Below are 72,089 nucleotides of genomic sequence, written 5' to 3' on the forward strand. Positions count from 1 at the left end.
TTGTTTAACACATTTTATTTAATCCATTTCTTCTTAACTATATTCAATTTAAGTGTGAACGTTAACTATAATCAGTAACTACCTACGAAACACGAACTTATAGATGGTCACAATCTATGCCAAAGAGCGTCAAAATTCTGGCCAGACTTTTTTCGACTTCAATTAAAAAAGAAAAATACTTCTAGTAATCCTATCGACTTGAAATTTCTTGACTTTTCCTAAAATTTCATTAGAGGTCGATCAATGAAAAAATCAGGACGAAAACATGTATAGAAGGATACTTATAAGGATATTAACTTTTTTATACTTCGAACGGTCGGAAAGGTCTGTCTAGACCACCCATACATTTTGTATGAAATATACGCTTTTTGATATATGTAAACCAATATTTTGTCTTTTTTCATGGTATTTTCTATTCAAACTGCGTTGTATATATTCGTTGTTATGTATTGTAACATGAATGTTAGTATTTTCATGACGAGAGTTCCTTGAAAACCTACCAAACTTATTGGTAATTGCAAACACTGAAAATCGGATGAGTAATGCACACATTATCAACAATTTTTCTATCCGTACTGCGTTCGAATTGTTTTTTTTTGGCAAACCTGTAGTGAAATTATATTTTCACTTTGAGTTTTACAGCTCATTTCAAAGGCGACGCACCTCATTTCGTTTTCATTTCAATTTCACATTCATTTCAAAGGCGCCGAAAAAGAATAAATATTGTTTTTCATCGATATAAAACAGAAAAATTAACAAAAAAGCAACGATTTTCTTATATTTCTTGATTTTTTTTATATAATGAAATATGTAATATTTTTATTATAAGCAAGCTCAACACATGCAAAAGACGGTAAGAAAAAGAAAAAATCAAAACTATAAATATTTACTACTGATAATCGTTAATATATAAGACACCAAAAACTCATTTATCCATATAAATGCATGTAAAATGAATGGTGGTCTAGCCAGACCTTTCCGACCGTTCGAAGGTGAAAAAATATCCGACCGACGGAGGGTTAATTACGAAAAAACGCCCAGCCGACTTTACCAAATGATAATCACACGATTCCCAACCTATATCTTTCGGATAATTTTTTAATTTTTAAAGTCGATTCAAGTTTGTGGGCTCAAACGTGGACGAAAAATTTCACGCTTTTATCTAATTACAAAGAAACGACTTAGCCGATCATTGCAGTAAACTGACCAACGTCAGGTTACATTGCATTGCTTATAAAATTTTGAAATCGGCCCAGCCTTTTTTGAGAAAACTTCAACAAAAGGTAAAAAATTGTCTCACATACAACTTCTGTCCACAAATTTAATTTTAGAGTAGCTTTACTCATTTTTTTTATCATACTCTTAATTTCGTCTTATATACCTTTATAAAACTAAATACTCTTGAGATCTGATTCTGAATTTGTTCGTCTCACCTAATATTACTGTCCTTAGAAAATAATTGAAACAATTTTTTTTAATAAAATATGGTTTTAATTTTTATTCTTACTAGTTACAGAATAAAATTGGCACACATGATAAAAGTGCTTCAAATATTAACAAAAACGTATTTTATAAAATTTATAAAATCAACAAATTTATGAATTCTTAAGCATATAGTTAAACCTAAGTCTTAGAATTAAAATGATAATTTTGTGTATTTTTACTACACAACGTCAATATAAAATCGAATTAAATGCATGAAAAAATAAATAATGATGAAAAGTATCTATGCCAAAAAATGATGAAAATATTAATACCAATAAATGATGAGTAGAGTCGTTAAACAATACATTTGATAATGGCTGTTAAATTTCAGTTGATGGAAATCAATTGAAAATTATCTTAACCAGTAAGTTATTGCACAAAATACATTAAAGTTAATATAATGAGATTATATTACGTATTTTTAATATTAAGAGCTTGTTTGATGGTATAACCACTAATTGATCTCACCGGGTTATTCTGAAATTAAAGAAAAAAAACGAAATTAAATGTTTTGAATTATTTGTTGATAAAATCTTAGTCAATATTGATTTTGATTGTTTCTTACATTGTATACATATAGTACTTTGAAGAACTATCATGTTTCTGGTCACTATGCTTCTTGGTTCCTTGTTCGATAAGTCAGTATCCTGGCATCAGGTGAGGGTGATGTTGGATGATGATGCTTTGTTTGTGGTGCTTTTGGGAAACTGGAGCAGGTTTATAGTTGTAGTTGTGGTTAGCTGCTTCAGCTGAGTGTTCACTAACGGCGTGTAAATGCTAAAAGATTGACAATATCGATGATCAGTATAAGCTAAACTATTAAATTATTGTATGGTGTGTGATTGTTTTTGAATAAACGAATCTTCAGAATTTCTGAAGACACTGTTTTTGATGGTTGAATTTAATTGTAAACATTAAATTATATTGATTAGGGAGAACAAAACATAGCATCACAATCTCTGATAATTAATGTTACCCAAACTGTAAGTTCAGGTTTCTAAAAACTAGAGCTATTTATATATAAGCATTTTTTCATATTTATATTTTTCATTATTAACAGCAATCAGAACTTAGTAGTTCTTAGTTAGGTTGTAGTGACATTCTTAATAACGTGGCTTTTGTCGAAGACAACCCAATACTTAAACAATAAATATTTGATGGAATTTTTATTGAAGAAAGCGCTATCTTTCCTTAGGAGCATTGCTATCAATATTTTCAAACAAAAACCTATTTCACTACTGCTTGACATCAGGCTGTCCGAGGCAGGCATCAAACCTGGAACTTCTGATTGGATGCCCATAGTTCCAACCACTAAACTATGCAAAAGCCTAATTTCTTTAATTATGTGGTCAATGGTTGCTTGTTCTCTTGGGTTCTTCTATGAGTCAGTGGTTGGAGCTTTGGGATTTTAATTAAAGATTCTGGTTTGATGCCAGCCTCGAGTAGCCTGATGTCAAACAGTAGTGACATCGGTTTTCACAAGGAAATATAGATAGCAATATGTTTTCCAAATACAAATAGCCCTTACCCTGCTTCAATACAAAATTCTTCACTATTACAGAAATTGTACTTATAAAAAAAATCATCTCATAGAGATGGAACAACTCTTTGGGTTGCCATTTATAAAACTGACGTAGTTAAGTCAAATCATCAAAACAACTCATAGAAACCTTAACTTCTGATCGCTGCTCATGCAATAATAGAAAAATGTTCTCATGTTATGATAGCTCTCAGTGTTTATGTGAAAAATTAGCTAAATGTGCTCAATGTCTATATATCAAACTGTTTTAAATTCGACTCAATATTATTTTACTTCCATTCTGTCCTAGTGCTTTTTGATGAGATGATCATGTATCAAAATTAGTTACTGAAACTTCAAACAAAATGATTTATCAGTCAAATGAACAAAAATTCGTGTTTGGTGTTTCGTGTTTACCTTGGGTTTGACATAATAAGAGCTGACCTGTTCGGCTTCGTAAGATGCTTGATGGAGATCAGCTTGGTTGTTGGTTTCGTGTAATCCGACGGTGGCGTGAACAGCTGCCTCAGCTGCGTTGTTCTGGGCAGCTTGAGCCGAATTAGCTGCATTTTGGGCTGCCTCTTGAGTTGCCTGGAAGAAGGAAGAATTAACTTAGGGAAATAAATTTTTGCTTTTATTATTGACCGCCAACAATTTTGATGATTTGCAGTGAGGCCATAAATTTAATTATGCTTCAATACGTCATAAGGTTTAGAACAGTTCTCTTAACATTCATGATAAATCTTCAACATTCATAAAATTTATTCTATTTCTTTACTAATGTAAAGGTCGTTCTCCGATGCCACGATGTTATTCTTGCATCAAGTATGGTTACTTTGATTTTACAATAAACTTGGTTTCTATCTGGATTATCTGTTACCTGAAAATCCACTCTAGCTTGGTGCAATTGTTCGTCAATGTGTTCAACGCGGTTTTTGGCAGCTCCAACCATTGCGGTTTGAGAGGCCATTTCGGCGGCAGCTTCTTGGGCAGCTTGCTGGCTGTGTTCAGCAGTTGCTTGGGCAGTGTTCAAAGCAGCAGTAATCACATTTACCTAAATCAAATACAATTTTTTTATTAAAATTATTAGTTGAAGTAGTATGTGGTCCAAATTAGTCCACTAAGTTAGGTAGGAAAGAAATTATTGATATTGAGGAATCTAGATTGTGGATAGTAATCTAGTAAGTAAAGGAACAAAATATTCTTGGTATTTGTTTATATACGGTGGTTAAGTGGCTAGAGCGATTGGACCTGAATCCGAAGTTCCTGGGTCGAACCCGCTGCGCGGAGCCTGGTACCAGACTGTAGTGACATCGGTTTTTATTTGAAAATGTAGATAGCAATATGTTTCCAAGTGAAAATAGCCTTATCCGGTATTACTGCATCAATAAAATATTTGTTCTATTACAATTGTAATAATAAAATTTATCAAGAGATGAGACAAATGTTTGGGTTGCCATCTGTAGAACCATCGTAGTTAAGTCAAATTAAGGGCTAAAAATTGTCGACTGAATACATCTTAAAATATTTTGCCGTTTAACTAGAAACAAGCAATGAGTCATTTTTTGAATTCGGATAATTATAATTATCCATGATATTTCGTAACTTCGGTTGAATTCGGTAAAATTATCTAACAACTCACTCGATCAGTTAAAAAATTATGAAACATTACTTTGGGAGTCAAACTAAGACAAAAGTATTTAATCGGATTTAATAGGATTCAGTCAAACATCCGATGGATGAATGAAATTAAGTATAATTTTTTTTAATGTCGTGATGGCTACGAACATTTGCAAGTTGCATATTCAATATTAAACCAAACTATGAATATCATCAGCATCGTTTTCTTAAATATTCTTTCTAATTTAATTTCGAATTATAAACCGACTATCTCGTTGTTAATCTTTAGATAATTACTTTATTGCATTTATTATAAAACTAACGATTTTGTTTTCAATGATATAATTAAATAGATCATAAATAAACCTCACCAAATCATACAACAAATTTCTCTTCTCATTTTCATTTTATTATTAAATACAATTAAAAATAAAGCAACATCATCGTATTTATGACCGATATTTATAATAATAGCAATTAATCATTAATTTGAATAAAAGTGAAAATAAATGTGTAATAAATATATAAATTTTATTATATAATTTACTGAATTGACTACGATTATTAAATTCGCTTGTTAACCAAACGGCGCGTGAAAGTTATTAGTGAATTAGAACTTAAACGCTACAATTATTTTTATAAAGTGAGTATGTAGAAAGCTTGTATTTTCACACTTGTGATTCGACATAAGTGAATTTTTGACTGGTATAATTATTTTGGGCGAATTCAAATGGGCGTGGAGACCTAGAAAAAGGTACCCACGACATGCATCGAAAGAGAACTTTTGTGTTCTATATTTGGTATAAACATATACTTTCTTTGAAAAGTATGTAATTTGGACAGTTTTACTAATTGGAATAAGAGATTGTGATTTTGTGTAATCGGTCTTTAGATGTTGGTACTTGATTGTAACTAATTTGGAACAATAGAAGGAATACGTTAATTTTTTGCTACCATGGGATAACAGTTGTAATATATATTTACATTTGATTTAGCAATGAAATAATTTATTCTTATATATGTTCCTGGGCTTCTTACGTTACAGGACCTAATAAGTAAATAATAAAATAATTATAAAATAATAAGATTTTTTGTGTTACGTCTCGACACTAGCAGATCTTACGTGAATAATTAGCAGTTCTAAATTATTGTAAAAGCAAAAAAATATTATATTTTAATATAGGTTGGGGAGAACGAAATCAATTAATTTTTTGACAAGAAGCAATTAAAAAAGTATAAAACGTTTGTTATATAGTTTTACGGTTTGGCGCTTCATATTTACCAGGTCGAAAATAGAAGTTCTAAAGAACAGAATATTTATTAATAATTATTATTTTCTTTATATATCTTTTTATCCTTAAAAATATGCTAGCATTTCAGTACTACCAGTAAAATTATATACGATTTTTATCTATATATTTTTTTACCTGGTTTAGAGCTTGTTGAGCTGCGTATGCTGCGGCCTTAGCAGATCTCTTTGCTTGTTGAAGTTGAGCAATTTCTGCTTCCAATGCATGATGAGCATCTTCACTTTGTTGTTCTAATCCTTCTAAAAGCACTTGTTTACCTTTAAAAAATTATCTGTATTAATAACCATTTTTATTACTGAAAGTGCTTTATGAAAAAAATTGTGACTAATTTTATTATTTATAATTTCAGGTGGATTTTAAGTAATTGGGACTTACAACTGATACCAGATCAAAATTGGAGTGAATTCTAAAATTTATACTATTATAAATATTAAATTTAAATTTAAGTTTAAATTTTTAAAATTTAAAATTATATCTAAATGAACTGCCTCGATGAATGTATTGCGGCATTGGCGTTTAAAGTTTATGTGTATATACAAGTGTGTAATGCATTATAATTTAAAATTCGATGTGAACGAACTGAAATTCTAGTATTTCATTAAGAAAACAAAGTGTGTTTATCCTTGTATTAAATGTCTTGTGCAAAACTATTCACATTAGTGCGCTAGTCTCGCAAAATGAAAAGTTGTGACCAAATTATGGACACTGCTTATTATTATCTCGACGTACCATGAAGAGCAGCTTGGGCCGTGGCCGCAGCTTGGGAAGCCGCTTGGGCCAATTGGTTTTTGGCCTGATAAGCAGCCTGTTTGGCAGCCGCCTGCTGATTGGCCACAGCACTGTTGGCTTGGTCAGCACTGCCTTGAGCTATGGAGCGAAGGCCGCTGCCTTTGCTGTAGCCTGTTTTGCCGCTGCCTGCACTCTGTGAAGGATAGGAGGAGGTAAATAGTAATTTATTAATTGATCTCGAATAATTCGTAAAATTCGAAAAAAGTAATTTCTTACGGTGCGAGTTAATACATGCAAAATACGTTAATTATATTTTGTTGAACACAACGAATTTTATTTTTAAATTTGGCGTATTTATTCTACAGGTTCATTATTATTCGTTTCAAGGATTTAATGAACAACTATATATATTGACCCTCTAAAACGTTGTTACCGATATTTTAAAATTATTTATTGAATTACTTATAAGTAAACTGTCACTAATAATAAATATTATTTCAGGTCCTAGTCAAGCTTACATGAAACTCTTACTTATAAAAACTAGCAATCGCTTGTGAATCGAGTTAGTACAGTAAAATGTGAAATAAATGCACTTCTGAAAATGAAAAAAATGTTTATTTTAAAATTTCAGAAGATTCTTTATTATTACTCTTAACTAGCCGTTTACTTAAATACTATAAACTTTTATAAACCTTAATACTTAACTCATGGCATTTTTCCTGTCCATGAAAATAAAATTTGTACTTATTGTTAAAATCTTTATAAGATATCTCATAATTTGATGTGCATATGTCTAATGTCTAATTTTAACAACCAAAATGGCATTTGTTCTTAACATTTTTATTGGAATTCCGAAACAGCATTTCCCAAAAATTTAATCAGTTCTTAATTTCATCTATACAAATAAAATGTTGTTCGAATAATTCAAATTGGACGCTCTGTTCTCTCAAAAACTGAATTGCCATTTTTGGATTTTTTGCCTGAAACGACTGGACTTACTTTTGCCAAAAATTAATCAGCATGTCTCATCAATAGAAATCGATTGTTCTATGAATCATTCAAATCGGTTAATACGTGTTCCATAAATAGTCGACGAAAAATTGTATCCGCACACAAACACACACGCAATCACACACACATTTTTGATGTAAGGTATACCAAAATGTTTAGAAAACTTTGAAACGTAAAGATATATAAAAATTTTCATTTCAGAATTCTTTGCGATTACTATAACTCACTCTACTGGAAGTTAATAAGTTTACAAACATATATTTATGCAAAAGGTCACATGGTAAAACTATTAACAATTAGATATGATTCAGTACAACATAATGATTGAAATCCAATTATGATACAATAAGATTTCACGAACACTTCGTTAATTTTTCATAATAAGCATACTGTTTTACCCACTATTTTTGAAGAACACCCTATCAAAAATGTTTATATATTTACATTGTCAGTTGTTTCTTTACATTTCAATTGAATGGATGTGTTGTTGTAGTGCATTGGTAAATGATAAGACTAATTCGTGTTTATATTTTTACATTGAAAATGGTGAGAACTAGAATTTACTTATGTTTTTTTCCATATTGAAGCTAATTTTGGGTGCACGTTGTTTGATTTGCAAAGTATAAAACCGTTTTACATGTCTAAGAAGTGCTCGGGAAAGTTAGTATATTACCGAGTGCATAAGTTAATTTTATTGTTGATAAAAAGTAATTGGTTAATAATAAATTCTAATAATATTTATTACTCACAGCGTGTCCTACGTTGAACGTCTGGGCATGCTGGTTTGAGAAATCATAATCTCCATAATCAAAGCTGGCCGACTTGTCCACGCTTCTCGCACATGATAGTCCTAGAATGAAAGTGAAGATTAATAATATACAATAATGTTTTTATCATTAATATAATTTATTCAGAATATAATCTTTAAATAGTATGAACCACGTGTTTTATCTAGATTTCTTGTCTTAAATGGATTTATATGCAACTGCATATTCTACATTAAGAGTAAATGTGTTCAATTGAGGTTTTTACATAGACCTTACACTACATGGACTGCTACTCGAGCGCAAAATAAGTGTCAAAAAATAAAAGGGAACTATAACGTCGCTTACTGAACGAGCGTTGCCGACAATCGTGAAACGCTCCCGATTGATTAAATATCATGTCATATGTCACGTGCTTAACCTAAAAGTAAATATTCTGTGCTCGATTTGCATAAACAATAGTGGACATTACATAATATATTATATTATATATCTTAATATAATATGACATTCAATCGATCGTGAGTGTTCCACGATTGTCGACAACACTCGTTCACTAAGAGACATCATAGTCCCTTTTCTATCTTTTGATACTTCATAAAATAAAAAACATATGAGGAATAGTAGTCCATGTAGTGTAAGGTCTATGGCTTTTTAGTCATTTATTTAACATATAGAAAAAGTACGGACAAATTGACACGGTGTTTTGTTTTTTAATGATTTTTATTTATTCCTCGATTTTATAACTAGTCAATCGTTTTTACTCATCTTTGGTTCATTGACTAATAGTGACATAGTGTTTTAATTGTGAGTAGTAATGTTTATTATGTAAAAATGCAACCAATCACAAAAACCATTTTGTCCATATAATACTGAAAAAATAACATAGAGTAAGGACTACTAAAATGCTAATATTTAAAATGGTTTACATATAAATTATTTGGTCCTCTGGGACATCAGCACATGAGCTCAAAAGGAACAAATAGATCATGAACAGTCATTGCAATAAATGCCAGTCTTTTCTTTTTACCGGTGGATTCATTGGTCTGCTTTTAGAGGATGTTAGGGTAAAAATTAAAAGACAATCACCAAATATAGTCCTTTTTTGAACTTGGCAAATATTTCAAAAATATATTTTTATTAGGCGAACAGCACTTTGTATCCAATTTTATTTTTAGCGTTCATTACTATATAGCTGTTCATTCTATTGTCGATATTATATTTATAAGGTCTTTTATTGAACTTGCAAAATATTTTTATTAGGCGAACAGGTTTTATTTTTTTTTGCCTTGAATGATCTACCTGATAGTGCTTGCAAAATAGTACTATGCAATATGTCCATTGCATAAGTATGGCCGAAGTATTTTGTCTAATTGTGAACAGAAAGAAATAAATAATAAAAAATCCATCACACACTTTATAATTGCACTAAAAGTGATCAAAATCGTTAGTACTGACATAAGTTAATTATTTAGTAAGACCCCAAAAAGTTTTTAAACAGGAGCTTATTGTTAAATAAATTTTTCACTCATTAAATAATCTGCTAAAATTTTGCATTTTTGGTTTTTCCTGCTTTGATTTAGAGAATGGTATCGAAAAGTATAAAAAAATTAAAATATTTTTAAATTTATATTTTGATGAATTACTTAGCTGCTAAATGTATCCAATATATTTCAACGTGCAAAAAACAGTTAACATAATACATATTATTAAAGACTTCTGTAAGTATACGTAGCAAAAATATATTTAACTTTAGTACATTCGGTATATTTGGTATAAATTTACCTATTTTTACGCATGTACATTTACTGTTAATTAATAATTTTAAAAATGTCTTTTGCATTAGTTTAAAGTATCTTAAAAACATAGAACACTTAGATTTATTACTGAAGAAAGCGAGAAATCGTCTTGAACAGTCAGCTCACAATAACTTTTTGTTACTAAGATTTTCTAATACATCTAAAGCATAAACATTAATTTGAAAAGTTCATCGTGTAACTAATTTTACATTTATCGATACTTAAATACGTTCGTCAAAAATGTAAATAATAAATAGACAATGAAGGCATAATGTTCTAACTTGTAACTTTCTTTGTCAATAAAATTACATTCGAAGCGGCTCGATTGTTTAATCATTCAAGATTTTCTCTCGAAATGAAATTTGTTTTGATTTTATATGAATGCTCAAATATGAAATATAATTTGTAATGATATTAGACTTTAATATCATCCGAACCAACTTGCAAAATAATGTTTTCCTTAAACAAACCCTTCAAATTCACCAAATTAACATGTAATGTAGACTCATTACTATTTTCTATATCTTTATCTCATTTCTTTTCAAATTTAAAATGACTATCACTAAATAGCATTTTCAAATTTTATAACTTTTTTAAATTACCAGGCAGATTGTAATTATATGAAAATAAAAAAAGTTATGCAATAATGATGTTACTTACCCAAGACGACAATTATCAGGCAGAAGGAGTACTGCATTTTTGTCTGAAATAAATGATATAATGGAATTATTTTGTATTCATGCTTTGACTATTTCTTGCATAACAATATTGCTAGCAACATATGCACTAATAAATCGATGAGTATGTTGAATCTATTTTTAGCCACTACATTTATTTCTAAAATTTTGAAAATAAATTTCTCGTCTTCTTCCTGTTAGAAATTTTGACTTTCAACATTTTGGAAAAGTTTTCCTGAGAGTAGAGAAACGTAGTTTTTTGTTACATTTTTAGTCATATTTTTTAAACATGTGGTATTTCAAAAATTAGTTTGAGCTATGAAAATATAGATCAGGTTTTTCTGTAATTTGGATTTAAGAATTCATATCACAAATTTATATACTAAAATAACTTATTTAATTCTTCCAATTAGGGAATGCAATACCGATGGAACATTTCAATACCGGTAATTTTTCATTTTAGAACCGGAATACCGGTAAATTACCGGTATTTTTATTACCTTAAACAAACGTAAACAACCGACACCGCCGACGCCTAACGCCGCTACTGTATATATATATATATATATATATATATATATATATAAATTCTAATTTACCATCAATCAATAATTAATACAAATATTTTTCTATTATTTATTACTTTCCTCGCTCATAACAATTTTCATAAACTGTACGTTCTCGTTGATGGAAACTCGTTATGCTTTTATGTAATTAGTTGTGTAAAATTTTCAAATCGTTATTTTTACGCTACAAAAGCCGTTTGTTTGCGTGTTGCAATTTTTTTTACATGAAACTGTAAACCATATTGCGTTGTTTCGCATAAAAGTTACATTGCAAGTGGAGGATAGTACAACCCGTTTTGTTGAATCATTAATTGAATCGGAAAGCTGGTCGAAAGTTTACCTATTGTAATTGACATAAACGATTAATTTTTAATTATCAGGTAAATTTTATGAACGAGCAGAACTTTGTGTGTGTGAGCTGTGTTTGTGATCGTACAAACAAACCTAGTGTTTCTTGAGAGGGCAACCCATTGGTCAACTTCTTCTATTTTTAATGTGTAGACTATATGTATTAGATAATTTATATTAGCAATGCCCACGTAAGGCAATTTTCATTTAAGATTATATTTGGGATCTCTAACTTTAATTGATATCATACTGCTTGATATCGACCTGGCCGAGGTTTTATCGAACCCGAGACGAGTTTCAAAAAAGTGAATCGATTATAAAAATTGATTGATTCCACAATTTTAAAATATGTATTATGAAAGTGTAAATAGAAACTTATTTTTGTGTAGAAAATTGTGGGACATTTGTGATTACAATCAAATCTCGTATATTTCTTGAGAGGGCAGCCCAACGGTCAACCACTCCTAGTAGTAGACTATATGTATTAGATAATCTATATTAGCAAAGCCCACATAAGACGATTTTCGCTTAGGTATTATAATTATTGGGATCTCTAACTTTAATTAATATCATACTGCTTGATATCGAGCTAATCGAGTTTGTTACAGAATCCGCGACTAGATTAAAAAAAAGATAGATTAGGAAGATTGATTGATTCCATAATGTTGAAAATGTTAAAATACTTAGTGTTAAATAACTTAGTTTTGTGTAGAAAAAATTTGGACCCGATTAAGACTCGATTAAGCACAATAAGTGCAAAAATAAACCTTATATGTACTTAATTATTTATTTAAAATATATTGTTATTAACCATATACGAGTATACTTAATTCTTAGTTATAATATTAAATATCTCCCTTCCGCTTTTTTGCTCTTGGTTTATAATACAAAAAGGCGGATATTTGACAACCTTATATATTTTAATGTATTTTTTTAAAATGATCTTTGATTATGCATTTTACTACCAAATTAAAAGTTTACTTATTATACTCAAATGAATATTAATTATTTTCACTTGTTTAAACAATGACTAAATTTATGATATAACCTTCTATTTATTAATTTCTGCAATTTCTTCAATATTTTGTCAAAATGAAAAATAAAATTGTTAGTCGACATTTTAGTAGAAAATCTTAAACCAAAAATTCAAAAACTTCTATCAAAATATTCGTTAAAAATAATATTTATAATAACTGTTGAAAAATTCTAGGATTTTTGAAGGTTTGATCGTTCCTTTGGCTAATTTCTGGAATTACTAAAATCACAAGGGTGTTAAGCTTAAATTTTGCATCGTGAAAATAGTCTTTCTGGTATACTTACCTTTTTTTTAATACTAGTTTGAAGAATGTAAAAATATACGGTATTTGGACAACCATTGGGTTGCCTTCTAATAACAGCTTTCTGTACAAACAGAGTAATTATTTATGTTTTCATGAAATATGCAGACTTTAATAATCGTATGGAAATAAACAAAAACGTATTTTAGAAGAAAATTGTTTGATACTTTTTAACAAATATGAAAGCTTGTCAGGCTTATATGAAAATCAGCTATATGATGAGTAATTAACAGAATAAATTATTAGAAGATCATTATCCGATTTGTTGAAAATTAAAATTTTACTTACATTTTGCAATACAATGTAGTTTTTCTTTTTGTAGAGGAAGTACACGTTGTATAAGTTTTAGTATAGTTCATTTAAGATATAATAAAAGTTCATCAATTTAATATAAAACGAAATGTTAACCAGCTGTCGTACAATCATGCGTCACAAAGTTATAAAATATATACATATGTTCAAAATATAAAAATTAAAACATTCGAGAAACGATTGTAAGTTCGTAAAAGAATAAATTTCACGAATCCAAGAACAGGAAAGTGCAAATTTCTTTCTACGTAGTAGCATGTTATGAAACATAATCAATGTTTTGAATATTTATAACCGAGCATAAATTAACAACAGACTTTTATTGGTTTGCAGTAAAATAACGAAATGGATATATTTAATAACAAAAATCTTGCGAGTTCTTAAATTCACAACTATAGGGATCAAAATTATATCCCAATGGCTTGTAGAATAAAATTTTTCTGATTGCCAATCGATGTATTTATAATAAAAGCCCAATTGTCCTTTTGGAAAAGACGGAATTTTGATACTTTTAAAAAAATGTGTTAGAACAGCAATTAGAACAACTCAACTACATGGCTTTTTAGAAGGCAGCCCAATGGTTGTCTTAATTTGCAAAAATATTTATAAATTTAGATACCAAAAATATTATGAATATTTTTCTTCTGTACGTATAATGAAAAAGATTATAATGGTATATTATATACCGTTGGACACATTCAGAACCGCCAACAAAAATCCTTAATTTTTGAAACTTAAAACTATATGCATACATTTCAATACTAGTCGGCATGCGATCACAGGTATCAGTAAATATTTAGTTCAGTTCATTTTCCTTGATAGTTAAATCATTATTAATCATAAACAATTTTCTAATTTTACTCTGGCAAATCAAATAGCAACGACTCTATCATTATTGTCTACTTTAATTCGATTGTTGTCTTCAGATACAAGTATTTCTCCAGTCTTTTCCTCAAATATATTACAATTGACTACTACTATATAAAATTATTTTCAAGCAGGAACTGAAAAATAATTAAATAATACTGCAATATCGATACTTTCACTCAACTAGCTTTAAATTGAAAGGAAAAGGGTACTGTAATGATTACAGAAAGAAAATTACTGTTATGCATTCAAACTGAATCCTAATTAGACTTTTTCAGATTACATGACAATATTTGTGATAGATCAGTAGCTTTATTTTCTAAAACAAAAATTTATTGCTTTTTTGTTCAAATTATTACTTTTTCTACAAATTTTCCGCAACCAACTTATTATAAATTCAAGAGCAAACAAAAATTTATAAAATTATGTTAACCATAATTAAAAACAAATTTACTACGATAATACTGCGAATGTCTTATGAGACAACCTTCTTCATTTATTTAATCAGTTATTAACAATATCAAAATTCTGTGAATTTATTTTCAAATAAGTACTAACGAATCAGATATACTCAAAATTAAGTTCCAGCAAAATAATCAATTATTCACTCAATACGAATCGAATTAAACTTACTTATTAAACGTTTTTGCACTTTTCGCTCCTTATCTTCGAAACGGTTGGACTTGCCTTTTCGCTAAACTAATCAGCACGTCTTACTGTTAATATGAATCATTCAAATCGGTTAGTCCGTGCTCCCGAAATTGTGGGCGGGAAATTGTATCCAAACATACATACACACATATACACACACATCACATGAGTATTAATTTAGAAAATATGAATAAACTCATTCTTGGCTGTTTTATTAAATGAGTTACCAACGTTTTGAGACTATTATTTGTTTCATCAGTGCAAACGTGAATAAATTACTTTAACCCTTTCCACTCGCGAATGCGAGAACTACATGTATTTTGTCGCCGGAGCGGTGGCATCCGAGTGAAAAGGGTTAATAGTATTTTATATATCATTTATGAAATCTTTTAGGATTGCTACATTGTATAACACTATTTATGTTTTCTCTGATAATGAGACAATTCGTGGCCTCGAAACGTTTGTAATTAAATCATTATTTAATAAAATAGTGCCAAAACGTTGTGGTGTGTTTATATTTTCTAAAATATATATAAATGCGTGTATGTCAGATATAACCACAGCAATTAGTATAAATTTGTTCTTTGCATAATTATTACTAACCTAACTATGATCTTTTAATTACACTCTCAAACAACTTGTAATTCATATTACCATGATCTATTTAATCTTTTACTACCATTAATCTCAAAGTATCGCATTAATGATCGGTTTTATAAGTGTTATGAGCAATTTATTAAGTTATGAATTTTCACTCTGCTAAAAAGACATTCTGTTATATTTCTTTATTATTAACATTTGAAGTTGTGTTTTAATTAATGGTCGTAAATCGTAACTGAGCAATCGATTCGCATTAAAAGTGTTTGGTTGAGAAGAATACTTGTTCGCTTTATGTTAGTCCATTTCTTGGAAAGCTTTCATATTGATCTTAATAAATGTAGGAACAGAGTCGAATTATACTTAAATTACTTTATCAAAATTTAAATTATATAATTTTCTTTATATTTGATACAGTTTTCAAAATTGATTTAGATTATTGAGAAAAAAATAAAGCTGGATCCACATTTGAGCTGATGAAGTAGATCAATTAAAAGAGTAGATAGAATGATTGATTTCACAAATTTAATAACAATGTAAAGGTTACTAGTCTGTGGAAGACTTTACGAATATAAGATATGTTTTCAACATATAAATAGAATATATTTTTGTTATACATTTTCAGAATTAGGCGATTCTTATGTTGAGGAGCAATGGTAAATCAAAAGTTTGTTCCACCTTCACGCGATCAAATTATTATTATAATTTCTGTAAGAATGATAAATTTTTGGGGGTTTGGCAAAAAATCACAAAATACCATGTAGGGGAGGGAGGGTATAGTAAGATATCACGTGTTTTAATTTTTTACCTGATTTAAAAAAAAATCACACTTTTTCAAAAAAAAAACAAAAAACAAATTACAGTTTTATCACGTAACTAACAATATACTAGATGTTTGGCGGGGGATGGAAGGTAATTTTGAATATCACCAGGAGGGTCCAAAAATCTTTAAAAACTCGCTCACGTGATTAATGGACGTCCCCTTGACGCAACAATTGTAAGGTTATTTTTACTTAGAAACCTATTGTTATCTCTATAAACTGATATCTCTACTCCTTGACATTAAAACCTGGAACCCCTTGTGCGAAGTCCACAGCTATATACTAAATTTTTTATCCGCCATAAATTTTAGTTAAAAGTGTAACTACATTTATTGTATTATCTTGAATTGCTGTATAGGTTGTTCACTAAAATCGATATTTCTTTAATTGTCCTGAATTTTCTACAATGTTTGAGGGTTTTGGAATTTAAAAACATGCATTTCATTGAATAAGGTTAATTACAGTATGTAGATGATATATGTTTTTTTTATTTCAGGGTATTATACTCTTACCATGTTTTATAACTATTGCAATTAATTTTATCCTAATAATAGATGTGACAAAAAGGGAAAACTTTCAACAATTATCCGAAAAAGATCACATTTTAATGATTAGAAAAGTTGTTAGTTATTATAATAATCTTCACATTTTAATGACATAAAAAACAATATGTTCATTAATTTCATTATATGAATAATTTCAGAATTATGAGACGATCAGGATATAGTGTCGGTTTTTGAGGTTATCAGCCGTCGTTTGAACATTTGGAATTAGGATGTATAGTATTTGGTTAAACTCTCAATACTAACCATAACTAATTACATTTAATATAATGTTAAACACATTTCTCTCGAATTTAGTATGGAAAATTCTATGGAATTTGAGGGCAATATGGTTTATTATTATTATGACAATGTTCAAAATTACTAGAGCAAATTAAATTAGGTAAGAATTTCGGAATGCGAGATACCCAGCTGTAAGTCTGTAAATACTCTAAAATAGCACTCTAAAACTTGTCTCAAAACCAACTTATGGTACGTACACCCTACCATATGTAGGTTTTGAGACAACTTTTAGGGTGATATTTTAGGGTATTTACAGACTTGCAGCTGGGTATCTCGAATTCCGAGGTGAACTTACTATAATGACTGGACTAATAGACGATATATAATAATTCAATAACAAATATGAATTTGCCAAAAGTGGGCAAAAAACAATTTAGGAATATGCTTAGAACCCAAATAGTTTTGATCATTTTACAGAGCAAGTCAATCTGAGTCTCTATTAGAGCTCCTATAAGTAAATTTTACACAATTTTATTAAAAAATGATTTTATAAATTATAATTTAATAAACGGTGTAATTGTTATAAAAGAGAATGCATGTGATAAATTTAATTTAGTAAAAAAGCTGGTATACATTGAGAATGAAAGGTAGATTAAAATATTTGCTTTTGTAACGTGTTATTCAAGTTGGTATTCCCTGATTACTAACATATCTTATTTCTAGTTTATCATCAATATTTATTTGAAAACCAATCAGAACTTAAGTCCTGTAAACTGATGTGAAGTTACTTTTTAACTCCGTGGTCAACGCAACTCAATGGTTGGCAAATCTCTATTTAGTAGAATTTTTCTAACAAGGAGAACCTCAGATTTACTCTGTTGGGATTTTGATTAAACTTTGCATGGTGATAGAGCTGATAGTCAACTGAATAGTTTAAAATATTATAGGTCTATGATAGGTGGTTCAATTGTAAAAATTAATTAAAGTTTGAAAAATAGACTACGCGCTATACGTACGTAAAATCTAACGTAAAATAAAATGATCAGATTCAAATTTCGTCAGCGTATAATTTTTTTTTATATTTTTAAATTTATTTTTATGTTTGAATAGTTAAATATTGCATAAATAGTTATAATAATTAACTCATTGCATATATTTTGCAAACAAAATTGATACATTTGTAGTCTGATGGATTACTGGAAAAATCTATTTTCACTTGGCATCATATTTCCATATTAGTAAATTAATCCGCTTCTGCATGCATCATTCATATTCTCATTAAGATGTAGATTCGTCTCGAGCTTAACAAACCGAGATTTACTATTCAAGATCATTATAATATGCAAGTAATATTAACTTTAATACATTTGTATTGTCTCAAGATACTGAATTGAGTTGTATACTCGTATCTTATGTTCATATCGGTGAACTTTCATTCACTCTCGAGGAAAACGGTAATTTTATTACGACGCATTTTTTATCCACACTTTTGATGGTGATTCAGTCTAATTGGCTCTCATTACTTAAATTGTATTGAAACTCAAACAACTTACACATATTGAATGAAATATCAGCCGGATTTATTTTTTACCGAAAATAGTAATAACAAACTGTATATTAAAACAATGCAATTCGGTAATAATTATATACAAAAAATGTTTAATGCAATCAATGTATATTTTAATTTAAAATATTGTTTATAACATTCATAGTTTTATTTTTAATCTAACACGTATATATTACTATTAAGTAGTGGATATTTATAAAATTATAATTAAATATAAACCAAAATGATACAAAATACGTTAATCAACACATAAATTCAACACGTTAATCGCCACGATATCAGAAAAATTGTCACATGGGCCATGGTAACCTTATTAATGATTAAAGGCAAAATTCCTGACAAAAGACTATTTTTTATGTCAGACTTTTTTTATGTTGAATACTAAACGCAAAATTCCTGGCAAAAGACTATTTTTTATGTCACACAAATATGACTGACATGTCTTCTTCCTCGACAAGCCTTCATTCTCGACAAGCCAAAAAAATCTTGAGGTCAATTTATTAGACATATATGTCAGACATGGCTAATGTAGAACTTCTTAGTGTCAGACACATATGACTGTGTTAAAAATAAATAATTTGTAAATAGCTTCATTAAAATTATGTATGATATTAATACTAATTTAGCACGAGCAATTTGCTATCGGATTTATCGCAGATAAATTTAATATACCACGAATAATAATAATTTAAAAAAATATTTTATATATACATTCTTTATATGTCAATTATTTTGGAAATTTATTAAACTATATGCATACATTTTAAAAATAGTCAGCATGCCATCACAGGTATCAGTAAATATTTAGTTTAGTTTATTTGTCATGTAGTTAAATACAGCCCCGCTAAGACGATCATGTGTTATAAAATTTTCCGCATAATACGCCACTTTTTGTTGTTTTTTGCACTTTGAAATATATTGTCTCTATCTCGCATAATACGCTCTGAGCTATATTGATATGTTTTAATCATTGTATATTTTTGAAAGTTTTTTGAGTACAAGTGGAAATCAGAAATTTTCCTATTAGTTTTTCGTATATAGTCGAAAATTTTAATATATATTATTTTACATTTACTTAATGAATTATTGAAAGTCGAGGCTTGGATAATTGCCTTTAACATTATCATTATCAATTTTGCTTAAATTTTTACAGTCGAGGCTTCAATAATTGCCTTCAAAACTAAATATCAACCGAAATTATTATGTATCAATTTTGCTTAATTTTTTTTAAAGGTTTCTAAATATTTTACGAAAATAATGTACGACAGCTAAAGTTTGATTATTTCTTTCAATTGTTTAAACAAATTTGTATATGGAATTATTTGAGAGTGATTTACAAGAATATTTTTAACACGTTAACTGCCACGATTATATCAGAAAAACTGTGACATGGGCCATGGTAATCTTAAGAAAGTAAAATTAAGTAATGCAACCAAATGAAATCGACAGCACTGAAATTGAATTATAATATCAGAACCCTATGAAACATTTTGAATCTTATTAGAATGCAACCTAGTTGTTGCTTTTTCTCTATTTGATGGTGAGATTTTTTAGTAAATTTTTGACTTAATATTGTTGAGATATATATTGCAGGAAAGCCTTTATTTTCACTTATAATATTTTAGATGTCATTACTGAATGTCTTCCTTTTAGTAAAGACAGATTGTAATTTAATAAAGAAAATAAAAAGTAAAAAAAAAAATATTTCATCCGCTGGATGAAATGGATATCGAACCCAGCTCATATAAAATCTAACAAATTACTTCTGTAGTTTTGTATTTATCACCTTGTATTCACCAGAAAAGCATATTTTAAATCAGTTATATTTTTCAATTTAAAAATACACATTCGATATGTGATTAGATAAATTAAACGTTTTACTAAGTCTCTTTGACATACACTTGCAACAAACGAAAGTTTTCACAAACGAGATGTTAACAAACGGCAATATACCGAGTATTTACATACAAGTTGCACTTTTAAATTCAAAAATATTAAAGAAATATTGTAATTTATATAATAGCGATCATGTGTCTATCTAACATTGTGAAAATGAATAAATTTTGAACTTTTCAACCAATTATCTTAAGCATGCAAATCAATTTCAAAGCGTGATTTGCAGTCCTTCCTTTAGTTTTTCTGCAAACAATAGCTTTTGCAAGTTGTCACAATTTAGGTAATTCTTTTGTCACACAAATAATTTTAGAAGTGCATGAAATAATAAGTTTCTTGAACCTAAGTAGTAAGAAATGTGAATAAAAATATGAAATTTTTAACGTGCAAAGTGTAAGAGATTTTTTTAGGAATTTTTATCGTTTATCGTGCACCAATTTCATCTTATGTATTTTTTTGTGTTTTTAAATTAGCAAAAGTCAATGAAATGAAAAATTTGGCTAATAATTTAATATAATTTAATTAAAATATTTTGGTTCATTTATTGGAAAGTAGATAATTTTTAAACATGACAACATTGTTAATCCACATCAAGTGTTTGTTTTTTTTTTTTTCATTAGAAGTTAAAATTTATTAAAAATACTTGAACTCTTAACTTAAGCTTGCATCATAATTAAAAAAAAATAATGAAAGTATGTTTCCATGTTGATTAAAAATTTTGGTCAAAATTGAATTTGAATTGTTGAATAAGGTTAATATGTGTAATAGGTTGATTATTTTAAATAATTTATAAATTCTCTAGGATTTAACAATAATTTATTAATATAAATATTGAATATTACCACTTGGAATGGTAAAAAACTTTTTTTATATTTAAATATATTCCTAATTTTTTATCTGCTGAATTCCGAAGCGTTAAGTATTTTTGTTCGCAGTTATTATAAATGTAATGTTTATTTTTATGTAAAAACTTGAATATTGATATAATTTATATGAGTTGAGTGCTAATGGACAGATAGATCAATAATGTTTTTTTTAATTGAAAAGATATCCATACGTTTCGGGCTAACATCTTAGCCTTGTTAAACAAAATAGCTTTATTACTTCTTGGTATGCACTTTAGTAATGAATTGTTTAGTAACAAAATCTACAGAATTAAACAAAAACCACAACTATTAAATGATCACAAATGTATTGGTCTATCCCAGTTGCAGAACTGATACACATTTGTGATACTTCAGTAAAAGTTATTTTTGTTTACATATATTGTTTTTGTAATGTTTTTTATTTTTTAATAAAAATAGCTATCAAGATACAATAAAATCCTATAAGCTATTTTTACTTAAACGAGAAAACAAGTTATACTAGACGAAAAAATAATAATTTAGAGATCACTCCATTGAGAGAAGTCTAGTATTGTTTTTGTAATGTTGACACACTATTTTATCATAGTAAATATCCATAATTGTTTTATTTAATCATGTTTTTATTTTTACTGAATGAAGGATAAAACGGTAGCTGAAACGTATGGATGTTCTTGAATCTCATAAAAAATTATCTGAATTTTAAGTAGTTTTAATTAAATTTTTACGACAAATTACTAGAACTCACGTACATAAGGAATTATAAATTTGAAAATGTAAAGAAACACTACTGAAATTTCTAATAATGCAAAAGTGCACTGGTGCCAAGATGAAAAATAAGAAGAAACAAAGTTGGTAGGAAGAGTTGGTGCACTACAAAAATTTCACGACTTGGAAACAATTTTCTACTATAATCATGAAACGAAAAAGTGTGTTATTAAATTTTGATTATTACTTACAGTTATTGTTTTGGTTTTCCAAAAATAAACACTGACAAAACACTTAGTTTATTTTATTAAGAAACTGTATGTACAACACCGTGATGCGAAGTGAACATATTAAGTTAAACGCTGATCATATTTATACGGTCTGACTTTTGAGAAGAATCGCGAGTACTTTCTTCGGAGTAGAGAGAGAGAAACCAAATTCGAACGCACACGATTTTATTCATAAATATTATTAAAAATAAACATATACGAATATTACATGTGGGTACGATTGGCAGACATAACAAAAAAAATTAAATAGATCATAATATGCTAATAGTAAGGTGACCATATGTCCCGGTTTGGCTGGTACAGTCCCGGATTTCCATCTTGTGTCCCGGGTTTTTGTAAATGCAATTGGTGATAAAATGACTATAACCCATCAAATATCTGAAAATGATACCTATATATTATGTTATAATTGTTACATAATGTATATTATTTCCAGATATACGTTAATACGTTAAAAATGTCAATAAATCAATACGTTATGGATGAAAAAAATATCGATTACAAAATTCCAAAGACGAATCACGAAAATTATCAGAAATTATGAAATCGAACTTTGAGGGCGTCCATTAATCACGCGATCGCTTTTCAAGGATTTTTGGACTCCTTGCTCCCCCTTGGTTATACTTGGTGATATTTAAAACTTTGATTCTTAAATAGTAATATCACATTTAAGTTCTTTAGCATGAGTTCCTACCCTTCGTGCCGGATTAGCAAAACTAAACCGTTGCCGTCCCGGTTTTGACTTTATAAAATATAGTTACCTTACTAATAGTTACATTAACCCTAACAGTGCAATTCTGAACTAAAATAGACAAATGTTAAGACAACGCTATGTTTTTTATAAACTTGCACTAAAAACTGTAAAAATGCTATTTATTTCAGTATTTGCTGTGCGATCTGGAGTTCTACACCTAAAATCTAACTTCACTCATATGTTGTTATGACACAACAGAAAGATGCACTTTTTATTATTTATTTAAATTAATCTGATTATGATTATCTTTCGCCGCTTGTGCGTTTTCTAGGTTAGGTTTTCTATCTAAAACACCTGAATGCACAGTAACCACATAGTATTTGGCTGTTTTTAGTACCATTTTATATGGAAAACGCAGCGCAACATAGTCTTGCCATAACATTGGTTATTCATGTTTTTATGTAATTTATGGTTGTTTTTACTTTACTATTTTACAGTAAAATTGGCCCATAAGTTTATTCAAAATTGTGTTACTATGAGCAATATTACAAACATTTTTATAATAAACTTGTGTGTAGTCAAATTGTTGGAACTTCCCGTACGTTAATTAAACATTCGAAAAAAAAGAATAATCAATAAAAATTGATCAATGATCAATAACAATTGTTTTGAATTTTTCAAATTTATAAATGCTAAAAGTTACACTATTATAATTTGTATTTTATATCCGAAATATAAGATCTTATATATTAGGCGAAAAACAGTATTGTAAACTTATGTATGTCTACTTAATGTCAACATATGAATGAATGCTTCATAGGACTCTATCTCATATTTTTGAGAACTATATATTCTCAAGATAACGCATATTGTTAATATGTATATACATTACATTCAGAACTGTGTCCGGCATTTTTGAAGTTTTTTGAGAATTTGGAATTTTCTTCTTTTTTAATGTAAAATATTTTGAAAATTTTGCATTTTTAGAATATAGGTACCAAATCTTAAGTGACAGTTCAATTTTCTAAACTAAATAAAAATATTAAAATCGCTTGTTTGATATTGGTATATAAGTGAGCTTACATAATTTTAAATGTCTGTGCATGGAATTTATTTCCTGAATCGCCAAAACTGCTAGTCTTGCCTACTTAATATTGTACCAAATTTTTCATTTCTTTAGTAGAAGTAAAATCATTTCTTCAGAAAAAGTCTTTTAAATATTTCAAATCGACCGCTTTGTTCTTTCAAAAACTGAATCACAAATTTTGGCACTTCCATGCCTTCGAAACGACTGGACCTGCCTTTGCCAAAAACTAATCAGCACGTCTTTCCGTCCATAAGAATTTTTTGAGATAAACAGATTATTTAGAGGAATGTTCGGGTGCCAATTTTTATGAGATATAATAATTCATCACTTTCTAGAATTACAACTTTGTATTTGTCATTCTCCAAACACAAATTAATAACTTGTAGAAAATAATCGTAAAAGAATTGTTTGCTTTTTAAAAATCACATAAAAGTCATGCCCTTAGACTCTAGACCAAAATAACTTCTTAAATTCTCTGAATCGATTCAGGATCTTTGGCTAAAATGTGGACTGGACCAATTGTTAAAAAATGGTTTGGCTGATTATGGCACAAAAAAATGAACTAGAGTTTTTATTGAGTTCTATCAAATGTCTTTTGAATTTTTGAAATTGATGTAGTCGTTTTTGAGAAAACTGTTGTCAAAATATCATACACACCTCGATTTTTCATTTTTGGCATCAAAATATTCACAATGTCGAGAAAATATAAAATTAGCAAATCGGATTTTCTGGCGAAAACAAACGTTTACATTCTCATGACAAATATTACATCTGTCCTCGCTACGTGTGTGTAATTCTTCATTTATCGTTGAAGTTTTTCTTACTATTTGCATTAAATGAAAGATTTACTGCGATCATTTCAAATCTATTTGTGTAAATATGCACTTATAAATCAAAATATGCAAACTTGATAAATTTTTAGGTGACGCAATTTTGATAATATTTTCAGCTGAGCATAAAATCTACCATTCATCTCTCGTTTCTCAACCCAGATATGTAAATGTGTTTTCCGTCATATTCATGGTAGACACAATTTGCTCTTAATATGTCTCTGTGACAACGATATTTATGAATTCCATTAATCAAAAATAAACCAAACCATATTTTCATCTTACGTAAATGCATCTTGAATGGACAAATTCCATTTTTGTAAATATTATGCAAATTTTAATAGCTTAAAATTGCTAAATCTTAATTGGAATCTGTATCGATTTATACACTTCAATTCATCTGCATACATGACTAGAAAAACAGTACCGGCTTATGGAAAAAAGACTTATCTGTGCCATAATACTGATACGACAGGAATTTGCCTCAATATTTGGCCTAAATTGTAATTTCAATTTCAACCATATCAAGTCTATAAAACATTGAATAAATTTTAAAAAGTTCTTGTAAGCAATATTTCTATCAACTTTATTAAAATAATGTTTTAAGTGAGTTTGCTTGAAATTCAGATGATTGCAGAATTCCGATCACCATTTTGCACTAGTTACCAGCCAGAGATAGAAAACTTGTCTCTTTGAAGAAAAAAACAATTTTATAATAAAGATGATGATTCAATAACATTTTTTATATGTTTATTGCACATTTTTTGTTTTTTTTTTTGCACCATTGAATTGTATATAAATGAAATATTAACAGGAGTAATATTGTTAATATACATTAATAATGATTGAAATTCATTAGGTCGAATTAATTTCTTGTTTTATGTTTCTGAAGCTTCTGAGGCTTCTGAATTTCTGAATTGCGTTTTACACTAATATTAGATAAGAATATGTTTATGTATTTATATGTGAGCCAAATTTTAACATTTTGTGCAAGTTTTCTCAAAAACTGCTGCACCGATTTCAGAAAATTTGATGCCATTAGATGAAACTCGATAAGAACTTGCATTGTTTGGTTCTAGAAAAAGGTTCGTCGAGCCGTTTCTTTTGCATTAGCAGAAAATTGCCTAATTATTCATCACGCTTTGGCAGTAAATATTGAGCCAATTTTGAAAACTGTAAGACCAGTCGGGAATCGCGATAAGTAGTTTTGGGTAAAGATCTTCAAGGCAGTACTGTATAATTAATTGTTGAACTCTTTTTGGTGATTTTAATGAATTTTGGTATTATGACGAAGTTCGTGGTCTTTGATATATGAAAATTGATATCATGAAATGAAATGATGAAAAATTCACTAAAGTTTGTAATCGTGGATCATCTCAAAACTTCAATATTCTATCGTCACAACTTTAAAAGTTGCTATCTCAATTCATATTCAGGAAGTTTTTACAACTTTATTGAAGCCCCAATTTTTACACTTACTTTTGATCATGTTTTTATTTAAATAAAGAAATAAAAATTAATCAAAGATAATTCATTTATCTTCCATCCAATCTTATAGAACATATCCAAATACTTCATCTTGATTCTTTAAATTTTTGACTATGAATAAAATTGAAGTAGATTCTATAAATATAAAACTATTGAATAAAATTAGAATCTATTTAACTATATTAAAGTAATAAAAGAAAACACTTGATTTAACTCAATAAATATCTTGCTACTAAAGCATTTACAACCCTCATATGGATGTGAAATTTTAAACTTAAAGCTTTGAGCTTTGAATAAAATGATTTTTTTGAACAAAATATAGCAACTGTATGTAGTTTGCGTTTCCTTATGAATAAATTAAATTCATTTACTAATGATCGTTTAGATTAAACTTCTAAAAATACGTATTCTGAAATTCAACAAAAAAAAATCTGCAAGTAAGATGGTAACAAGAATGAATAAACATTAAATATGTAAAAATGATAGGAAAATTCTACTTTTAAAATTATACTAATTTTTGGCATCTTAGTTGTTAATTTCTTCAACTTGAAATTATCCTATGTTATTAAAAGTTAATATGTTGAATTTTTTATTCAAACTAATATAGTTTTAACATTGTAACAAACCAGTATTTTAAATATTAGTATTGACATTGGCCATATGTTACCATAAATAGTTTTTTTTTATAATTTATATTGTTAAAGAAAATATTTTTATATTATTTTTTATATGTATTTGTGATAGCAATCAGAACTTAGAGTTCTGCAAATTTTTGTGCTGGCTTCTTAAAAGACGTGGCTTTATATGGTTGACTACCCAATAGGTTGTCCTAACTCATCTAATCTTTTTCTTTTCTTCTTAACATATTGCTATCTATAGCTTCACGTGAAAACTGATGTCACTTCTTCTTGACATCACTGTGTCTGACACGAGTATTGAACTTGAAACCTCTGATTCAAAGTCCATAGCTAAATAGATAAAGTTTAGCTTAAATTAAGCCATCATTTGTTAAATGCTAAAATATTATGTAAGCAATGTGAAATATATGTTCACTACTGATAATATTCGCAAAAATCTTCAATTTAAAAAAAATTAAGTAGTTGCTTAAGAATTCAAGTTCTGAATAAATTTTATGAACAAGTTTTCAACTATTTATAAAGTAGAGCATTTATGGACTTGCATATTATTACCATGTATTTATGTTAATTTTATATAAGTGACTTATATTGGTAACTATATATTGGTACTTCATTATCTCAATTTTCATTTTTATTTTTAGTTAATATTATTAAAAGTCAATAATAAAAATGTTTTTCTTCTAGGTTGTTTTTTCCACAAATCCAATAAAACAACTTTGTATAGTAGTGTTATTATCGGGTTAAAAAACTGCTCCAAATGCTTACGAAATATTGCTCCAGATGCATGTAATGTAAGTAAAGGCCATATAATCTTATATATCACGTCAATTAATTGATAAAAAAGCATTTGTACATATGAAACTATATATATTATTCGAGTTGGTATCGAAAGCGCGTGCCGGTTTCTGTAATTGCCCCGAGTAATGTTTGTTTTAACAGTTCGCCATGTCAACGTGATATACGTTGTTTTAATTTCAAAGTAGATTCGACATGTTACGCAATTTAGTGAAATTAGTCGGTTTGTTTATTTCAAATATTTATTGATAAATAATCTAGCCAAGAGATATTTTCGCAGCCGTGTTCTAAAGTAAATTGATTTGGATTACATACTAGTACCTGCAGAGTTATGCAAGGAAGCTGACGCCTTCGAAAGCAAAAAGCGCCACACTTCTTGTTTTATTCTAACTTAGTAATAATTGGATTTTTGACTATATATTACTCGGCAACATGGCAACTTATTTTTATATATATATATATATATATATATATATATATACATTTTACACACACATTAATTTTTTCTAAGGTATGCCAAAATGTTCAGAAACGTTCAAAACGTGAAGATATGCAAAAATTTTCAGTTTCCATTTTTGGACCATTACAATAACTTATCGTTATCCTACGGGAAGTTCAAAATTTGTTTCTGTCATAATCCGATAGCGAATCGCTTTTCCGAAATACAATTTTTATTGATTACACTGCGTGTCATTAATTTTTTTCTTGAAACGTGAAGATGATGCTTTCTAAGTAATTCGAGGATGCTGATTTCTAAGAAAGTAACACAACTATGCTAACAGCTCTAGTTATTGAGATACAACAATGTGCTAGTTCTACCTCAAATTACAAAAATAACACACATCTTAATTTATGTCTTTACAAATCTGTTTATATAATTTTTGAGTCTGGATAAGAACTCACTTAGGTAAGCTTCAACATTTATCAGCCATGATGTGGATGTCCCACCTTCCTTGCTATCTCTCCTCCAAAGTCATGATGTCTTGGTGGATTCTCTCGCCATACATCCTGGTTTTCTTCTCGATTTTATTCATAGAATTTACGAAACGTGGATTTTTTACAAGCTGCTTGCTTGGGAATCATTGAATATATCAGTTTCTGACTCTTGCTGTCTTCACTTTTATCGTAATTCATTACAAGGTCTCACTAATTTCGTCGTAAGCCCCAACACTTGTCAACCATCATGTGGACGTTCCACCTCCATGATATCGCTTCTCCAAAGTTCTGATGCCTTGGTGGAACTCTCACCAGGCTTCCTGGTTTTCTTCTCGATTGTATTCATAGAATTTACGAACCGTGGATATATTGTCAGTTGTTCAATTTGGGGATCATCGAATATATCAGTTTTTGACTTCCAATCCATTGCAAGGTCACACTGATTCCGTCATCAGCTTCAACATTTATCAGCCAACGTGTGGACGTCCCACCTTTGGAGCCATACCTAAAACAGCTGATTCTTGAACTCTTGATCATTTGTTAAACTTCGATAAATCGTAGCCAAAATAACTAATGAGGGTAGTTCCCCAAATATCAAAAAAGAGTTGTTACGGAAAAACGGGAGGTATATTTGAAATCAGCATACAATTCTAAGTAGATTAAAAACTAGCTGTAAGTGGAATTCTGTCTTAAGGCAATTAAGGCATCGTGCCTTAAGGCAAATTGCTGGAACTTCCCGTACCAAAAATTATTATTTTTTTAAAAACGATTGACATTTTTTAAAAAAAAATACTTCGAAAAAATACGATTTTTAAGAAACTATAAATTGGACAAAAAATTACTTTTTTTTGAAAAAAAAATTTTTCAAAAAAAATTTTTTTTTTAATTTTTTTTTTGTTTTTTTTTTTGAAAAAATTTTTTTTTTTATTTTGACATATTGTGGAAGATCTGAACTTTCTTTTCAAAGCAATCGTACTGCTTTAACTGCATAGGGGCAAAATATAAAGCGCGTAAGCGCCGCGTCGCTGTCTAACGCATGAGCATTGGTACGGAACCCATAGGAATGTTAACAAAATGTATACTTATTGTTAAAATCTCTATAAAATATCTGATAATTTGATGAGCATATGTCTAATGATCATTTTTGACCGCCAAATGGCTTATTTTTTTACTTTTTCCTCCATATCTCCGAAACCGCTAGAGCTACCTTCATGAAAATTTTATCGATTCTTAACCTTGTCAATACAAGTGAAATGAATTATTCAAATCGGACGCTCCGTTCTCTCAAAAACTGAGTTACCGTTTTCGGCACTTTTTGCCCCGTATCTTCGGAACGGTTAGACCTGCCTTCGCCAAAAACTAATCAGCACGTCTCCTTATCAATACGAATCGAATGTTTTTTGAATTATTCAAATCGGTTGACCCGTGTTCCCGAAATCGTCGACGAAAATTTGTATCCGCACATACATACACACACATACATACATACACACACACACACACATACACACACACACACACCCACACACACATACATCCATTTTTTCTAAGGTATGCCAAAATGTTCAGAAACCTCTGAAACGTAAAGATATATAAAAATTTTCATTTTCGATTTTTTTGCAATTACTATAACTTCCCCTACGGGAAGTTAAAAAGTTTGTGGGAAAAAATAGAAGTGCAATTTTTATCATGCAGTATTATTTATGTTAGAATTTGTTAATAAACTATAGTTATTCTTCTTTTCCTTAATCTCTCACGTTAATTTTATTTAATCACATTTTTATTAGATTTTATGCTTTGTTCGTGCACTTTTAGTTAGACAAGATGTGTATAATTTTCCTTGTTTTGTAATCTGTTATATACAGTATAGAAAAACTAAATAACTAGGTGTAAGCGTCATTTTGGCTTGAGGCAAATTGCATAAACTTCTAAGAATTGACATTAACCAATTTTTAAAATTGTGGCGAAATAAGTTAGAAATTTTAGCATTTAAATTAAAATTTAGCACATACACATGTTATCTCTAATTTTGTTCTCAAATGATTCAGTATGACTTGAAAAGTTTAAATGTTTAGAACATAAAATTGCACGGTGGATTTTCTGACAGAAAACATATACTTCTGCATCAAGAAATTAATAATATAATCTATACATTATTTTTCATTACATCGTGAACTATGATTCATTAAAATTTTATTTCGCCTATTACAAGAGTTAAAAGTGATATAATTTCTAAGACTTATTTTTTATTATTGCCAAAACTGGTTAATACAATGTCGTAAAAGATTTATTGTACTGAAAAGTAATAAAATAGTTAGTTTGACATGTCACTTTCTAGATTCGTTAATTTTAACTAGGAACAACTATTAAAAAATTTTATTTTCTAAAAATAATTACATTATAGTTGAATTTTTATTTGTTATTTAAAAATGGTTGCATAATTAGTTGGGAATAAATTAAGTGTCAAATCATATTGTGTTCTCGATGTTCCAAGTTATTTTATATAGTTTGTCACAAAAATTATAAAACTGTGAACGGTTGCATGTAACCGCAAATTTTCTCCTTTTTTGCAGATCAAAAATTTATACTTTTATTATTTTTTTGTTGCAATTTTGCTCATATAATATGATACAGGACTTTGAATGCTACCCATTTCTCTTCCAATTTCGGATTTACTCGTATATTTAGTGAAGATGTTTTTTCTCCCAATTTTGGAAATATTTATTCATTCATAACTTCGTCAGCCAATTTTATGTTTTCCATTTTTCTTAGACAGCCATATTCCAAAGATGCATTAAATATTTTTTTAAGAATTTTTTCAAGGCCTGTAGGAATAAAAAAAAACTGCAAGATTATTGTAAATTGCACAAATCATCAATTATTATCAATCAAAAGTGCATCATACATTTTTTTGAAAAGGTATTAGAATGGATTTACAAAATTTAGGAAGGATGAAGTTAAATAAGACATTGCACGAATTATATCTCTTACTGATCTAGTTAATTTTGATTACATTATATTTTATAGAAAATATCACTTTAGAGTATTAGAAAAAACCATAATACATTTTGAATAGGTCTATATTTTGAATATAGACCTATATTTTGAATATTAACGTATATAATAAATATATAAAGTATCTGCATGTAAAAATTTCCAATATTAATTATTTTAATGCGATAAAAGCATTCTTAAAAATGCAATTAGTATCTTTTCAATATTGCATTATAATGATGAATATTATAATGTATAATTTTAACAAATGCGTGTAATGACCGGTAAATATCAGTGTTGGTTTTGGTGTGTCTAATTTATAATAACTTCATAAACACCTGTCTTTTTCTGCAAAGTCACCGTAAAATATTATTTGTTTCGAGCTTCATAAGGTTCTTTTACATAAAACTTTAGAAATCAGTTTTATATGATTTTCAGTAATAATAATAAAGTATACTTATTTGCGGTTATAGACTTGTACAAAAATTACAACTTTTGGATTGAAGTGTTTAGTACATGGTAATAGCATTATTTTTAAATTTTCAATAATTTTAAGGCAGGTCACTAATATAAAATTATTTTATTACCATCCCCAAAATGAGCAATACATTAATAAATGAAGTTATTCAGTTCCATGAAGAAAATTATGATTTTCTAATAAAAATCCGCAAATACTTAGTTGCCAACCTAATATAATAATTTTACTAAATAATGTATCATGTTTTACATCAATTGTGTTATTATTATAGTTTTCAATCTGAACCACAATGCGTTTCATATACCATGTAATTTATTATTATATATATTATTAATTATTCAAATTAAAAAACATATAATCTATTCATATTCAAAATCATAATTAATGAATAGTGTTCATGCAGTCTGAACATAAGATATTTTACGTAACTTTTGCTGAATTATTCATTAAACGAACTGTATGGATTACTAATTTAGTGTGAAAGTAAACATGTGTATTAGGTACAAAATCAATCATTAATTTATAGTAATCAATTTTAATTAACGTCAATTAGTAATTGATAGTGTAAAGTTTATGAAAGATTATGAATCATAGAAACTTACACTAGATCGAAGCCTAAATAATAATGAATATTTGGAATGCAATTATTGATATAATAATATATTATAAATTAGCTTATTAACTTTCCGTAGGGTAAGTTATAATAATCGCAAAAAAATCGAAAATGAAAATTTGTATATATATTTATGTTTCAAAGGTTTCTGAACATTTTGCCATACCTTAGAAGAAATTGATGTATGTGTGTATGCGTGGGTGCGCGTGTGTGTGTTTATGTATGTGCGGATACAATTTTTCGTTGACGATTTGGAAAACACGGATAAACCAATTTGAATAATTCAAACTAGTGGTGCACGGCATCGTGCTTTAAGGCAAATTGGTGGAACTTCCCGTAACGAAAACTAAATTATTAAAAAAAACTTTGCAAAACTTTGAAAAAATTATGTTTTTGAGAAATATTAATTTTTTTTAAAAAAATTGACTTTTGGAATTATATTTTTTTATATTTTGATTTTTTTTGTACTTTGATTGTTTTTGAACATTTTTGTAAGCAATCGCGCTGTATTCGATATTTCTTTTCTACGCATCTTTCTACGCGATTGCTTTAAAAAAAGTTCAAAATTTTCAAAATATTTCAAAGTATGAAACAAAGTTTTCAAAAAGGTAAATTTGTTTCAAAAATTTTAAAAATCTTAAAAATCTTAAAAATCCATTTTTTTTTATAAAAAAATTAAATCTTTTTTAAAAATTTTTAATTTTCAGTATGGAAGTTCCAGCCATGTGTCGTGGCACGATGCCATGCGCCGCTAGTTAATTATATTCATCGAGGTTACGTAATGGTAAGAAGATTGGTTTTATAGCCAGAGTTTTGGTTTGATGCCCTTCTGGGCCAGGCTGATATCAAGCAGTAGCGGTGTCACTTGAAAATATACAATACATATAAGCATGTTTTCAATTGAATATAGCTTCTTTGATATTGCAGCATGAAATTAGAAAATATATTATCAGTTTTAGAGAAATTCTAATTATAAAAATCTATCGAATATAGATAAGCCAACTGTTCAGTTGTCTACTAATAACCGAGGTTGTTCAAGAAAAGTTTTATATCACATGAGCTTATAGAACTCTTAAGTTCTGATGGCTTTTCAAAAATTAAAACAAAAAAGTATTAACACAATAATCGTGTGTTATTCGTGATTAATATGTAAAATAATATAATATTCATCAATTAAAATAATAAAAAAAGGTATGAATATTGCTGTCATTTAGTAGTTAGGTGAATGATGTTAATGACTTTAATAATGTTCCATGCATTTTTTTAGTTTAGATAAATTCTTTGGTGCTTGTGGCTCCATGGAAAGAACTTGTTCTAGAAATCACTAGTTCTTGGTTTGATGTCCACCTTGATAAACTTGATATCAAGCAGTAGTGGTATCAAATGTTTCTCTTTCTTCCTCTTTCAAAATATTGCCGCTATCTAAAAAGCATATGGGCATATAAAAAAATTTAAAACTGATTTAATTTGTTCAAATAAAACCATAAGTGGCTTCATGGAAAGAACTTGTTCTAGCAACCTCTGGTTCTTTCAAGCTCTCTCATTTCCATCTCGGTTTGCTTGATACCAAGTAGTAGCGACATTAGATATTCACTTGAGATTATAGATCTCAAATATGATGAAGTATGAAGCTTGATATCAAGTAGTAGCGTCATTAGATATTCACTCGAGATTATAGATCTCGAATATGATGAAATATGAAGTGTGATATTAAGAAGTAGCGACATCATATATTCACTTGAAATTAGGATTTCAAATATGACATCAAGTGAGGTGATTTTTTTTGGGGGTATTGCTGCAAAAGTAGTTAAGTCAAAAATACTAATTAAGTATATTAGAAAGATATAACAACTAGAAAGGATAAGTACTGGGTTGCCTTTTAATAAATGCCTGGTAAATTAATCAAACAATTACTAAATTTTGTATGTGTCTATGATCTGTTGCCTGTAATGAGATTTTAAACTGATTTGGACCCATACTATGAAAAGAGTTTCTCGCCAGCGATATCATCCAAGAATTTTTTTATTAGACAATATTTTCACTTCTATTATCCATTTTTGGCTTTAAATTTTTAATTTCTACAACTACTTCAAACGTAAAAATAAAGGATTAAAAAATCTGAAATAATCTGAAATATGGCAGGAATGAAAAGACAAGGACGAAAATTATAATATTTATCAACTTGCACAAGAAGAAATATGCAAATTGAAAGTCGAAAAACCGCATGATAGAATCAAAGAAAAAAATTAACAGGTAGCTTGAAAACAAGTAGAAGAAAATGATGGTAACTGGTGTTCTCGCACCATTGACACCTAGCCTGGGGCTAATACTAACTATTATTATTATATAACCCATGTTATATATATTTATCTTCAAGAGGTGGCAATTTACCATTTTGCGAGCACCGCTAAAGGCCTAGAACGCGATTTAATATTGCGTCATTTGAAACTTATGGCCGATAGTGTAGATCCATAAATAAAAAATATAATTCAGAATGTTACAAGAATCAGCATTTTCAATAATGTATAATGTTTAAATTATTCGTTGGAAATAACTAACATGTTTGGCAAATTTGTACAAATTTGAATAAACTGCAAGAGTTTCTAAGGTGCATAGAAACCTGATATATTTGTATTAATATATTATATTGATTTCTTATCGACTATGTCGATTATTAACATTAATAACACAAATTAGGTATAAAACACGCATTGTTTACGTAGGAAAAATTATACAAAGTATTAAAAAAATAGTTTAATTTTTATTATATTCAGGGGCCGATTCTGCCGCAAAATAGACCAATGTTATGGTAAGCTTAGGGGGCGCCACTAATGACGGGATCGATTTTTTAAGAATTTTTTGACCCTCCCTTCTCTTAGTGATACGTCGTGATATTCAAAATTACCCCCCCTCCAAACGTAATGTGTATTTTTAGTTACGAGAAAATTTTTGAAATTTTTTTTATAATGTCTGGATTTTTTTAAAAAATTCAGGTAAAAAATAAATATACGTGATATTTTATTATATCCTCCCGTAAAATTTTGTGATTTTTTTCAACCTCCCTCCCCCTTCCCCTTAAAACCTCACGTGATTAATATGTTATGTAGCAGTTTTCATACAAAATGGTACTAAATACTGTATAAAGCCATGTGGTTGCTGTGCAGTCAGGTGTTTTAGGTAGAAAACCTAACCTAGAAAACGCACAAACATAAAAAAAAACGAAGTCATCATAACTGCATCTTTGTGGAGACGCATAATAACATATGAGTGAAGTTGCATTTTATGTGTAAAATGCCTGATCGTACAGCGTACGTATCATAGCCATGCCATAATATTGGTTTTTCATGGCAGAATCGGCCCATCAGTACTAAGTATAAGGAGCTATGTTCATATGAGTTGATAGTCAAAAAAAACTATGTATTTACTGTACAATGAGGCGTTTTAACACATAAAACCTAACTTAACGTATGTGTTATCAAGGAGTCATCAGATTTTTGCACTTCTGATAAAATTGTTGTGTGACGTTTGTGCATTTTGTAGGTAAGGGATTATGTGTAAAAGGCCTGATGCACAGCAAATACATATATGACAGTTTGTTACTACCAATTCATACGAACATAGACCCGTAGCATAGCATTACCATAACATACCTATTTTATCCAAGAATTAGCCCCAAAATCTCTACAACAATCCACATTTTCATTTACTAAATCGTGTGGATGCGACTTGTGCCAATTAGCTATATCAGTCGAATATCTTGTTCATGTAAATTATTATTAGACATTTATATATTGATGATTAATTGTTATTAGTTATAGATTAATTAGATGTAGTAATTTTATATAAATCCGTTCTTATGATAATTCACAGCACGGCCTTTCAACTTACGCATATGCTACCTACATGAGTTCATTAACAATGATTTGCTAAGTATAGGTAAAATTTATTGACAATCTCTTCTAAGCATTAAAATACATTGTAAATACGTTTATTTACACCAATCCTATTTAGTGAGCCCAACTGACACAAGAGAAAATTTTTGTCTGTCGAATAATGAATATTTTAAATTAATTGTAATTGAGATTAGCGTAAAAGCGTGGAAATTAGTTCGCGATTCCAGCTAAATGTTTTTATTTTCTATTATTAACTGATACATAAAGTCTAATTAACCCTTCCCACTCGGATGGCGCCATGCTCTTCTCAGAGAGCATGCACTTCCAAATTCTTTACATAGTCTTTACTTTTGATATTTGCTGGATATTTATTTTGACAGGTAATTGTAAAATAAATTGCACCTTTGTATACGGCCTTTGAGATGATTCATATTATCAAATACAATTATATAATTTTAGATAACCAAGTTAGAATTTTATAATTCGCCTCAAAATCTCAATTATTTATTACCTTGTAGATTTTCGAGCTTTTTGTAAATAGCTGATCAGTATCTCACCATTAATTCAATTACACTATGTTTATCAGTTATTGATAGAGAAAGAAAACTTCTAGCTTGAATTCTGATTTAGACAAGAAACTTAACTGGAAGTACCATATCCAAAAAAGGCGAGAACCAATAGAGCAACTTTTAAGATCAATTTGCTTCTCAGTAGCAGATTTAAGTACTCCAATATACCAATACTTTATTATTATACACAGTTATCCTGAAACTAATTTGGATGTATGGCGACCATCTTTGAGCCTCAGCCAAAATCAGCGACTGAAAAATTATACAATGTGTGAATCAGATTATTTATTTCTGCGATTCTATGAGCTGTTGTAATAATAAAATAATAACCTAGGATTATTAGAAGGTAACCTAATAGTTTTCCACTCTCTTTGTTATGAGATTAATATTAGATGTGATAATATTAGTAGCTCGAAAGGCTATTTTGCACTTGAAATCATATTTTAGATTTATATTTCCAAGTAAAAACTGATATCAGTAGTGCTTAATATCAAGCTCTCCAAGATGGGATTAGAACCTGGAACCTATGGTTGCAAGACAAATGCTTTTACTACGGACCCACGACAGTCTCATTAGTAATAATTAAAATAGTATATATTTTATAAGTTATTGAGATAACTAAATGAATAATCAGAAGCAGTTTTCTAAAGAGAAATACTGGTATATTTTAAAATTTGTCTTATAAAGTAGTCATCAGATTTATTAGAGTGAACTTTCGATGAGCTATAGTTATAGACTTCATGATCAGACTTGTTTTAAATGGTATAGGATTGTGAAAATGGTTCAATTATAAAAAATATTTGATGTTTGGTAAATGGTTGTTGAGAAGAGAAGTATTTGATGTCCTACAATTATTTAAAGGGTTTCTTTTAACTATACTTTTCAAGGAACGTTATTGACGAGAAAACCTTTAGCACTTTTTCTAACAAGGAGAACTTCAGGTTTACTCTTTTGTGATTTTGATGAAATATTTTAAAATATTATAGGCACATGAGAAGTGGTTTAATTTTAACAAATAATTAAAATTTTGAAAAATAGTTCGAGCGCAATACGTTCGTCTACAGTATCTAATATCAATATGTTGCGGTTTAATTAAGCTTCATATTTTCTATATAAAGTGGGAAAAGATCTTTACCTCGAACAGTGTTAATATAATATTCATGAGTTAAACTATCCAGCGCTAAAATAATTGTCGTCTGTTAATAAAAATTAGTAGGAGTGAAAATAGCCATCGCGACGTTCTCGATGACTTTTAAAGTGTTTAGAAATAATTGAAAAATGTTTATTACTTAATATGTCAAGTGGGAGGAGTGATTTATTAACAGAGATACCGGTTATCCGAGCCATGAGTGTGATAACCCGTTTTGGGTTAGGGTCGAAGTTCGAAATCGATTATCGATTATCGATTATCGATATTATTCGCGATATACAAATAGTTTCTTTATATCATCACATTCCCTTCCCTGATAGTTTATCTGGTTCAAGAGCAATATTTTTTTAGTAAATTAGTAATAAATTATTTTTTATATCCAATTTATTTGTTATTGACCGTCGGTGATGTAATTTGATGATCATGATAATATTATAATCATCTTATGGTTTAAATATTGAAGTAAAATACAGTTATATACTTTGGTATAATCAGGAAACATTGAAATAATAAAAAATTTGTAATGAAAAACTGTTTTTTTTAACACTGTTTTACTTAGAAATCAGAAATACATAAAGATTCCTATGAGCTAAATTACAGAATTTCAAAAAATGTGCTGACAATTTAAAATATACTGGATTATCGTAGGTTAGCCTAGAACAAATTTATTAGGTTTGCTGCTTTCTAAGTATTCGAATATTCAAATAATTTTCTATGACTCACTATATTAGACACGTCAAATTTTTTAGCATAAGGTAGAGCAGCGTTTGATGGTCCGCGGGTATGAAGGTCCACCACAGTTATATCAAAACAAATGAAGTTAATAATTTTTTGTCAATATTTGTCAAATTATTTTTAAAAGAAAGACAAAAAATATGTATAACCAGCCATCACCTATATTCTTATGCTAATATTTCGTAAAATTTCTTTAAAATTAGAAATAAGACATTGGACCTGTTTGCCCCCTGACCTCTGATTTTACCATGCATATTTGGTAAAAAGAACCAAATGATTGGTTTGGTTTTCACAATATAATTAAATAAGTTCTTTGAAAATTAAAATACAGCAATAATAGTTTTTCGTACTTTGTCTTAAAATGCAATTATTGTACAATTTCAATTATTTATATGATTATTTTTATTATTAGACTAGAATTATCTAAATTCATGCAAGAACATTTAAATCAAGAAGTAACTACAAGAAGAAGGTTAAAAAAATGACCATCCAATTTGATACATTGAAGAAACCTTTCGAAAGCCACTGAAAACCTTATATAACGATAAAGTATTCTTATAGACTGTTGTTTTTTTAATTTATACAACTTTTCTCAAATATAAAGTGCTTTTGTATTGGATTAAATTTGCACTATATTATAGTTCGTATTAATTCTTTTTAATCTTTCGCAAATAATTCAATTGTAATACTTGAAATAATTAGAACATGCAACTATTTGCAAATCTGTTCTACGTAACACTGACAAGTGTTTCTTTGTAATCAGATTTGAAACCTAAATTCGTTTCTAATTTCTGTGAAAATGGAAAATGTACACAGTGAGTGAAGAACGTAAATGGTCGATTATAAATCATATGAAAATTGAAAAATATTAACCCTCTCTGGGCTGTATTTTTGTTTCACACCCCAAAAAATTAGGGGAATGAATTAAATAATAGAGACATATATGCAAAAGAAAAACACAAAAAAATATTTGAACAAAGTTTTTGGTATCCTTGAACTGTTACTAGTCACAGGGGTCAATAATAATGTTTGCACTTCTGTGCATGAAAATGTTATTTCAGGTTGAAAAGCCTAGCAAAACGTCATAAATATTGCTATTGTTTGTCTTGAATTGTCTTGGCAACTTTACAATTAATATCATCTAAAGAAAACGAAATAATAATTCGATAAAATAGCAAAAAAAATGGTATGTGGTCTGAAAGTTCCGCGCTTTCATAATTGGTTAGCTAATTTTTGTGACTGAATTGCAGAGAAAGGAATTTTGGAAAATAGACGATTTTTGAAGATTAATAAAAGAAGCGAAAAAATATTTATTATAAGTCTTTAAAAATGTTATGAAAAAATATATCATGTTGCTTTGACTATTTGTTGGGAAGAATATTTTTACTAATGTCTATTAGAAGGTCAACCTAATAATCTTATCTATTGATGTATTCTGAATTCACAGACAATCCAGTGCTTGTTCTAATGGTAATAGCGATGATATATTTTAACTTATTACAGAAATGCCAAGAAGAGCTTTTTTACTTCGCTTTTTTTTTACTAAGTCAAAATTGATACTGAGTGATAATTGCACTCATCTGGTATTTTGAATGCTGACAACAGATTAAAATAATTTTTTCCTCATTTATGGAGACCTGAGTCATTTTACCTTTTTACAAAAAAACATACTTGGTATCAGAATAAAAAATAATATCAAATCACTTCAAAATTTCGTCATAACTATATATCTCAAGCGTTTCAGCAATATGTAATATGTAAGCATTAAAATGGTAAATGTAAAATAGATAATGTCTGATATCAGGAATCTAGCGTACATATTATTCAAAAAATCATGTATACATGAGCACATTGTACGTTATAAATATACATTTACAATGTTACGTAAAAACGCATAAAGTTTGCTCAAATGAGCGTATCAATCCGGTTTCGTTGACGGCGGACTCCCTGAAAACTTCAGGTGTGTAGTAATAGAGTAAGCTTTAGTGCGGGCGCTGGTGGAATATCTTTTAAATTAATTTTATATGCTCTCCAAAAGTATTAAGCAGTATATTTGAATGATGGAAAAATGTTATTTCTATTGCAAAGTGAAATTGTGTATGTAATAAATGTATGTTTATCGAAAAATAGCATACTTTCAAGTTGCGCCACTCAAAGGAGAACTATTCTAGTTCTGTGATTCAAAATATCTTTTTTCCGGTATTACTTATCATACTAAAAAAAATTTTTTTTTTTGATCAGCAATAATTTTAATTTACCACTCAACTGGGAGAAAAGTAAAATGGTAATTTGAACATTTGTTTACAAGGAAATGCTGAAATACTGTCCTTAAATACGATGTCATAAAGTCATAAAATCAGAAAAACAAATCATACAAGAAAAGGGCGAGTTTTACAATCGTTCGCATTCTAAGGACGGTTGTTACAGCCATAAAAAAATAGGTTAATTACAATACGTGTAAATACCAAAAGCTTTTGACTACAATATAACAATACATGACAAAACAAACAATTTCAAAGTTAACAATAAATCTTTAATTTTTTTTGATTAAGTTTTTCTTTCCTTTTCCCTTTCATATTTTGTGTTAGTTAAGTTATTTTTTTTTTATCTTTTTAATCTTCACCCAAAAATACAAGAAATACATGTCACAACCGTACTCACAAAATTTGTCACCACCGTGCCCAACGCGCATTTTTGAATGTGAATGTAGGGCGCTGACTCAATGCAATAATGGAAACTTGTTTGAAGGAACATACTACATCTTCTCCCTTTTGGACCCTATCTCAGTATAGTTTAGCTCAGGCATCGGCAACCTACGGCACGCGTGCCAGGCTCGGCACGCGATGGGGTTCTGAATGGCACTCTATAAAGTAATCAGGAAAATCGCAAATATTGAGTGATTTTTAAATAAGAGAAAATGTTTAATTATAATTATTTTTCTAACGTAGCTCGCTAATGTAATTCAACCTACGTTGAAGTACTTAAAGATGAATTTTCCAGAAGATGCAAAGACTTTGAAGCTTATGTGCCTATATTTCGAAGTAATTACAAATAAATCTGGAAGATGACTCTATGGAAAAATCGACAGCCATATTAAATTGTATGCGCTCTCCTTTCAGCTTTTGGTTCCACATATCTCTGTGAACAAATTTTTTCTCACATGAAACATATTTTGAGTTCACAAAGAAATCGTTTAATAACTAAACATTCAGTATCTTGTGTGAAATTAAAAGTTATAAATTATACCCCGGATATTGAAATGTTAAGGAAAAATGTGCAGGCACAAGGTTCGCATTAAAGTTGTTTAGTTTATATTCAGTGGCGGATTAAGCTTTCTGCCGCCCTAGGCCCTATCTGATCAAGCGCCCTTTTTAATAGACAATCTTTTACTTATTTCATTAAACTATAATTTTATTCTAAATTACTTAAATACAACTTTTAACTTTGCGTAAAGTACTCGTAAGTTATAGTAATCGCAAAAGATCGAAAAATGAAAATTTTTGCATATTTATACGTTTCAGACATTTCTAAACATTTTGGCATTCCTTAAAAAAAATGATGTGTGTGTATGTATGTATGTTTCATTCTCATAGATAAGAAAGTTCTGATTAGTTTTTTGCTAAGACAGGTTTAGCCGTTTGGAAAATACAGAACAAAAGTGCAAAAATTGCGATTCAGTTTTTGAAAGAACCGAGAGGCTGGTTTCCAAATAATTAAAAAAAAAATTTACTTGTACTAAAGGAATTAATAATTACCTAAATTTTGGGGAAGGCAGGTTTAACGGTCGACCAAGCTTTTTTTTGTAATTAGTAAAAGAGAGAAAAAATTCGTCAAAGTTTTAGCCCACAATTTTAAGTCCTATTTAAAAATTCAAAAACTATTCGAATAATCTTGGTTGGAAATCGTATTCACTAGTTTTTGGTAAAAACCTGCCGGACTGATTAGGTTTGCGGGACGATCGGATGAGCCGGTTGTTTGAAATTAGCATAAAAAAGCAAAAATATTACGTTTTTGGAATAGAGCCAGAAACCGATTTTTAAAATTGAAAAAAGATTTCTAAAAGATATCAATTAGGAGTCAAAATATTTGACAATTTTAAAAATTCATCAAAGTTTGATAAATAAATCTTTAGCGCTTTTGCGATGTGATAAATCAAAATTTAATTTTCAAAAACGCCTGAACTGATTTCACAAATTAAAAAGACATTGAACTGAACTCGATAAATAGAACCGAGATATTCAAAAAATTTTGAGTTTTTTTTTAAATTCTAAAATAATTTGATTATTTGAAAATTTTAGATATTTTAATTTTCTCAAAATTTTGAAACCAGTGGACTTGTCTTTTCGGAAAACTAATCATTTCTACAAATCACTAAATTACCACGAACAAAATATTTTTTGTCATTCCAATCGAATGATCTGTACTCACAAAACCTTCATGACCACTTTTGCACCTTCTGCGCTCTGTATCTCCAAAAATGCTAAACCTGCCTGCATAAACAGTACGCCTTTCAGTCAAAGCCCAGCGAATATTTTTTGAATCATTCATGGCGATTGATCCTTGCAAAGGACATTTAAACTATCTAAGAAGTAAACTTTGAAAATTAAAAATCTTGGTACGGAATGATTCAAAATAATGACGACAAAATTTGTAATAATTAATATATTTTTTTATAAAAAATCTAATAATTTGATGTCAATGATCATTTTTTATCACCAAATGACACCTTTTTGGATCACCAAAAACGCTGACCATGCTCTCGCTAATCGCTCTCGCAATTTTCGATAGTTCTTATTTCGTCATACAAGTAAAAAGTGTCTTGAATTATTCAAATCGGACGCTTCGTTTTTGAAAAATTGAATTAGCATTTTTTTTAACTCTTTGCTCCCTATTCCGAAACTGTTTTTGCAAAAAACTAATCAGCACGTCTTCCCGAATGCCAATTGGCAAAAAATTGTAACCGCATAAACGCATGCATACATCTATTTTTTCTAAGGCATGTCAAAATGTTCAGGAGAACTTGAAGCGTAGAGATACATAAACAATTTAATTTACGATTTTCATATTTAGGATTATTATAACTCAGCCTTCCTGAAGTTGATAATATGATATATCAAGAAAATATCAATGCGGCACCCACGAATAATAAATTTGATTAGAAAACGCATTACGTTCTATTTCATCGAAAATGATCTCTAAATTTACAAAAAAACTTTCAGGATCTATCATTAAAATGACTTGTCATGTCATTTAATCGAGTTTCAAATTTTTACATTTTGAAAAATTTGCCGCCCCCTAAATTATGCCGCCCTAGGCCCAGGTCTCACGGGCCTTTGGGGTAATCGGGCATTGTTTATATTAGAAATTCATGTTATTTGTTAATAAATATGTTTAAAAGATAAATTTGGTTATAATTCTTCTCCCCTAGAACCTAAATATATATATATATATATATTTCAAAATTAAGGCGGCACTCTAAAACATTTTGGTAGAGTGGCTTGGCACACTACAGTTAAAAGCTTGCCGACCCCTGTTTAGCTGTTTGACGGCTATCACTACTATACCCCGGCACAACCGTACCCAGTCTCCCCTATATTAGAGAAATTTTATTAATAAATTATATAAAATAGAGAAAACCGTTGCGTTGTCTTTTGAAAGAACTCAAATAATTAAAAAGAATCATCAATAGATTATAGGACGGTTGTAATTTCTGATTGCTGCTCAACAAAAAAAGTTAGAAATGTTTATAATTTTATTAAATACTTAGAAAAATAACTATTTTTTTTAATATTTAGATTTTGGTTGAAAAAAATTTTTAAAACTTTGAAAAATTATGAAGTTGCTGAAATATTTGATAATTCTTTAATTTGTTTTTTGTTTTTTTTTATTATCTTATTTACTCTTGTTAAATCTAAGTTTAGTCATTTTCTTTTAGCTTATTAAATTTGCAAAAAAATTTATAATTTATACACAAAATACTTCTTTTTGGCCTTTAATTTTTCTTTGTTTTTATTTTTTTCCATACTTTTTTAAACGTCTGTAGAGACCAGAGAATTTGCCAAAAAATTATTTTGACTTCCACAAAATATCCAATACAATTTAAATTAAAATTATTATTTTATCTTTTACATTTTATAAAGAAGAACTTTAGTTTATATTTATATGTTTGATTTATTCATTTCTTCACCAGCTTTATGTCTACTAACATCATGATAAAATAAAACTAGTGAAAGCTAATTATATTTTATGCCGGTCATAACTTTTCTCCAAATTTTATTTTACAATTATTTATGATATATAAAGAGATCGATAATAACGTATTCAGAATTAATTATTCTCAAGTTTATAACATTAGAATAGAATTTAGTATATAATGCTTTATATGTTTTGTTTGCTTATTATTTATTGCTTTACTACTACGTTTTTAATTATGTTTGGTATCTATTTGGTATTATTATAACTTAATCTGATACAATATCAATTAATTAAAATCTAATTAAATCTGAGTTGTATAAACCTTTTTTTCTTAAAAGGTACTATTAGTTTACTGTTATGTATTTAATTAATTTTCCAAACCTGTAAAAATAATTATAAAGTACCACTTTTCAGATCATTGTAGAAAATTTATTTTCTTATTTCTTATGATGCAATTTAAATCTGTTTTTCTTATAGCAAAAATGTTTGGAAATTATTTTGTCTAATTTGTATAAAGTTAGAATCAAAATAGAGCTTTCTCATCATTACTATACTCAGAAAATTCTTATGATTTGCCAAGTTCTGATTGCATTATAACCTATGTACTAAAGTTTTATAACTAATGATGTTTATATTTGAACAAGGTTAATTTTTTTGAATAATATTACAATACTTGCGATTTATTACCTTCTAACTTCTTGAAGAAGTTTGTTTTTACCAGAGACTCCAACTTGCCAATTTCATGTTATCTCAACGGTCGAGTCATTCTGAAGAGTTTAACCACAAATTGAAATGAGTATGTGTGTATGTGAAATAATTTTATCCTTTCATTGCGGTTTTATCAAAAACAGCTGCAAGAATTCCTAAAATTGAAAAAAACATCATTTTAATCTCCATAAGGACTTGCGGTGATTTGTTTTGAGCATCAGCCGAGTCGTTTTTTTTTATAACTAGCAGATAAGTACAAAAATTTTTTGGCAACGTTTTTGCAAAAAATCCTTAAACTAATTATGATAATTTAAAAACTTACGATATCAGTTGTTTTTAGAAGTAATTAGTGATGATTAGTACTTGGTAAAGATCCTCAAATAGAGTAATAGAATCCATGCTCTAAACATACATACTAAAATATTATAAGTTTACAAATATGCTGAATTAACGTGGTTTAATTATAAAAATTGCTAGTGGTGCAAGGCATCATGCTTTAAGGCAAATTGCTGAAACTTTCCGCACCAAAAATTACAGTTTTTAAAAAAGATTCAATATTTTTAGAACTTTGACAAAATATACATTCATGAGATTTTTAAAATTCTTGAAAAAAAATTATCTTTTTGAAAATTCTGCATTTTTTTTTTACTTTGAAATATTTTAGAAATTTTGAACTCTTTTTTAAAGCAATCGCGATACGTTAGTTGCGTAGAAACGAAACAACGAGGCGCGTGGGCGCCGCGTCGCAGTATACCGAAAATTTGTTCTTATTAATAAAATAGTTACAAAATATGTTATAATTTGATGAAGGTATGTCTAATGATCATTTATATCAGCCAAATGGCATTTTTTCTTTACTTATTTATTGGATCTCCGCAACCGCTAGACCTGCCTTTCCAAAAATTTTATTAGTTCTTCATTTCATCAATATAAATCTAATGTTTTTTTCATCATTTAAATCAGACTTTCCATTATCTCAAAAATTGAATCAATATTTTTGGCACTTTTTGTCTCTTTTTGTATCTTTGGAATGGCTATACCTACTTTTGCCAAAAACTGCTTGGCACGTCTCATCAATAGAAATCGAATGTTTTTTAAATCATGCAAATCGGTTGATCCGTATTCTCGAAATCGTCGACGAAAAATTGTTTCCGCATATACATACACACACACGCACACACATATACACACAAATACATCTATTTTTTATAAGGTATGCCAAAATGTTCGGGAACCTTTGAAGTTGATCATTTTGTTTTATTTTATTACTAATTATTTATGTATGTGAAAAATTTAATTAACTCAATTATAGATGTTATTAATCTGTTTGAAAAATATCAATCGTTATGAAATGAAAAAAATATCAATGAAATCGCACTGCTTAGTTTCTGGCGAAAAGAATAAACTTGAAGATCGAAACAAACAGTTAAAAATTTTATCCTCAAGCAAATAAATACCTGAATTCAAATATTATTATTTAAGTTGATTAATTACATATATCGGGAATATTCTAGTGTAGAGGCATGAATTTTAGGTCATTTTTAAATCATTCTTAAAGAGATAATCAATTTTTTACTATCGATACTACTAGTACTCTTGTATAGAAAAAAGTAAAAACAAATAAAGTTAATAAGTGTAAAAATTAGCTTGCTGAAGAGGGGAGTCTCAAAAAATTCACTAGTGATTAGGTCCACGATTACAGACCTCCTAGTGATTCGAAATGAAAATGAAAAAAAGATTACTAATCTAACAATTTTTTAAGTTTCTCGAATTTTTAAATATAGCTAATGAAATTTTGCAATGAGGGTAGTATATACCAGAGAGGAGTCTACATAGAAGACTCTCCGAAAATTTCAAGTAAATTGTAGAACTCGAGAACTTGAGAAATTGAAAAATCTGGTTTTGAGAAAAACGCGTTTGAAGTTTCACAAAAGGAAGGAAACAGAAGAAGATTGTCATGGTTAAACTGCTGTATTTCTAAAAATAATTCAAATTTTAAAAAAATTTTTTGTGTACATATTTTTAAATAGTAATAGTAGTAATAATAGAAAAAACTATTTTTTTATTTTCTACACTAGAAATAAGAAAATAATAGTACTTACACCCAGTTACAATAGTGCTAAGTATAATAATAATAATAGTTAAATTTTGAAAATATGAAAAAAAAGAAAAAACTATTTTTTTTATAGTTTCTACTCCTTAAGAAAATAATACATACATACTTACACCCAATTACAATACTGCTAAGACAGTCAACCACTTGCTTTTACCATGTACTGTTCAATTTTGATCCATCCATCCATCAGTAATATTAGAATGTACTGATCTAATTATTTGCGAATTATCGGTCACAAAATCAGAACTGATTAATGTTTGTCAATCCAGGTGCAGTGTGTTTGCATATATTGTGGAAATGTCAGCCACTTTCATATAAATCACCAGTAATTTTCTGTTAAATATCGCCTAATCTGAAACTGATCATAAAATCATAAATCGGAGCAATTCGAATTCCTTGCATAATCCGATGAAAGTGAACGTACCATCTATTTCTATGGTAACTCTTAATCTATCTGGATCACAAAATATGTTCTCTGAGTCATGTATATTGAGAATAATAATGATTTTATGAATTCAAATTGATTGATTTATTAAATAGAGGTTCACGTGTTCATATCATACGGTAGTGCAATTGCATATGAAATGGCATAATATTACATTCATTGCGAACGCACATTACGTGTACATTTATCGTAAATTGTTATATATGAGTAAAATGAGAATTGTTAACTTGCAACTATGTGTAATTTTAATATTAATATGTAAATTTATTAACGTGCATTTAATTGCGGAATGCGGGACCGCCACGAAACTATTTATTTGTTTAATCATTATTATATAATATTCTCTTAACTCAGAGTTGTATACTGAAGGGTTTGATCCAAAAATCTATTTTTAACTATTTGTAGGGTAAGTTGTAGTAATCGCAAAAAAAAATCGTAAATAAAATTTTTTATATATCTGTGTTTCAAAGGTTTCTGAACATTCCCATGTGCGGATACAATTTTTCGTCGACGATTTCGAAAACACGGGTCAACTGGTTTGAATGATTCAAAAAACATTTGATTCCTATTGATAAGGAGACGAGTTGATTACTTTTTGCAAAGGCAGGTTCAGCAGATCCGAATATACGAGACAGAAAGTACCAAAAATGATCATTCTATTTTTTAGAGAACAGAGCGTCCGATTTGATGATTCAAAAAATATTTTAATAACTAGTGGCATCGTGCCTTAAGGCAAATTGCTGGAACTTTTTGTACCGTAACGTTCGAGGAATATTAAATGTTTTCAAATAGATTATTATAAATATTGTAACATTGCATAATATTTATAAGAATTATATAAACTGAATTGCAAAGTTGAAATTATTTGTTTAAAGCATATTAGAACTTTAGTCAAAATTAAAATTAATAACTGAATTATTGTTGATATACAATTTTTTTTTTTTTTATTTTATTTTAAAAATTTTGTTTCTTAAAGCTATAATTCTGTTAAAACAAGCAGAGAGTTTTTTGAATCATTCAAGTCGGACACTAAGTTCTCTCAAAAACTGCTATTTTTGCACATTTAGCTCTGTATGGCTGGACCTGCCTTTGCCAAAGACTAATCACCTCTTCTCCCAATCATTACAAATTGTATGGTTTTTAGATCATTCAAATCGTACACTCCGTTCTCTCAAAAACTCGATTTGTATTTTCTGCACTTTTTGCTCCGTATTTCCGTAACGGCTGGACCTGCCTTTGCCAAAAATTAATCAGCACATCTCCCTATCAATAGGAATCGAATGTATTTTGAATCATTCAAATTGGTTGATTCGTGCGCCCGAAAACGTGGACGAAAAAATGCGTACGTACAAAACACACACACACATCCACTTATTCTGAGGTATGTCAAAATGTTCAGAAACATTCAAAACGTGAAATTTTCATTTTCGATTTTCAGCTCATTATTCAACTAAAAGAAGTTAAAAAATGCCATTTGGTGGACAAAAATGATCATTACACATATGCACATCAAATTATCATGTATTTTATAGATATTTTAATAATAAGAACAAAAAATGTTACATTTCTATGCGTTCCGTACCAATGTTTATCTGTTAGACTGCAACGCGGCGCTTACGCGCTTCGGTATTTCTTCTCTGATACAGTCTCGCAGCACGATTGCTTTGAAAAAAATTCTAAAATTCAAAATATAAATGAAATTCAAACTTTTCAAATAAATCATTTTTATAAAAACTTTCAAAAATTTAATTAACTGAAATCAAAAATAATTTTCAAAGTTTTTAAAATCATTTTTAAAAATTTTAATTTTCGATACGGGGAGTTCCAGCAATTTGCTCTAAAGCACGATGCCATGCAGTTCTGTTTAAATCACGTTGATTCAGTTTACAAAGCTGATTGCAATGATTGCGATCTATATTTCCAATATAGAGAATATTGGAAAAAGTTCCCTATATATGTGTAAGAGAATGAATCAACATATTTATAAATCCAATAACCTTAAATTATTTTAAACCATCAGACCATTCTTTAGAGAAAAAAATATAGAACGTAGAAAATTTGCAAATTTTGTATTCATCGTTTTAAATTCCACTAGTATAAACAAACGAATTTCTTCTTTCCACTTGATAAATTTCTGTCGATCTGATTTGTTTCCTAAACTTCTGATTTTCTACAACCATTATATTCACAAATCTTGTTTTTTACATGTGGAGCCTAACAAGTATTATTAGTTTTTCTTAATTCACGTGGTCTTCTAATCTAAAAATATAAAATTAGCTTACAAAAATGTAACAATAATTGTCTATATTTCTTTTTGTCAATTCAAAGTTTCATTCATTTCATTCAAATAATACACTATTAAATAAAGACTTTCAGATGCTTTTTTAAATTTTGAATTATGTTATACACTTATGATTTTTTTTAGTACAACTTTGACGTATGTCATGCTCATATTTTTATGATTATTTTATAATTATATTTTTAGTTTTATATTATATTTTTGACTTAAAGTGCAAATGGATAACAACACTATTAACAATATGATATGCTCAATCTGCCTCATTTAAAGTTAATAAGAAAAAATCTGTCAATTTGAGCTTTTATCGAATTTCTAAACTTACTTTGATGTATGAGATAAATCATTATATGTGAATTAATTATATTTTAATTATTTTGTGCAATTTATACATTTTACATTTGATATTATTATATTCATAAACGCATTGATATATAAAAAAGCGGTGGTAAAATTTAAATAAAATACAAATATCAAAAAAAAAAACAAGTTTACACAAAGTCTAGTACTCTCAGCGCTTATGACATTTCAGATATTGTTTTGTTTTCAAACGAAAATATTTTGCTAAAATGATATTTTGAATGATTTTTACAAATAGTTTTTATATATTTATTGATTAATATTTTTGATAAGTCTCTTGCGGTTTTATAAATTAACGCTCTGCAATATATTAATATTTTAAGGGTAAATGTAGTTATAATGAAATGCGATATGTGATCCTATTTGTGGGTAAGTCAATTTAGAAATGGAACAGAATTGATTATGTGTCAAATTATGATATTGAAAATCATATGAATTCAAAATCAGAATGTATTAGTATTTTCAGAATTATTATTCCTCATAAATATGTTTTTATCTATAAATTATTTTATTAGTTAGTTATTTTCGCAAAGTATATTTTTCTATGTGAAGAATTCCAAAATCAGAAAATATAAGTTTTTTCAGAATAATTATCAAACAGGTTAAAGTAAAAATAGTTAAATTCATAAATTGTTCAGAATTTATTTTTAACTGTCATTTTCATATAATATATGCAGAAAGTATCGCAAAAATATTTTTACAGTGAAGTGACGCAAACATTGATAATATAATAAATAACTACTCAAAGTAGAGACTTGATTTCTCTAGAAAAATTCGATTTATTATTTGAAACTGTCATTCTAAATTGTTCATCATTGAACTTGTGGACTAAGTGTGTATGTATAAAAACGTAATATCTTTTCGATAAAGATAAATAATTCGCTTTGACCACAATTGCGTTTCAACCGGTCGAGCATTTTTCTTGCTATTGCAGAATTTTACCCGAAAAGTAAAAATTATAAATAAACTTAGCGTTATACTACTTTTTAAATTTTATCATTTAATATACATATATTATGCAGGTTTATACGTCTGTAATAAATATTAATTTACATAGAAGTAGGAATTATACCATATGAGTACATTCTAGTAAACATATTGAATTATTTCTTTAAAAACAATAAATAACATATTAATAATTACATTAATAGATTACGTATATTATTCTTTTGTATTATTTTATATAGTATATTTATTTAAGAAATTGTACGACATTTATACGACAAAGTTCGAGTTTGTTTCTTTGTATTTTTTATAATAGATCACATTTTATACTATATTTATTATTTATATTTCAGTGTTAGCTGTATCTGTCTTCGTGAGTCCGCAGTTTTGCTTTGCCCAGCAGAATTCACAACAACCGTCATATTTGCCTGAATTTCTGCCATGTACAGAATCCATCAGACAAAGATTACTGGCGCTACAGAATACTAAGAAATTAATTCAAAAGTTGAATTTATCTGAGCCTATAGACCAAAACTTAGCAGGATATGTTAGATCTGCACAACTCGATGAAGAGCTTAATGAAACAAGTTTGCACGAAATTGAAAAGCGAGATCAGATCGGGACGAATGCTAATGAATATACACCGACTACTCTAATTGAAAACTTACCCGCTCTGCGTGATCTTGATTCCAACCAAGGTGCAATAGCGTCATTAGTTGAGAACCAAATCAATGAGCAAAATATTGAGGTTAATAATATTAATAATGCACGTCCTTCGCCTCCGACAGATACAGCACAGTTGGACTCCGATACAGAATCGAATAACGCTCCCCCTGAAACTCTTGGAACGTTGCGGCAATATATGCTTACTTCAGATCGATTCATGTATCCAACAATAAGTGACTTAATTAATTCAGGACCGGTTATTGATGAACGTCTGACACAAAAAAATCCTGATGACATGCAACCAACGTCTGGGGTACCGACCATCGAATATGCTGCTAACTCGCAAAAGTATGTTGAACAAGAGTATTTACAAGTTGTCCCTGCTGCAGATCTATTAAATGTTGATAGCATTCCTTCCCAAATAATAGCATCAACCACATTAGCAGAATATGTTAGATCTGCACAACTCGATGAAGAGCATAATGAAACAAGTTTGCACGAAAGGGAAAAACGAGATCTCATAGAGGCGGATGCTACTGAATATACACCGATTACTTCAATTGAAAATTTACCCGTTTTGCGTAACCTCGATTCCAACCCAGTTCCAGTAACGTCAGTAGTTGAGAACCAAATCAACGAGCAAAACCTTGAGGGCAATAATTTTAATAATGCACGTCCCTTGCCGCCGCCAGATACAGCGGAATTAGACTCCGATACGGGATCAAATAACGTACTCCTTGAAACTTCTGGAACGTTTCAGCAGCATATACTAACTCCAGATCGATTCATGTATCCAACAATAAGTGATTTAATTAATTCAGGACTGGTTATTAATGAACGTCTGACACAAAAAAATCAAGATGACTTGCAACCAACGTCTACGGGACAAGTTGACCCTGCTGCAGATCTATTAAATGTTGATAGCATTTCTTCCCAAATAATAGCATCAACCACTTTAGCAGAATATGTTAGATCTGCACAACTCGATGCAGAGCATAATGAAACAAGTTTGCACGAAAGGGAAAAACGAGATCTGATAGAGGCGGATGCTACTGAATATACACCGATTACTTCAATTCAAAATTTACCCGTTTTGCGTAACCTGGATTCCAACCCAGTTCCAGTAACGTCAGTAGTTGAGAACCAAATCAACGAGCAAAACCTTGAGGGCAATAATTTTAATAATGCACGTCCTTTGCCGCCGCCAGATACAGCGGAATTAGACTCCGATACGGGATCAAATAACGTGCTCCTTGAAACTTCTGGAACGTTTCGGCAGCATATACTAACAGGACCGGTTATTGATGAACGTCTGACACAAAAAAATCATGATGACTTGCAACCAACGTCTGGTGTACCGACCACTGAATATGCTTCTAACTTGCAAAAGAATGCTGAACAAGAGAATTCACAAGTTGACCATGCTGCAGATATATTAAAGGTTGATAGAATTCCTTCCCAATTGATAGCATCGACCACATTAGCAGAATATGTTAGATCTGCACAACTTGATGAAGAGCATAATGAAACAAGTTTGCTGCACGAAAGGGAAAAACGAGATCTGATAAAGGCGGATGCTACCGAATATACACCGAATACTTCAATTGAAAACTTACCCGTTTTGCGTAATCTTGATATCATCCAAGTTCCAATAGCTTTATTAGTTGACAACCAAATCAACGAGCAAAACCTTGAAGCCAATGATTTTATTAATGCCCGTCCTTTGCCGCCGCTAGATACAGCACAGTTGGACTCTGTTACAGAATCAAATAACGCTGTTCTTGAAACTTCTGGAACGTTGCGGCAGAATATTCTAACTACAGATCGATTTATGTATCCAACAATAAGTGATTTAATTAATTCAGGACCGGTTATTGATGAACGTCTGACACAAAAAAATCGTGATAACTTGCAACCTACGCCTGGTGTACCAACCAGCGAATATGCTTCTTCTAACTTGCAAAAGAGTGCTGAACAAGAGTATTCACAAGTTAACCCTGCTTCAGATATATTAAAGGTTGATGGCATTCCTTCCCAATTGATAGCATCAACCACATTAGCAGAATATGTTGGATCTGCACAACTCGATGAAGAGCATAGTGAAACAAGTTTGCACGAAATGGAAAAACGAGATCTGATAGTGGCGGATGCTAATGAATATACGCCGAATACTTCGATTGAAGACTTACCCGCTCTGCGTAATCTTGATTGCAATCAAGTTCCAATAGCGTCAGTAGTTGAGAACCAAATCAACGAGCAAAACCTTGAGGCCAATAATTTTAATCCTCTGCCGCCAACAGATACAGCACAATTGAACTCCGATATGGATCCAAAAATAAGTGATTCAAATTCAAGACCGGTTATTGATGATCGTGTGATACAAAATAAACATGATGGCTTGCAACCAACGTATGATGTATCGACCATCGAATATGCTGACAGCTTGCAAAAGTATTCTGAACAAGAGTATTCACAAGATCATCCTGCTACAGATCTATTAAATGTTGATAGTATTCCTTCCCAAATGATAGCATCAACCACATTAGCAGAATATGTTAGATCTGCACAACCCGATGAAGAGCATAATGAAACAAGCTTGCACGAAAGGGACAAGCGAGATCTGATTGAGGTGGATCCTAATGAATATACACCGAATACAATTGAAAACCTACCCGCTCTGCGAAATCTCGATTCCGACCAAGTTCCGATAGCGTCGTTAGTTGAGAACCATATCAATGAAGGAAATAATGCACGTCGGCCGTCAGATACAGCACAATATCGCACCGATACGGGATCAAAAAACGCGTTTCTTGAAACTCCTACAGCGTTGCGACGGCATATTCTAACACAAGACAATATTAGCGTTTCAGTTCGAGTCACGAATCCAACAATAAGTGACTTATTATCACCGGTTATTGATGAACGTACGACACAAACAAAACGTGATAACTTTCAATCTGCATATAGTATAGCGACCGTCGCATATGCTGATAACTTGCAAAAGTGTGCTGAACAAGACTATTTGCAGGTTCACCCTGCTGCAGATCTTTCAAATGTTGATAGCAGACCTTCCGAAATTGAAGCATCAACATCAAATGATCTGCAGCTTGTTCCAACAGAAGAACAAATTGCATACCGTTCCGAAACTAAGTTAGAATCATATCCAGGATTTCCGACAAAATCCGAGATGACTGAACTCGAACGAGTAAAGTTGCATGCAGATGAAGTAAAATTATTAGAAAACCAAAATGCGTTGCAGCAGTCTATTGTCATAAGTACACTGGCATCGGCAAGTAATGACCTAGATAATAATGAGTTACCAGACACTAATAAAAAGTTAGACATAGCTCGATGTGTGCCTCGCCGGCAATTTTTTGGATCAGATATTTTTAACATGAATGATGATTTAGAAACGACAGAATCCAGCAGTTTTAAGAGTGTTGAAAACTCAACGACATCGACAACGAGAAACTCAAAGGAAACTACAGAGCCAATTGATAAGAGTACTACTACTAGTATTACTAGTACTACTACGAGTACTACTAAGGCTAGTACCAGTACCACAAATGCTAGTAACAGTACTAGTAGTAACAGTACTAACGACGGAAAAATAAAAACTACAGTTTTGCCTCCCTATCTTAGAAAGGAACACAATGGAACTTGGAAGGTAATAGAAATAGTGGCTAATCAGCCGGGCATCCCTGAAAATGACCACATAATGTGTGAAAAATCTGTTCAAAAGGCTTTAAAGATGGGAGAGACCTATAGCGCAACGTCTCCTTTTTCCGAAGTTACCTCTGATGATCGAATGGATCCAAGAAGGTCTATTCTTGGACAACAGCTATATGAGACAAAAGGAAAAATGCCATCATATGATAGTACATTTAATTACAAAATAGAGGAACATGTAACTTCCAAATCTCACCAACCTAATGACGCTCTGGAATATAATTTAGCGGGAACCAACACGCATTTCAAACCTGTTAATTCAATTTTGGGATCTAGTTTAGACAAACATCTTTCACATAAACCTATTTTACCTGTGGATTTTATTTTGAATCAAAGGCCGGCACAAATTGAAGACGAAACACCAGCATGGCATGATTCATTAGAGACTTCTTTAAGGCCAATGAACAGAGTTCAACCTGCTCCAAGGAACGCAATTGATTTTGCACTTCAAAGATCTGCGGACCAAGCTCCACCAGTTGACGTACAGCAGCCTGCATTGCCAGCTCTAACTATGACACCACAGGTACCGAATCCTATGGGACTTACAGACTTACAACAATCTGCCACAATCTGTTCCGATACGGTATGTTTATCACAATGTAACTGAAGTAAAATTATTATTCTATTTTAATTTATTTCAAATGTATTTGATTATATAGTAAAATTAAAAACACTCATAGCTACAGTGTAATACTTGAAAAATTAATTATATGTATTCGACATGTTGCAAAACTATTGCGGAATTACAGGTTCCAGGTCATAATCCTGGTGTTGCTGCCGGCGGAGCATCTGGCAGCATTGGCCGTTTTGATATTCCCCCAATTAGAGATGCAAGTGTTTCGCCTAAACAAAGTCAACTTCACAAGCTTGTTCAACAACTTTATCAAGCAGAAGCACAGGTTTGAAACTAAACTCATTTCGATCAAATTTCTTAAATTCATAGAATATATTAGGTATGTTACATTTTTTTTATATTATTGTTATGTTACTCATATATTACTTCAATTATTTATTAACTTTCTGAAGGGTAATATTAAGTTTTTGTCAGAAAATTCGATTTTCTTATATATTTTTTATGTTTCAAGTTATTTTGAATCGTTTGACATCAAAATCAACAAGTGTGAGTTAAAGTTTGATGTTTCACCGATGTTTTCTCATGAACAGTTTCACTTACTTAAAAAATTCAGGAACTATTTGGTGAAACCCGCTAAAGTCTCAATTTTATCAGTCTTACAAGACGATAGGCCTAGCCGTTTTTTGGTTTCAGCGGAAAAGTTGAAAAAAATGCATCTAATTTCTAATATATTAAAATCAGTTCGAATTATGTCTATTAGGATCGTTGGTTTTTTGTAGAGATTGTCCGAGCCGTTTCTTTTTGGTTGTTGATTTTTTTGATAATTTTGATGAAACTTATTATGATAATAGAGTTTATGCCAAATAAGTTGGTTAATAAGTCGATTAAATACATATTTCATGCAATTTGCCATAATGTAGGATGCCATATAGTTTAAAATTTTGTGTCACATGTTCTCAATATTAAAAACAATTATCTTTATGTGAGTGGTTCGTGTTGAAGTTAAAAATTAGTGCGTGAAAAAAAGTGATTTTGCTGTTCTATTTTTGACGTCAATTCGGGATAGTATGAAAGTAAAACATACTCAGAAATATTAGTCTTATTAATTGACATTAAGAGTGTAAAACTATTCTACTCCAGGATCCTTGTTTGAGATTTGCATGTTATTTGATAACATATATACTTATCTGTTGAATTGTGATTTTGTATCAATAATAAGCGATTTTACTAAATGCATTTTGAATTAATAGCTGAAAATATTGTGTAATCATACTATAGTTGGACTTAATTTTACTTTAATCATTTTATAAATTAAGTGTAAATGGCATTTTCTAATGAGGCAAATTGTGCGAACTTCCAGCCTTGAGTATATAATTCTCTCAATCAATAAGAAAGCAATGTATAATTTATGAGTGCTTTTATAATAGTCCGGTCAATTTAATAAAATAAATTTCAAAAGTCCTCATCTATGAGATGCGAGTTAAAAAAATGGCAAGTGGCTTCTAAATATTCAACTTGATGCAGCTGATTGCCATCTCACGAAGAGATCAGTAATTTCATGGACAAGAATAAAATAAAAATTTCTGACTTTCATCTTTCTCCAGGTACAACTAGAAGCGCAGCAAATACAGCAAGCTCAGGCGGTTGCAGCAGCTGCACAACAGACTTTAGAAGAAGCGGCAAACAATGTTAAGGTTATATCTGCTGCATTGCAGTCTGCACAAGAATCCGTGGCGTCTGCCGCTATACGGGCTCATATTGCTCAGCTTCAATTAGCTGCTCACGATCAGATGTTGTTCACAGCAAGGCAGAACGTTGATTCTTTGTCGGCGCAAATGGTTGGGTTACAAGCAGAGGTAATAATTATTTTATTTAATATTAATATATATATATATATATATATATATATATATATATATATATATATATATATATATATCTGTTCTTTACCTATAAATTATAATTATCACAAAAAGTTTTAAAACGTTTATTGTTTCTTCAATTGAATTAGTTTTCCTGGTTCATATGCACATTTTTTTCGAAAAAAAAAACAATTTAAAATAAATAACTATTTTTATTTCGACTTGTTAGCAACTTAGGTATGATAGTACATAGTATGATGGTGCAATATCATACCCTTCCTTCCTTTGTTCATTGTTATTATTATTATTGTTCTGACATTTTAAAACTTCTGCTTTTATGCTTGTCGGTTTCTTTCTATTTTGCCTTTGACAATGTCGTGCAGCAAGGACCGATTATATTCCTTTTCTTTTCACGATTGTAATGGCATAGTTCGATATATTGATAAATCATTATTATTACATTCATCTTCCTCGCAGGTTGGAATAAGTTACGAAGTACATCATTTGAATATCCCTGAACTACTTGGACGTCTCCAGCAGCCGCTGAACGTCGACCAAACTCCTACTCCAATACCAACTCTAATTCCTTTGGGAAACGGCGTATCTAGCAATCTGGCAGACAAAAATCCATATATGAAAATAGATGGTGAGGATGATATTCAAAAGAGGGCACAAGAAAATGTCGCTAGACTGCTACGACGGAGGTAAGATTATTTATTTGCTTCCCGTTGGGTAAGTTATTGTAATCTTCCAAAAATCTAAGGTCAAAATTTTTGCATATCTTCACGTTTCAGACATTTTGGCATATCTCACAAAAAATGTGTGTGTATATATATATATATATATATATATATATATATATATATATATATATTAGGGGGACCGGAAAGTAATGTCGTTTCTGCGCATGCCAATACTTGATTGTCATTTGTCAGCTCATTGTTTGGTTCAGAGACGTACCAAAGACATTGTGAGACATAGTGATTTCTTTACTTATAGACATTTGAATTAAAATTTTTTTTTTTGTAATTTTGGGTAAAATGGCAGCCAAATACCAGAAGAGGTACACATCCGGCATTGCATGCTCTTTGAGTTTCGCAAGGGAAATAACGCAACAGTTCCTACCAAAAACATTTGCGATGTTTATCCAAATGCACTGGACATTCATAAATGCCAAAGTTGGTTTTCCAAGTCCAAATCGGGTAATTTTGATCTTTCCGACTCGTATCGATCAGGAAGACCATCAGCGTTAGACAACGACATGTTAATGGCGGAAGTGGAAGCAAATCCGTGTCAGACGATCGAGGAATTGTCAAACAGTCTCAACCAACCTTGGTCGACCATCCAAGAACATTTGAAGCAGATTAGGAAAGTAAGCAGAGCAGTTGTTTGGGTCCCGCATAATCTGTCCGAACAGAATAAGGCTAACCGATCAATCACATGCAACTTATTGCTTCAACGACACAACACAGAAGCGTTTTGCCTCATCCACCATATTCGCCCGATGTTGCACAATCGGATTTCCACTTATTCCGAGGGCTGCAACACCTTTTAAGTGGCAAAACATTTGCAAATTTGGATGATATCCAAAATGCCATCTCTAGACATTTTGCCGAAAAACCAATTAATTTTTATCGATCAGGGATTGAAAATTTACTCACTGGATGGCAAAAGGTTATTGACAATGATGGGGAATACATCATTGATTAAAAATAAAGACTCATTAAAAATGTATGTGTTTGTAGTTTAGCGTAAGAAAACGACATTACTTTCCGGTCCCCCTATATATATATATATATATATATATATATATATATATATGTGTGTGTGTGTGTGTGTGTGTATACAATTTTTTATCGACGTTTTTGGTAGTACCGTTCAACCAATTTGAATGATTCAAAAAGCATTCGATTCCTACTTACGGGGATTAGTGTTGATTAGTTTTAGCAAAGGTCACAAAGAGTTCATGATATAGAAATCATATTTTTGAAAGCGCGGAGCATCCAAATTGAATGATTCAAAAAATATGCAATTCGTAATGATGGGGAGAAGTGGTGAATAGTTTTTGGCAAAGACAGATCCAAAAAGATATCAATTATTGGATCTCTCCTAATATGTAAAAACAACACTTTTTCAAGAATTATTGATTTTATATTGAAATATAACTTACATAGTAAAATTCAGATATTTTAGTGTGTACTTGTTTTCGGTTCGATCATAACTTACTCTTCCGCTTAATAATAACCGTTTGGGATCGTTCAAGTATTACGTAAGCAGATTTATTACAATTGTTACCTCCCCCCATACCCCTTGTCAGCAAAAGTGAACAAAGCTGTCACCAAAATGTCACCCAAAATAAGAAAATCATTAACCCCCCCTGCCTCCCTATAGTGCTTACGTAATACTTGAACGGCCCCTTTTTACCAGATTCGACTCTTATTGTAAGAATAACGGACCGATTCTGCCGCATACCGGAAAAATGTTATGGCAAGACCATGTATCATACTGAATACTGTCAAAATGTCATGCATGTATTTGCTGTGCATTCAGGCGTTTTACACATAAACTACAACGTCACTCGTATGAACCTGAGTCAGAAAGACCCTGTTATCTAACATCGTTTTTTTTTTGACATTTGTGCAGTTTCTAGTTTAGGTTTTCTATCTGACAACCTGAGCAATGCACCTGACTGCAAACCAAACACATGGCTTTTGTCAGTATTTAGTATGGAAAGTTCTTCATATCATGGCCTTGCCATAACATTTTTTGTTATGCGGCAGAATCAGTCTCTAAGGGTCGGTTTATAAAGTTTTTATGTTAATGTTGGAGTTAGTTCTAAACTCACAAGCTTAAAATTACAAACTATTATTTTAATATGGTTTCTAGTAACTTAAGATATGTGTATATGTGTGTGTGTGTGTTTGTACATTCTGAAATCTGACTGAAAATTATTCTCAGTGAGGCGGAACTAAAATTGCGAGGACTTGTACCGAACGAGGAGTTCTCAGTCGATCCCGGTCAGGCGTTAAACGCTTTGCGTACGAAATACCGCAATCGGCGCGACATCACGATGCTCCTGGACGAACTCCAAAACCCAATAATCGAATATTACAAACGGGAATTCGTTAAGAACCAATGAAGATATTTTATTCGCATTTTATTATTTTTTTTTATTTTTTTAATTATGATGTTCCTTCTCACCGCTACGATCAATAGTACTAATTGTGATCTTATTATCTATTGTAACCACACGTTGCTGATCAACAGTGTAAATTTTTATGATTATCACTCAATACGTTCATACGTTGGTGATAATAGTGTTAATCTTTTGCTTATCACCTAATTCGTCCATACGTTGCTGATCAATTGTGATAATTTTTTGTTTACCACCCATTACGGGCAAATGTTAGTCACGAACAGTGTTAATTTTCTGCTTAACACCCATTACGGGCAAATGTTACTCACGAACAGTGTTAATTTTCTGCTTAACACTCATTACGGGCAAATGTTACTCACGAACAGTGTTAATTTTCTGCTTAACACCCATTACGAGCATATCTTACTCACCAATAGTGTTAATTTTTTGCTTACCGCGTTACTTATCAATAATGTTAATTTAGTTTTTAAGTTTAATTCACTTATTGTGAATATGATTATAATTAGTTTTAGACTGTAATAAAAATATTTTTTTATAATTGTTTGTGATTTTATTGGTTAAATATCTTCCATGGACCGAATTTTTGTTTCACATCGAAAAAAATAGGGTAACAAAAAAGTAGTAATAAGTCTATATATGCAAATGAAAAACATAAAACTCTATTCAAACATTTTTTGGTATTGATGAATTATTATGGTATTTAAATTGAATGATACATATATGAACAGGATGTGATAAATTAATTCACTTAAAACGTGAAATTAAGTAACAATCAGGGCCGGTCCTACCTTGAAAGCGACGAATGTGAAAAATACGAGCGCACGTCTTAGGGACGCCAACACAAGATTCGGATATGAAATTTTAATATAGTTTTTTTTTTTCAATTTCATTCAAGAAATATATATTTTTTGCATCTTTAACTAATTTTTGCACAATATTTTTGCAATACGTTAAAAAAGTTACTTTAAAACAACAGATGGGAAAGTAAAGATGAATACATACAATTCGGTTCTTACGATATCAATTAGGAGAAGTTTAAGATACAATTTTGGATATCGTAAATGACAAAAAATTAAAATAATATAATCCAACATGAAGTACCAGTGTTATGTTATGGTTATGTTTAATAATGAAAGACTAGAATTTTTTTGCTAGCCCAAAATACAAAAGTAAAATGTTTTAAAAGCCAAATATTAATTAATGATAATAATTTTAATAATGAACAGGTAAAATAATAGGGGAGGGGGGGGGCTTTGCCAAGAAAAAAATGGCATGCGGGCGCTGAGGACTCCAGGAGCGTCCCTGGTAATATTGTATATTAAATAATTACTTAAAATAAAAAAAATGTAATTTAGATATTGTAATTGCGGGAATTAAGACTCATCATATTGTTTAAAGCAGTTCTACATTTAACATCACTCATATTAATGTATATACATTTTGGTGTGAAGAGTAATTTAAAAGTAATTTAAGTAATTTAAAAAACAATTATTAATTTTACGTAAACGGTAAATATTAGTAATTCTAAACTAATTAAAAAACTGTAGTCGTCTGTCGGGTCATCTAGTATATATATCGTATAAATTGAATATTTAAATGCCCCTGGTATTGTACAATAATATTACAGATTTGATTCAAGCAAAGCATGAGAGACGGGCGTATTGATACTCGTTGCAAATACTCACATACTACAATATTTCTATTTCTAATGCAGCTGATTATATTGATTTGTTTTTGTAAATTTGTATTGTTACGTTATATTTTTTTATTAATTTATGCATAACCTATTTTTTATAATAATTATTCAAGTTACGTTTAAAAATTCAAGACTGGGTAAAGTAGTCATAACAGCTAAACTATACTGATTTTGAGATAGGATCTGAAGGGAGAAAGATGAAGTATGTTTGTTCCAACAAGTTTACATTAATGTAAACGTATTTTCGTATTTTTTGTATTTATAATAATTATTGCGATCAGTCAGCGCCCTATATAACATGATCTGTAGTAGATTTGTGTTTAAAGAGTCAAAAGTGATTTTTTACTATAGATTTCTTTTAATTATAAGTGTTAATTGTATACAGATAGATCACTTTGCTTATTATTTTGCAACAAATTGAACATTAGTGGGAAAGGGAAAGAAAAATTCAATACAAAAGTAAAAAAGATTTCACAAAGATTTCTTGTTAATTTTATTTAAAAAACTTACGTTTTGTTATATATTGGTATGTTACATTCATAAGCTTTATTTAAATGATTGTGTTGTGTTGTGTTATACATTTCTAGCAACAAAAGTAGTCATAAACCATTTTGATGTTTACGGCTATTGTTTTTTTAGCCAATGTTTATGTCTTTAAAATTATTGCTAATTGAAGAAAAGTGTCACAACCGTTCCTGGTCTCCTCTACACTTTATGGTACAAATATACTAAATTATACTAAACGACCAAACGATGTAACCTTCAGTGCACGTGACTATTTCATCTTAAGCATTATCTAAAGTTAACAAATAATTATTCATCGTCGTATTTTTATTTCATTTGCTTTATTTTAGTATAATTTTCATAAAAAGTAGACATTATGGTAAATTTATATAATAGATAAAAAATAATAGTTAAATTCTATATATTGATTTATTGCCCAATTTCTTGCAATATTAATTCTGCAATTATTAATAAATACCTGTACAAAAAATGCAAAATCTAAATGTATATAACTCGTAAATAGCAAGATTACGAAGTACAATAAATTACTTAACAATCTAAAAACTATATATTATACATAGAACATTCATATAAATAAATCTATTTCATGTCCCAAGTCAAAAACTGGTGAAATATGAATAAAATATTGCAAGTATGCAAATTTATTATCAAAATAAATTTATATATCATAAACTGGCATAGAATTATATTAATATTTTTATTAATTTTCTAATAATTGAAGCAGGAACTAAATAAATATATTGATTTGCTGAACGTTACAAAAATTCTGCACCATCGTAGAAAGTCAATATGTTACTTCAACTTTAATTACTTTTTCTATTTATTCTATATATATATATATATATATATATATATATATATATATATAACATTGCTTTAAAAATACATCACGTGTTTCGTATACCGGAGATAGTCTGTTGCACTACTAGAATATCGAATTAGGTATTTAATTGCAATTTATGTGTCATAGAACATATTTTATTTGCCTAATTCTACGCAACTTTTATGTGCGTAGATCCAAGAAAGTAAATGAATTTGAATTTTCTTTTCCATCGAATTAATGGTGATTAATATGATGTACACACATCGGTCCGATTTGATATTAGTTACAAAATAATCTGAAAGAGAAAATCACCAGAGAATATATGAGTGTACAAAAGACTTATAATAAATGTCATAGTTTTTATGAAATAATAGAAAAAATTTTTATTTAAAGTAAAGTCAAATACAAAATTTTGCTATTAGTGAGCACTACTGAACTAAATAGGGCAAAATCTTCTATAAGCTAAACTGAGCATACCAATTAAAAAATTTGAATTATTTATATAGATATCGAAATATTCAATCCTATATAACTCATGAATCCTCAAATGAAGTTTATGTTTTCAAATGCATTTCAATTTTTTTAAATATATTCAGAATTAATTCGGACTACCTTGGCAAAGTATTGTATTTTGAGTTACATAAAACCAGCTTTAATTTTCATTATTTCGGCAATTACAGTGAATTCCAAAATTTATTAATAAATAGCACTATTTATCGGAAAAATGGATGACTGTGTGTGTGTGTTTGTGTGTACGTGCGGATACAATTGTTTGTCGACGGTTTCGAGTACACGGATCAACCAATTCAAATGATTCAAAAACCATTCGATTCCTACTGATGAAGAGACGTGCTGATTGATTTTTGGCAAAGGCAGGTCCAACCGTTCCGATGATTTGGTGCAAAAAATGCCAAAAATGGTGATTCAATTTTTGAGTGAACGGAGCGGCCGATTTGAACGATTCAAAAAACATTTTATTTGATTTGACGAAATGTAGAACTAATGAAATGTTTGGGAAGACAGGTCTAGTGGTTTTGGAGATCCAATAAAAAAGTAAAGAAAAAATGCCATTTACCGGACAAATTTGATCAAAAGACATATGCACATTAAATTATCACATATTTTAATGATGAATTATAAATTTCTAACAAGTTTCGTTTACATTTCTATGGGTTCTGTACCAATTTTTAACCATTTCGTTCTCACTTTGCTTTGAAAAAAAAAAAAAAAAAATTTTCAAAATATTTCAAAGTATAAAAAAATCTATTTTTTCAGAAAGAATAATTAATCTCAATAATTTTAAAAATCTCATAAATCTTATTTTTTCAAAGTTCTACAAAAAACAAATTAAATTTTCGTCTCAAAAAATTAATTTGTACGGGAAGTTTCACCAATTTGCCTTAAGGGGTTAGGGGTACTTGGGATTTTTGAAAAATCGATTTTTATTTTTTTGCATTTTCATTAAGGGTAACATCTTGAAAATATTCTCTGAAAATTTCAAGTTGATCCGATGATTACTTTTTGAGTTATTGGACTCTTACCAGCGCGTTGACGCAAGTGGAGAGCTCGATACTTATACTCAAGATCATTCTCCCTCACCTCCTGATGTTTTAAAAACTTGCACAATGACTGATAAACTACTATATGGCCCAGATATAGATGACTCGGTTTAAGTAATTCAATAATTCGAATTTCTGTACGTAAATCCAATGTGAAACTTTAAACGCGTTTTTCTCAAAACTATGTTTTTTTTGAAACGGTGACCACTGTAACTCGAAAACCACTTAGTAAATTTTAATGAAATTCATACAGCTTTTAGAATACATAATAAACTCGTGCAAGTTTCGAAGGTCAAAATAGCTTCTTACATTAAAAATCGAACTTTTATTTTTAATTTAAAAAAATTAAAGTTATGAAAATGAACTTTTTTACTGCCTGACACAAGTGCCAATTTTCACGAACTTAATTAATGAGGAAAGTGAATTGAATTTTAAATAAGACTTTTAGGAACAAAAAAATATTGATCGAAAAATATAAGATATCCTATAACTTAATCTAATGTTCTTACTACAAATCAGTAATTTAAAAAAAATTGATTCATTTAAAATAAAAAAAACTGATTTTTATTATAAGTATTTGTTACCTTAAATCATATTTAAGTTATCTAGCATAAAAACATGACCCCTCCCCCCCCCCACGTCCCATATTATCATAACTAAAAGTGATCGTCCCGTTTTTGACCTTAAAAAATATGGTTACCTTAATATTGTAATGTTATATCTATTCACAACGTGGACAATATTCCGAAAATTAATATATTTTTATAATCAAATCAATTTTTGTAAGCCTATAATATTGTAGAATGCTTGTTTGGACCTAGGTTCCCAAACTTTCCTGTGCCATGCACCTCTTGGCCTTTGCCATGGAGCCCTATCTACTCAATAACGATTTTTTTTAAATGTTTTAAGTGTACTAAAGTTTATTCAATAGTTACTATGAAATGTTTGTTACTTGCGTACATTGTATTAATTGAATTTGAAATCATAAAAAAATTAAGCAAGCGAAAAGTAAATGTTTAATTTATCAACATATTAGGCAGTTTGTATGGCTTATTCTTATATCTCTCGACTATTTTTTTTTGTTAGGAGATCTCTATTTTACGACTATTGAACCGTCTCAAAAAAACGCAAAGATTTTTGCTACGGCTTTTAAGGCTTTAAGATTAGGTCTTTACAGGCCCAACCATATTTCGATCACAAATCGAATGTCTACTTTTGCTACAACTTATACATTTTTAGAAAAAAGAATAATAATTTTATTAATTTTAATTGATGATTATTGATGGTTTAAATAAAATAGAACTCAATTTACTATTAAGTTTTATTTATAAATATTGAATATTTCTTTTTATTAAAGGATTTAATATAAGTAAATAAATATTAACGTCGTGTATTGTGATTCTACTACCGCAGACCCCCATTTTCATTTTGTTGACCCCGAATTTTTTTTCGCAGACGTGTTCTCTCTGGACCCATCCATTGGTCCAAAGTAATGAAGGCGATTCCCTACAGATATCTTTTAAATAATTTAAAAAATTTTAAAATTGTTTCAGGTTTTTTGACAAAAAACGTAGACATATAATTTAGCTTTTTTCTACCAAATATAGCGATTAGTTGAATTTATGACTCGTATGATAACCTTGCAAAACTTACTTATGATAATAATAAGTATTGTATTAGACTTCTGAAAATTTACTACTATAATTTAACTCAGCCTGATTGATAATTTCACAATCAGTCTAAAAAGATCAAAACATGCGGTGATAATGTGTCACAATTTAAAATGCGTGAATTTGTTTTATAAACATACTACTGACGATTGTGTCAATTCTCATAGGGATTCGTAAAACAAAAATGCATTTGGTAATATTATATATTTTTCAGTAACATTTTCCTAAATTGTTTGTAAATAATTCCTCTTAAAAGTGCCCGACCAGATAATAATAATGACCATGTCATTGTAAAAGAAGGCTACGTGATTCACATTAATATTGGGATTAATGAACAAAATCTATTGAAGTCAAAGAATCTGAAAAATAATCTGGTTAGAGGTATATATTTTTTTATTTTCTTTCTATTTGTAAGTAACTAAACTAATTTAAGTAAATATAAGTTTTAATAAGTTTTTAAAATAAATAAAAAATTATAAAATTATAAATATGTCAAGATTTTTCTTGCTCTGTCAAATTAAAATTGAGATACAAAAATTTAAAAAATTAAGTTTCAAGTCAAATATTATTTTGTCAATAATAAAATAAGTATCACATATGGTAAGTCAATGAATTAGCGAAAAAATAAATAGGTATTTCTTTTTTTTAGTGGATACGTTTATCTAATATTGTTGTCAAAATATGGCCATTCGGGGATTCGAAAATTTGACTGTCATTGTTAATTTGTTGATTAATTTTGGGGATCCGAAAAATATTCCAAATTTTTCAAATGGTACATGGCATGGTGCTTTGAGGCCATTTGCTAGAACTTCCCGTAACGTAATTAAACATTCCAGAAATTAACAATAAAAATTTATCAACAATTTATAGCAACCATTTGAAATATTTTCAAATGCTGATATACAAAATATATTATATTTAAAAAAATATATTTTGATAAATACTGCAAATTAAGTGCTTATTAAATTTGGTGACTACGGTATTCTACAAAAAACTTATGTGTATGTTTACAAGAAATGTAACATAGAAGTATAAACAAAACCTAATCGAGCCGAGATAGAATGAAAGCATCCGAGAACCTTGTCTCATAAAAATATGGATTTGTTTGTTTTTCGAAATTTTTGAAAAAAAAACAATTTTTTGAAAATTATAACATTTTTTGAAAATTTTGGAGTTCTATGAAAACGTTGCAATTCATTGAAATCTTTGAAATTTTTTGAAAATTGTTTAATGTTAAAATTTTTGAATTTCAGATAGAAAATGTATCAGATTGAAGAGCACGGTGCAGAAAACCATCGCGGTTATCGTATTTACTTTCGAGATGAAATAGGCCCGGTATCGTCCATCCATGACATCCCACTGAAGGCCTCACCCGGTCTCTATAACGCCATTGTCAGGTGCCCCCGTTGGTCTAACCACCGCATGGAGATTTGCATGAAAGAAGCTCTCAATCCCATAATGCAACTACACAGATTGGGGGAAGTGAAGTGAGTTATTAAAAAAAATTAAAACAATTTATTTGACCACCTGTTGTATTGCATTACATTCTATAATTAAATATTTAGAATTATGTACGGTAGGTAGGGTGGGGCACAAAATTCTAATTCGACTTTATGTAATTATGTATACTGTTCAAACTAAATGAACTACATCACAACACATAACACGTATCAAACAAACAACTATCATACTATGTTCAGAGAAATTCTCAAGTAATTCCCAATGATAGAGATAAATAATTGTAAAACCCTTTCAAATTAAAAATAAGACATTGGATCTGTTTGCTACCTGTCTATCCCATTTTACCTCGCCTTTGGGGTAGAAAGGGACAGATAATAAATGGTAGATTATTAGTGAAAAATATTAGTGAAAAACATCTACCATTTATTATCTGTCCCTTTTCTACCCCAAAGGCGAGGTAAAATGGGATAGACAGGTGGCAAACAGATGTCTTATTTTTAATTTGAAAGGGTTTTACAATTATTCAACCAATGCAAAATATAAATGTTATGGTTACATTTATTACATATATTACACAGTATATGACCTTGATCTGGTATTTCGCCAGAAATATTCATCAACAGAGTTGGACTAACCACTAATTTTACTTATCTGTTGTAAAATTGCTATTTCCAACATAATTACCTTTTGTATTTTTACACTTTTGCTAGGGTAAAGGTTTAATAGTTTTTTTTACCCCAACCACACGAAAGCTTTTATAGAGGTTATATAAAAACATTTGTTGAATCTAACCTAAACTAAACAATACATCTTATAAAATAATTCAATAAAGTATATCTAAAGTTATATTAAGCTTTCGTAAACTAAACAACAGTGCTCAAGAGCAAAAAAAAAACTGTCAACGAAAGAAAATCTTCTGTTATAGATTTTCAAACATTTGCGTTTATCTCCTGATAGCGACGTTGCTTGATTTAAGGCGATGGCTGGTTACACATCTTTTCCCTCTACTTTCAAATATTGTTATACAAAAATTTCTAACTTTTTTGAGTTACTGGTGGTAGAACTTTTTACCCGTACATTTAAACCCCGATGTATCCTATATATACATGCATGACATACACATTTATCCACATATGATTAACGGATTCTAGGGATCAAAACAAATAATAATGAATGTTAATGTCCCGTGCATTGATTTAAAGATAAGGGTTAAATTTTGAAAAACCTATCAGGGGGACTTAGGGGGACATTTTATTTTGATCCCTAGTATCGGAAAATCATATGTTCTTTTTTTGACCCTCACAAATCGACCCGCTTTAATATACACATATAAAACTATCTACATAATTGCTTCAATATTTTGTCTCCAATAGCTAATGCATATTACACATAAGCAGCGCGATCACTTTAAAAAAAATTAAAATTATCAAAAAAAAAAAATCCAAAAAATTAAATATTTTTCTAGATTTTCAAAAAACTTTCTAAATAACGGGACGAAAAGTTCCAGCAATTTGTCTTAAGGCACAATGCCATTCAACACTAGTTTAATTTTATAAGATAAAGCTTTTCATTTATAATATCGAAAAACACTTTTTTTATTAATAATGATATTTACTTCTCAATTATCGATTGATCGATTTAATTCATTTAATACGATTTATCAAATTAATTCTTTCATCTATTGCATTATGCTCATTGATTATATACTTTTAATATATACAGATTAAACGGTGTTTATTTTAATAATGTATCGATTGATTGATATAGTAGTCAATTGATTGATTTAATCTGTTTTATACATTATATTGATTACTTTGCTTCATTGCTTTTTTAATTTTTTCTCTCGTTCATTTATTTTGAGATATAATACAAGGCAAGAATATTGA

General features: G+C 29.5%; 2 protein-coding genes across 2 annotated transcripts in view; one reads left to right on the forward strand and one right to left on the reverse strand.

Annotated features, from left to right (window-relative positions):
- Positions 1-2,124: 2,124 nt before the first annotated feature.
- Positions 2,125-29,411, reverse strand: LOC113374772. Its single transcript, XM_026614741.1, has 7 exons — positions 29,228-29,411; positions 8,424-8,524; positions 6,664-6,856; positions 6,052-6,191; positions 3,885-4,058; positions 3,422-3,595; positions 2,125-2,262 (listed from the first exon to the last, which is right to left on the reverse strand). Exons 1-7 carry the CDS (start codon positions 29,409-29,411, stop codon positions 2,125-2,127), a joined length of 1,104 nt encoding a protein of 367 aa, XP_026470526.1.
- Positions 29,412-70,002: 40,591 nt separating this feature from the next.
- LOC113374773 (inorganic pyrophosphatase-like) overlaps positions 70,003-72,089 on the forward strand; it is a 12,159-nt gene continuing 10,072 nt past the window's right edge. Inside the window, exon 1 of the mRNA XM_026614742.1 lies at positions 70,003-70,229. Within this exon, the coding sequence (XP_026470527.1) occupies positions 70,003-70,229 (227 nt within the window). The remainder of the gene's footprint in view (positions 70,230-72,089) is intronic.

This window comes from Ctenocephalides felis, unplaced genomic scaffold (assembly GCF_003426905.1).
Source record: "Ctenocephalides felis isolate EL2017-DRISC unplaced genomic scaffold, ASM342690v1 CF-g0.4_SCAFFOLD_01886, whole genome shotgun sequence".
In the NCBI taxonomy this organism is placed as follows: domain Eukaryota; kingdom Metazoa; phylum Arthropoda; class Insecta; order Siphonaptera; family Pulicidae; genus Ctenocephalides; species Ctenocephalides felis.

Bases quoted from the DNA above. Each gene is read 5' to 3' on its own strand.
- LOC113374772 (XM_026614741.1), bottom strand. From the start codon at position 29,411: ATGGATTGGAAGTCAAAAACTGATATATTCGATGATCCCCAAATTGAA. The intron at 3,596-3,884 runs GTAACAGATAAT...TCCTTCTTCCAG, and splicing joins AAGCTAGAGTGGATTTTCAG to GCAACTCAAGAGGCAGCCCA. The intron at 2,263-3,421 runs GTAAACACGAAA...TCAATCTTTTAG, and splicing joins CTTATTATGTCAAACCCAAG to CATTTACACGCCGTTAGTGA.